We start from the raw sequence: 68,552 nt of genomic DNA, 5'->3' as shown, positions 1-68,552 counted from the left end.
ACACACACACGCATGCACGCATACACACACACACACACGTCCTGCTGGAAGCTGCATGACTGACCCCGCTCTTCCCATCCCCCCTCTCCTCCTGGAAACAACAACAACCTTCGGGCCCCTGTATTCTCTCCGGCCTCATCTTTATTTATGACTGCATGTTCACCCAGCCGGTCTGTGTTCCGCTCGGCTGACGACGTCGCTAACTGCATGAGAACGGCCCTTCCAATCACCTGATTTTGTAGCCAGAGACAAGGACTCCTCACGTCGTCTTAATGAATCAGCTCTAATTAGCGTGTTTACTTCCAGGCCTTTGAAAAGGCATGTCAAGATGTTTTCCCTCTGATCACTCACAGACGCTAACTCTGCTGGTTCAAACACGCGGTTAATGGCTGTAGCACGTACACGACAGGAAGCTGCACAGCTCCTTTAGCACGTACACGACAGGAAGCTGCATAGCTCCTTTAGCACGTACACGACAGGAAGCTGCACAGCTCCTTTAGCACGTACACGACAGGAAGCTGCACAGCTCCTTTAGCACGTACACGACAGGAAGCTGCACAGCTCCTTTAGCACGTACACGACAGGAAGCTGCACAGCTCCTGTTAGGAGCTCACGGTGAAGTGGAGTGGTACCAAGTGCGTATGTCTCTTTGAGTCTGTCTCTCACACACACAAACACACACATGTCTCTTTGAGTCTGTCTCTCACACACACACACACAAACACACACATGTCTCTGAGTCTGTCTCTCACACACACACACACACACACACACACACACAAACACACACATGTCTCTTTGAGTCTGTCTCTCTCACACACACACACACACACACACACAAACACACACATGTCTCTTTGAGTCTGTCTCTCTCACACACACACACAAACACACACATGTCTCTTTGAGTCTGTCTCTCACAAACACACAATTTCACAGTCTTACTGTAATCACATTGATCTGTGTTGCCGTCATGCCGGTAGAGAGCTGGCCAGTAACATCGGACTTTAAAAGGGAGTAACCAATCAAATTTATTGATGCTAAGGACCCTTGACACCCATTACGTAAGTGGTCAGGCTGGCTATGATCTCACAGCTGTGGACTACCACACAGTGCACACACACACACACACACACATTAGCTACAATAGAACTGCACTTCCAGCTGTAGCCACCAGAGAATGAGACTTGATCTGACCATGTCCTGATGGAACACCTGTCCTGATGGAACACTTGTCCTGATGGAACACTTGTCCTGATGGAACTCCTGTCCTGATGGAACTCCTGTGCTGGTGTAGATCCTGTGCTGGTGTAACACCTGGTTTCCATGGTTTCAAGGTTTCCACAAGTACTGAGAATATCATAAGTCAGTCAGGGGACAGATAGACAGCCCAGCTAGCAGATGAAATTGGGGAGAAGAAAAAGATGAAATGAGAGAGAGAGAGAGAGAGAGAGAGAGGGAGAGAGAGGAAGAGAGAGGGAGAGAGAGGGAGAGAGAAGGAGAGAGGGAGAGAGAGGGAGAGAGAGGGAGAGAGAGGGAGAGAGGGAGAGAGAGGGAGAGAGAAGGAGAGAGAGAGAAATGAATAGTGGGAGAGGGAAGATGGACAGTTTTTAATAGCCTATTGTGTGATTTACAGACTGAATTCATCATCCTCCACACCAGGTCTGGTCGTCAATCTCCAGGAGCACTTCCTGTGCCAGTGTAGGTCGCGGTGGCATCATGTCAGCTGGGTGAGGGACAGGCAGTTAGTCTGGTTGATGGTTTCCTACAGGTCCTCCAGGAGGACCGCAGCTGTGCAGCTGGTGTCTGTCTGTCTGTCCTCGTCCCTCATCTCTACGGCAACACACATCAACACACAGCAGCCTGACACTCCTCAAGGCCTTCACTCCCTACCATCACTCACCAGCTCTCACCTCTCATCAACAAACACACACACACACACACACATAAAAACTCATTTGACATTTTCTATTTCCTCCCTGGTTTTGAGGTGTGTTCTCTAAGGAATGTGTGGGGTGTGGGAGTGTGTCCTAAACACTTTGTAACAACTGTGTATACTTTGAAAAGGAGAGTTTATCCCAGTTTGTGTTTCCCGGGAGTGTGTGTGTGTGTGTGTGTGTGTGTGTGTGTGTGTGTGTGTGTGTGTGTGTGTGTGTGTGTGTGTGTGTGTGTGTGTGTGTGCGGGCGATTAGCGGGGCTAGTCAGTGTGGCAGAGCTGGGCTAATTAAAAGCCAAGTGGTGTGAAGTTTTAATTGGCCTGGTGTCAGTCTGATGGATACAGAGCTGCACATCACTGTAAAACTCCCTCACCACAAACACAGTAATGAGTACATGTATAAACACACGTCTCTCTGGGGAGGGGCTGCGCGTCTCCTGGCAACGAGTGATACCAGAGGAGAGAGAGGATTCTCCTCTCCTCCGTCTCCTTCTCTAGGAACTGATATGGCGGTGGTCATCCTAACCCCCTGCTGATGCCATTACTGCTAATTGTACTGCCACACACACACACACACACACACACACACACACACACACACACACACAGACACACACACACACACACACAGACACACACAGAGACACACACACAGACACACACACACACAGACACACACAGAGATACACACTCAGACACACATACACACACAGACACACACAGAGACACACACTCAGACACACACACACACACACACACACACACAGACACACACACAGACACACATAGAGACACACACTCATACACACACACACACTCAGACACACACACACACAGACACACACACACATTTCCTTACATACGGCACACACACACTTCTCCCAAGTAAAGTGTCAGGGGGCGCTGGTCCCTATGCAGTAGGCTATATGCCTCTGTAGCTATGACCTGCTCTTTGAAATCTGAGGCAGAACCCGCTCATATTGTGAACCTGGTTCCTAACCCATCTGCTGTTGTGGGCTGATGTAGGAAAAGATCTCATCTTACTGTCACTGAGAGCCAGGTTAGCCGTAGGCAGATGACAAAGAAGATAAATGGTTGCAACAACATCTAGTGTGTCAGTCCTACAGCAAGACTGCACATTAGCTCAGGAATACTTTCGTGTCCACATCAATAACCCAATATGGTCCTAGCCACTACAACAGAGCTGTCTAAGAGCAGTCACATGAGCAAGGTGTGTGTGTGTTGGGGGAGCCAGACAGAGCTAATCTGATCCCTAACGGGTTATTGATGGGATTTAAATCTCCTCTTTAATGGAATATCTAAGGCCACATGCTCCATATCAACATGGTGACAGAAAGGGAGAAAGATAGACAGGCAGGCAGGCAGGCAGAAAGATAGACAGGCAGACAGACAGACAGACAGACAGGCAGGCAGAAAGATAGACAGACAGACAGAAAGACAGAAAGACAGAAAGACAGAAAGACAGAAAGACAGATAGACAGGCAGACAGGCAGACAGGCAGGCAGAGACGTCTGATAGCACAGACTGAGGGAGAATAACAGACCACTCTTCCTGAGTATCTGCTCCACTTCAGCACTGCATAGAACATCTCCAACATGAGGCAGCATCTCCAGAGAAAAGCCTTTTTGTATTCTATCAAAGGAGCAGCCAGAGTGATGGAGGTGGAGTGGAGATGTGAGACAGTCAGTCAGACAAAGACCTCCTTCTGCTCTAATGGCAGCTCCTCTGTAATGTCCCTCTCATGACAGTGGCCAGAGCCCCAACACACAGATGCTACTCACAGCTAATGAGACTGGAGCCCTGGGCTAGGACACACACACACCCTTCTCTCTCTCACACACACACACACACACAGACACACACACACATACATACCCTTACAAGCACACACACCACACCGATGGACACGCGCACAATCACGCACATACACACGAGCCCACATGCACACACCCTCAAACACATGTACACACACACACCCAATCAGCCACTCACAGTCACGTGCACACACAAGCAGGCAGCCAATATTAGCAGTGGAGGTGTCTGTCTGCGTTGCATCCGGCCATGCTGGAGCTGTCTGTGATGATGCGGACAAGAGCGGCCACCATTTTACCAGAGCATATCTAATCTCAGCCCTCGACACAAAGCCTTTGCAATGGTCCTCTCTCTCTGATACACACACACACACACACATAGCGGCTGCATCCACAAATGCTCGCACAGAGCCATGCATTTATCAAGGGGTGGCAGGTTTCATAAGTGTCATCTGATCTAGTTGTTGTGCAGTGCCTTAATCTGCTGCAGGTTGCATAAGAATCAACCAATCCCTCTCTCTTTCATATACCAGGTCTGGGGATTGAGGACATCTGAACCACTCTCATGGCAGGGATAAACCTGATAACCTGGTGCTGTTGTTGTTGTTCTACATGCATGGATGGTTGCATAAGTAGGACAAAACCTCTGATAACCTTTGACCCCAAATATATAAATCTAGATTTCAGTCAGGGTAGGGTAGGGTAGGGTAGGGTAGGGTAGAGTAGGGTAGGGTAGGGTAGAGTAGGGTAGGGTAGGGTAGAGTAGAGTAGGGTAGGGTAGGGTAGAGTAGGGTAGAGTAGGGTAGAGTAGGGTAGAGTAGGGTAGGGTAGAATAGGGTAGAGTAGAGTAGAGTAGAGTAGGGTAGGGTAGGGTAGGGTACAGTAGAGTAGAGTAGGGTAGAGTAGGGTAGAGTATGGTAGGGTAGAGTAGAGTAGGGTAGAGTAGGGTAGAGGAGAGGAGGGGAGGGTAGAGTAGGGTAGGGTAGGGTAGGGTAGGGTAGGGAAGGGTAGGGTAGGGTACAGTAGAGTAGAGTAGGGTAGGGAAAGGTAGGGTAGGGTACATTTACATTTACATTTATGCATTTAGCAGACACTTTTATCCAAAGCGACTTCCAAGAGAGAGCTTTACAAAAGAGCATAGGTCACTGATCATAACAACGAGATAGCCCCAAACATTGTGAACAGCCAAAACATGAAGCATACATTGTGGAAAACCAAATAAGTGCCAAAGAGAAGAACCATAAGAGCATGCAGTTAAACAAGTTACAATTAAACAACATGAAACTCCCACAAGAGTGCAAGAGTGTACCTGTAGAAAAACAAAAAAAACAATCAACAGTAAATATTTCACAGCGAGTACAAGAATTTGAAACCGTTACAACTAACCAACAAGAGCAAGAAATCTCTCAATACGAGTTATTGTGATCCTGGAGGAAACTAACATCAGGTCCAGCCAAGCATTCCTAAGTGCCGTTGTACTCCCGGAACAAGTGCGTCTTGAGCCTTTTCTTGAAGGTGGGGAGACAGTCAGTGTCCCTGATGGAGGTGGGGAGTTGATTCCACCATTGGGGGGCCAGACAGGGTAGAGTAGGGTAGGGTAGGGAAAGGTAGGGTAGGGCAAGGCAGGGATTGCTGTGAAATCCACCACTAGACAAGCTCTTTAGCATTGCAAGCATTGATTTGTCTAAGTCATAAACATAGTGTGTCTATATAACAAGTGAACTACATAAAATATACAACTATGTTTATCGTTGAACCGAGCTGGAAAGCCTCTTTATAGCACAGTGATCAAGGCAGATTATCTCACAAACGATTTAAAGCCTGCCTCCATAAGCCCTTTATTGGAATAACCATGGGGAGAAATTCACAGCTGAGGCAAATAAACATCTCAGCCATTAACTGTTTCATGCACACTGCAGGCCTGTTTAGAGAGGGGAGGTCTATAGTGGAGGTCTCTGTAGAGAGTGGAGGGCAGTAGAGACTGGAGGGCAGTAGAGAATTGAGGTCTATCTTAACACTGCACAGCAGGACACCAGAGGATGACACAATAACTCAATTATGTTCCCCTAAAACCACATGTTTATGGAAAAGTGAATGGTTTACTATCTGGATAGAGAGAGAGAAGGATCAGAGTTCTCCTCAGGACGTTTGCTCTGTCTTACAGCTCTTCTTTTATCTCTCTCTCTCTCCTTTTGTCCACTCTGTCCCTCGTTTAGCCATGTTTTCGTGTTTAGAGAAACCAGCCCATTCAGACTCATTGTGGCTGTCCATTGCTCTGTCGTTGTCACTCTCACACTAATGGAAGCCTGACTAACATCTCTAAATGATGGGAACCATCACTGTGTGTGTGTGTGTGTGCCTGCACGCACTCATCTATGCGTGCGTGTGTGCGCGTGCACGCGTGCGTGTGTAAAAGGGCGGGCATGCTTTCCCACACCCATGTAAAGAAGGCTTGGCACAGGTCTGGTATGTTAGTCATGTTTGTGTTGCATCTATAGACCGCCACTGACAAGGTCATAACACCAACTCCTTGTCTCACCCAGCCCTCAGGCCCCATTTACCCCCCAGGCCTCCCTAGCTTCTCACCCTGAGCAGGCTTTCTCCCAGGCAGGCTGCTCCTCGTTAATTAGCCTGTTTGTTTTCCCCTCTGTAAAGGCACGCCGCCTCTGCCGGGCCGACACACACAGGGCCCTGACAGGGACAAACACGGCTCTTTCACTGCGCCATGTCTCTCAGGAACACGGCTCTCACACAGAGCAGGGAAACCATGTTTCACACAGTCACACGAGTTCACACGTACACACAGGCGGAGGTAGAGACGCTGCTCTCAGTTGTTTGTTAATGAGCTGAGGGTCTTGGTCCTGTCTCTGGTACTGGAGATACGGACACGTATAATGACTGTGATTAGCTATGCTGTCCATGGGCTTTCAGACATGACTGATACACTGATAGCATTATGACTCTTTACATATTTAACCAGCAGCAGTGTGAGGGGGAGGGAAAAAAATACAAAACGAGAGACACTATCTTCCCTATTTTGGCACTTATCGGCCCAGAGCTGCTTATTAATCTGTTAAACACACACTCCTACTTACAATGTCCAGCATGGTGTACTTTACAAGTGGTTCTGGTCTGGTAGAGAGCAGATGATAAAGCCGTGTGTCAACAGAGTTTGGATGTGAAGCCAGGCCTGCTCTGGCCTGAGGGGAACCTCAGCAACCACAGACCTGCCAGACACTGCCCAAACGGCAAACCAGCTACACACACACACACACACACAGTGGGGGAGAGGGAGAGAGACGGAGAGAGAGAGGACTAACCACTTGACACACACAGAGAACTGACCACTCTTGAAACCGCTCCTCTGAGGTCCTTTCCTAAGCCTCGAGGACACCACAGGCTAGCTTCTCCTCTCCCCACCTCTCTTCTCCTTTCTCTTCCCCTGTTCCCCACCCCCTTGTCTTCTCCTCGCATGTCCTCTCCTCCCCTTCTCCTCTCTGTCTGACGGGATGGCTCTTTAAACGCCAGTCTTGTTCATTAGAAGCCCAGCCTCATCTGGGACGACTCCCACATAAAGAGCCTATTGGTGGGGGAGTGGGGCCAGCTTTCCACCAAGCCTCCACAGACCCCATTAAACTGTGGCACCAGATCCATGTGGCTGAACAGACAGACAGAGAGAGAGAGAGAGAGAGAGAGAGAGAGAGAGAGAGAGAGAGAGAGAGAGAAGGAGGGAGGGAGGGAAACAGACAGAGAGAGAGAGAGAGAGAGACAGACAGTGTGAGACATTGACAAAGAGACGGGTCACAGGAATGTCGGAATCTATGACAGAGGTGCTCCCTGTTTGGATCTCAGCCATGGAAAACTGTGAAACTTCTCCTCCCAGCCCTACCCCTTCTCCTCTGTCCTCCCCCCTCCTCCCCCCTCCTCCCCCCCTCCTCCCCCCCCTCCTCCCCCCCCTCCTCCCCCCCTCCTCCCCCAGTAACACCAGAGGGAGGAGCAGCACCTCCACCACCTGTGGCCTCTGCGTCAACAAAACATGCCTGTAAGCCTACTTTGCTTTCCTGCACATGGACCAAATATATCTGCACCTACATAGGCCAACAGAAGATAAACCACACATACAGCCACATACCTCACCCACTCAGTAGACGCTCATTGGCAAACACCATTTTCGCAATTCTCCCTTTGTGATGAATAAAGTATCCACCAACAACACGCATGAACACAAACATACACACACAAAAACACCCTCAAAAGCAGGAACAAACCTGAAATATGTGCTGCCTGAGACCGTGGGGTGCCCCAAACCACAGTGACTCATCACAGGATGATTCTCTAAAACATTTCTGCGGAAGAAGATTTATCATAGGGAATTTCACTTATTTCTCTCTTTTTCTCTCTTTTCTCTCTTTTTCTCTCTCTCTCTTTCTCTGTCTCTCAGTCTCATTCTGTCCGTCTGTCACCCTGACTCAGCTAAACCAGGTGGAAGGGTGGAGCGATGGAGGACTCCAGGAGGTCTGGGCAGAGAAGGGGTGTGACTAGACACTCCCTGTATCATAACAGACTCTCCCTGAGAGAAGGAAGGAATGCCAGAGTAAAAGAGAAAACATTCCCAGCTGAATCAAAACCATGTTCGACCACGCCTGGGAATATGATACCAGCTACCAAATGTACAGTCTCCATGGTTTCCACAGCCAAAACTCAACCCAAAAGACAAAAACTGGATCTGGATTGAGCTTTGGACATGGTAGCTGGAACACCATTCTGCCAAAACCTACTTGTCAGGACAAAGAGCCTTGCCCTAACCATCAGGCATTCTGGCTCCACTACCATGTAGCCTGAACATACAAACAGGTATTATAACACACATATAAATCACTGAAGGACAAAGTTTACAAATGCCAGTAGAAGCAAATCTCAGGAGCAGAATGCAGAAGAATGCAGCAGTCTGCATCCCTGAGAGAGAGAGAGAGAGAGAGAGAGAGAGAGAGAGAGAGAGAGAGAGAGAGAGAGAGAGAGAGAGAGAGAGAGAGAGAGAGAGAGAGAGAGAGAGAGAGAGAGAGAGAGAGAGAGAGAGAGAGAGAGAGAGAGAGCTCATGGGTGTTGGACAAACTTACTGGACAAACTTAATTGGTCCTCCTGATAACTTGATAACTTCTTTTAATCTAGGCAGATTCCACTGTGCAATTGCTTGTTCTCACCAGTCTTTAAATTATAGATGAACACATTTAAAATACCAATACCTGTACATAATGCAAAAGACTAGCACTGCAGGAAAATATCCTCTAAAGTAGCTTAATTAACACCACTAGGAATACATTCTTTATCAATATCAGAGAGGGAGTGCCAGAACTGCAAAGGAAGCTAAATGATGAAAGCAGTTTGACGTAGTACCTGGGAGTACAGAGTTAGAGGAGTGAGTAGCCCTTAGCTTCTAAGCTTTTATTCATGAATCTTCAAAGTCCTAGATGAAAACTCCACTGAAATATTTATGCTGCTCTGTCACAGAACAACTCAAATAGGCTACTGTAGGCATGGTTTGACATGCTGTCATTGACTCTGATACAGAGCATACAAAAGACTACTAGAGGTTATTGCCTACCCTACCTTGCCGATTAATTAACCCAATGGTTAGTTAGTTGTATAACTGGTCATTTAATGTAAACTCACCAGTATTAGGACATCTAGTCTAGTTCTGCATTCATAAAACATATTGTTTACTCTCTCATCCGGCGGTGCTTCGCTTTCTCGATCTGAATATGCCACACCAATTAAGGGTGCTTGACGTCTAAATATAATATTAACACATGAAAAATACGTATTTTTTTATCAGTCAAACTCATCTCGTCCTCTGTCATTCTTTTAATTTCAAATGACAGGCGTCTCCTTGCAGTGGTGTGGGCATTCATTGATCCCCAGGATGAGGAGCCGCGGCACGCGTCTCCTGCTTGCAATTATCCTTGAGCTCATGTGTCTCACATGGCGGGATAATTACCAGGGCTAAACCTCAGACTGGCTGTTGCTTCCCCTCCATTAGATCTTATGAAACGGCCTACTGTAACATGGGCGGGAGGGAACACTATTTTAATTAATTGCTGGTGGTTTTACGCATGGTCGAATCAGGAAGAAAATCGATAATCCGGTCAAGGACAAATTGATCTTTACCGCGTCTTTTGAAGGGCTTTAGAATTAGTTGAAGTGTAGACAACAGTTGGCACCTCAGCAAAATGAGTAGTGACGAATTATATCATTGCATTTATTGAGCAACGGTCAAATTGTTTGGTGGGGTCTGACGGAAAGGCTGGCTGTAGCCCATCCATTCATGTAAAGGCAATTCATGCCTGGTTCAGGTGGTCAGTGGTCACACATAGCTTCTCTTTCTCTGGAAGAGGGAAGAAACCCACAACATGGCCTCATGTAGCTCCCGACCTCAGCCACCCACCCACCCTCCTTCCTCCCAGTCTCATTCCATCATCTCTATCGAGCCCATAGTCCCCTACCCTACCATCTACCCTGAGAACCTGTTGCTGTGGGTTACATGACCCTGTCAATCATGCAGTCACAATGTGGGCTGCGGTAGGCTGACAGAGCTCTCGCCCCAAGACACAAAAGCTGAATGGTGCCTCACTGTTCACTGGGGTGGGAGCTAGAGGGGGGTTTGAATCATTGATGAGTTGTTTACAGACTAAAGGTTGGGACCACCATGACCCACCCCTAAGCAGACACACACACATCCTTCCCTTCCCCACGCTCGCAAACACACCACAGATGGCAATAGATTACCAGTACATTGCCAGAGGGATGACAGATAAGGATGGAGAGAGAAAGAGAGAGAGAGAGAGAGAGAGAGAGAGAGAGAGAGAGAGAGAGAGAGAGAGAGAGAGAGAGAGGGGAGGGAGGGAGGGAGGGAGGGAAGGAGGGGGGGAGGGAGGGAGGTAAAGAGACCAAGCAGCAGGTACACTCCATGGAGCGGATCAAGATGAGTTGTGTTTTTGGTGAGCTGAGATTGCAGGGACAGTCTACCTACCTGTACACATACACACACACACACACACACACATTAACAGCGCTCACATCCCAGCACTCAGGTTTAATGAGCTGAAGCTGGTCCTTGTTTGTCCCAACACAGCTGTCCTCTGAGCTAGTTACCCTGATACGTTAACAAGGTGTCATTTTGACAGGTGCCCTCCCCCCCACACACACATGCACACTCAACACACAACCCTTTCTACTGCTCCAGCTGTAATGTAGCTAACCTCATTACAGTAGAACAGAGCTGCTCTATGTGAGACAGCTGACCAACAGCACCTCTTCACTTCTGTTTACACATAATTCACTTAGTGTGACCTAACAAACAGCAACCTGTAGATCAAACCTATCTGATTAACTAAATATCTTGACAAAGTGACATTTTCCTATTGTGTGTGTGTGTGAGTCAGTTAGAATATTCTTAAGTACTTAACAAGTCAAGTTAGTAGCAGTGCTGTTTAGAGACCCAGGTAGATTCAGACCTGATTCTTAACTCGACAGTGAGGTCCTCTTAGATATGGCCTGTTTCCTGTCTTGCTCCCAGACTGTAGCTTTTGATTCATGGCAACAAGGTTGTCGTGGTGTAGTGAGACATCCAGGAGAAGATGAAGGAGAAAACTGAAGCTCTGGAGATGTCAAGAACACAGCTGAACACTCCCCAGGGACACGGTAGCCTTGTACACAAATAAAATGTCTTATCCCAACCATCAACAAAAGGTGGGAAACACTTTGCTCCCAGAAGCAACGCGCTGGAAACCCGAAACAAGATATTTTCTTGTTTATTTATCTGTCAGTATATCTGCTTTCCTGCCACAGCCTGTGTGCTTAACAGGCTCAGGGCGTTCTGCTAGCAGAACACAACCTCTGAGATAGAGGCAGCGAGAAAGAAAGAGTAAAAGGAGCAAGAATCGAGACACAGATTGTGTGAAATAGGAAACCATTCTCAATCTGTGAGATAAATATATCCAACTGACAAGAGCGAGGAGAGGTGAACAGTGTGAGAGAAGGCAGGAATGGGATGGAGATTTAGGACCATTTGTTCACCAGGGATTGGACACACAAGACCCCCACTGAAACGACACATACACACACATAAACAATTACACACACCCCACCCCCACCGAGCCCAAGAAGTTGACAGGTGTTGTGTTGTTTTCTGTTTCTTCCCATCCTTGCTGGTACAGATCTGGGGTAGCCATCTTTCTCTTCCTCACACACACACACACATGCAGGCAGACAAACACAGAGGTAAGGTAAAGACATGATGTGTGCTGATTTAGTTTCAGGTCCCACAGTTAGAAGTTTGAGCAGTGTGGAGAACTGCCTGCGTGAGAACTGCAGGTACTCTGGGGGATGGGGGTTGGAGAGTGTTCAATGCTGGGGTACGTGAAAGACATGGAGTAATAAAGAGAGGGAGCAGGAGAGGAAGAGAGGGAGAGAGAGGATGGACAGAGAGGCTGGCCGGTTTCTCTCCAACTTGCGGGCACCGCTGTCCATTTCTCTCCTCTCATCTCTACTCAACTCTCTTCTCGTCTTTGATTTTCCAACAGGTTCTCTAGAGGACCCCTATTAAATATACATGTTCCTGTCAGCTGACCTGAGAGCAGCTAAGCTGCCTCGCTGCCTCTCTTTTTCCTCCCTCTCCCCTCTTTCCTCCCGCCCCCCAACATAGCTCTGCTGAGGAGTCCAAGCCTCATGAGTGGTTTACCATTAACAACTCCTTGAATATTTTTCACCAAATCAAATCTCCGACACGGAGACACCCAGACAAACAGTAGCGGCAGCTGTTTGAGTTGGCGATGGAGCCTGGCTGCCAGGAGGGAGCTGAGAGTGGCTCCTGTTCCTGTAAACAACCCCCTGTCTGTCTGCAGAGAGAGAGAGAGGCAAGGTGTCCTTGGACTGAAGGTGGATACTGGTCTCTCTCTCAGACTGCTATGCCGGCGTCTCTCTCTTAGGGAGAGTGGCTGTGATGTGTTGTGATGCGGTTGTGTGACACGGTCCCCGTGACTGCTCCAGATGTGCATCCTCACAGATCTGTATTCACAGATGAGGCAGACTATTCCACACCCGTCCAGGACAACAACCATGAATACACGAACGCATATTTCCCTGCCATCCACGTACACAGAACACTGCAGTCTGGATACCCATCTGGCCCTGCTACACACACACACACACACTTCCATGCGCAAACATACACACACATTCTGGCTGTCTTTTGGAGGTGGTAATAGATGCATGGTGTATGTTCCATGTGGCCACTGGGGACATTTTACCCTTCTCTCTCTCTCTTTTTCCCTCTTCTGACTTTAGTTCCTGACCAGCAGGCCAAGACGCCTCCTCTACTTCTTTACATAATCCCTTTATGAATAAACATGTCCTCTCAGGTCCCTCGGCTGCTGGGAATGGGCTCCCTGTTTCCCAACACACACACACAAACAGACACACAGACCCACACGCACACACCAGGACATGAATATTCAACTGTACGCACCCCCCCTCCCCCATTCTCCCCCTTTTTCTTTCACGCTCCTTCTCTCCGTCTGCCTGAGCAGATCTAGGATATGAGTGCCAACCTCTCTGTCTATGCAAGCTCCGGGGTTGCCACAGCAACTTGGTGGCGACATATTAAGGACAGGTAGATGGATTTGAACATATTACAAAACGTTGTCGTTTGTTTAGGGAATAGCAGAAACGAGTCTTATTCGCGTTATCTTCGTTGAGCCACATGTGTGGCGTCATCCAGTCACATCACACTGCACCTGCATGTGTGAGATCCGACACACAGGTACTGTAAAACGACAGGCCGGCAGGTTGGTAGACAGGGAGTCAGGTGGCTGAGCGGTTAGGGAATCGGACTAGTAATCTGAAGGTTGCCGGTTCGATTCCTGGCCGTGCAAAAAAAATAACGTTGTGTCCTTGGGCAAGGCACTTCACCCTACTTGCCTCGGGGGGAATGTCCCTGTACTTACTGTAAGTCACTCTGGATAAGAGTGTCTGCTAAATGACTAAATGTAGACAAGGCAGACTAGGAGGGAGCCAGAAAGACTTCTGTGCTGTTTGTCCTCTACACTATGTATAGGGACATGAGGAAAACCCCATTCTTATTTTTATTCAGTCTCCTCTCTTTCACTTCCCCCCCACAATCTTTTTATATTCCTTCTGTTCTAGTCTGTTTGACATTAGTTCCAGTAGCTTCTCTCAGAGTTATGGCGCAGACACACATACATTTGTTCCAGTAGCGGGAAAGGATTACATCAACATGCAGGAGGGGTACTAATTCTCACGTGAACATGGACAACATCGATACTCTCACATCCAGACGACCTTTCCCTGACCTATTCCTTCCTCCAGGCCGGACCACCGAGGAAGCAGACGCCCTGACAGGACTCCAGGCTAGGAGCAGCAGCCATCGATCCCCTGACACTGCCCTGTCAGTATTAACCTCCACCTTCTGGTCCCTCGCCCCCTTGCTGCTCTCAGCCCACCCTCCATTCCTCTCAACGCTTCTTTGTGTTTCCGACAATATTACTGAAGCACTGAGCTGATGCTGTGTTGCCTTGGCATTATCCAGATTGCTTACTGGGACGCTGAGTCAGTCAGACGTCGGTAGATCTGAGCCACGCAGCAGCCTAGTGAGGCATGAACAGAGCTGATTGTGGTTTTCTCTTATCCTACTGTGTCCACCCCTGAGCTGAGACCGTCCAGCCTGCTGTCTGCGCGTACAACCTCGAGCCCAGGCGGAGAATCCAACCTGTCGCCCAGCGGTGCCGTCCAGCCACAGCTTGGTGAGGCCTGCCCCCTGGTGGTGGGATGGACACGGTGCATCTCATTTGCAAAAGGAACCCCCCCCCCCTCGGGATAAGCAGTGAAGACACTCTAGCCAAAAAACCTGATTTATTAACATTCAAAATGAAACACGTAAAATAAATAGACGACAAATGCAAAAAAAAAACAAAAAAAAAAAGTCAAATTCAAAACAGACTGAGACTAACCTTACCACGCACCTTTCTGTTCTAACGTCTGTCGACAAGACACACGGCGAACAACACAAAACATGAGACACGCAGAGCCTTCAGACAGGGGGGAACCTCTCTGGGGTCTGAAGGACCATGCCGACTAGATCGACAACCATGGAACAACATACAAACAGCTCCAGAGATCTGACTACATCGGGTGTCTCCTCTACGTCGCTCCTCTCTGACAGCCAGCCACCAGCTGGTGGTACACACCACGGATGCACTGGAATTATATACGGAAGAGCCAGCAGTCCTGCATTAGCTGTTGTGGGATTAACTGTGCCGGTTTAACTAGAAGCCAAACTAGAGCTGTAGACGGTGTCTGTCCTGGTCCTGGAGCACCGAGGATGGGGGTGGGAGGTGTAGCATGGAGAAGCCTCTGATGGGACAGTCTGGCCTAAGGGTGCTCCCTGGTCCGTCCTGGTCCGTCCTGGTGTGTAGGAGCCAGGCCTGGTCTGCCCCCCCCCCCCCCCCCCCATCCCATGGGTCTAGGTGCGCCTCCTCTTGGCGCCCCCGGGACTGGAGGGGTTGCTGCTGGCGCTGAGCGCCTTCTCCGTGCCGCGGCTCCTCTTCCTCTTCTCCGCCTCCTTGCCCGTGGACACGTCGGCGGGGGCGCCCTTCTCCTTGTCCCGCTCACGCTCCTTGTCTCTGCTGCCCGCACGCTCAGTCATCTTCACAGACGAGTTGCTGCCTGGGAACAGGAGAGGTTTAGGTTTAGAGGGGCTTAGAAATGCCAGAAAGACCGTTTTAGTTTGCGTGACGGTTCAACTTTGGCAGGTTACTAAACTGGAAAAGATAGGAGAAGGGAGATTAGAGAAGATGTTCTTCATTGTCCGCAAAGGGAACCTCGTTTTGTTTGTGAGATATGGGGGAGTAAGGTAAGGAGAGGTGGAAGGAGAGAGAGAGATGAGTGAGGAGAGGGTCATGGGGAGGTGTGGAGATGCAGCCCAAACAGGAAGGAGCTGTGATACCTTCTTCATGTGTGGCAGGAGGGTCACGCTCCTCCTTGTACTCCTCCTTCACCTCCTCCTCAGATCCCAGTTTACCTGGAGAGGACGAGAGACACGATGATGCACACACACACTGCCGGGGCTCTCGAGTGTCGCGCCTTCGCCGTGGGACTCACGCATTTCAACCATTCCTCACGCTCTCACGCGACACCTTGCATTTCTCACGCTGAGAGGGGATAACTTGTCCCGCTGTGTACAATTAATGGACGAGGCGCAGGCATACGGAGGTATGTTTTCTGCCGAGTTGAGAGCTGTTGTTGACAGGTATGGTAATCTCACGCCAAACTTTTGATAAAACTTGAGAGCCCAGCACTGCAAATGTTTAGAGTCCATTAGTGAAAGACTTGGAGCAAATAGAGAATCTGAAAGGTGAAGGTTGTGAGGCCAGGTAGAGATGTGTTGTGATGAGTGTCTTGTCTAAAGCATAAATGTTTCCATACCTTCTTTTACATCCTGGATCATTTCATCAGGCAGCATGAAGCCCTTCTCTGAGTTTGGGAAAGGCAAGATCTCTGACTCGTGCTGAAGCCAAACAGGCAGAAAAGAAAACAATAACATAACAGACAGCATCACAGACAGAAATCCCCTACAAAAGCTCTGCTCTTCTCTGCAGAATCCCATGCGTGCCATCGAGTTACATGTTGAACTAACCAGGGCCTGCATGTCGTACATGGTCCCTAGGTGGTCCCATATGACGCTGGAAGACACCTGCCGGCCAATGTTCTGGCTGAATTTATCCCGGATACAGATCATGTGGAAGTGGCGGTTAACTCCTACATTGAAGACACATCGTCAACACAAACAAGTACAGTACAGCCCTAATAAAAGCTGAAAACATAGCCAATACATTCCAGGTATAGATAATGCGAAGATATATTTTTTTCTCTCCTAATTCAATCAACTTAATTTGAGGACATCTGAATTTGTCTCACTAGCTCGAGCTATTTAAATAGCAAGCGAGCTATCCATTAGCTTGGTCTATTGTTTACGTTTTTGTTGACATTCTGAACACAAAAAGTATGTAGCTGAAGACTTAGCTTATAATTTCCCAATGATGCTTTATCTTCCTGTTTTTACATCAAATATTACAATGCTAGTTATCTTGTTAAGTAGTCAACTTTGATTGTTTGTCAAGCGCAGAACATCGTCACTCCAATCCGTGGCTTCGGCCTATCCTAGCCTCAGTAGCTGGTTAGCTTTGGTTAGCTTGATTAGCTTACGTTAGCATTACTGCACACAGCGGATTTTTGAACGTACCTACGGGTTTATGACCAAGCATTGCATGGAAAAGGCACACTTCGACCTCTTGACTCCATACCACCGAGTCCTCGAGGGGACCGATTCCCGAGTCTGCTTGTTTGTCTTCAGCTGGAATCACCTCGGCTTCCCCCATACTGCTGCTGATACTGGTGTAGCGCAGCTCAGTGGTGCTAGTCTAGTCATGTGCAGTTTCCGATTGAGTCGTTTTGTTTGTTTGGACTCTACTGCTGCTGAGTAAACTGAATTAACGCACCACTCACCTGGCTCTAATCGGGAAGGATTTTCCGACTTTTGCTAGGCAGGCACACAAAACAAAGAACAAGTGTGTGATTAAAAGGTATTTGCCCCCAGTTTGACTTTCATCACTGTCTAGCATACTTTTGGCTTTGGGAAGTTGAGCAAAGGGGACCAAGAGGCAATTCCACATCTGTTTGAGAAGAAAGCGGCCCCAGCAGGGGAGACACACCCATTTTCAGTCCCCCAGGCTGCCCGGCACCTGATCTCCTCTAGCACATATTTTATTTATATCAAGTATTGTTGATAGGACCAAACTCTCTCTGTTAACCTTGATGACCCGTAGTCATCAGTAGTCACGTCACAAACGCATTAGAAGCCAGATTAAAGCACACTCGTTACATCTGCTTGACAAGAACATTTATTGTAAACAAAACAGATGTGGGACCAGAGTACAGACCCAAGAGAAAACAGATCATGGTTCATTTACTTAAAACAATGATGGGTTGCATGGATTTCACCAAGCAGAGGGAGCATGAGCTTCAACAGATGAACACTATATTTATACAAAACCAAAAATTCTCTTCAGACAACTCAACCACCATGAGTCTGCTCTCCTCCTGGTAGCAACACTGCTCTCCAGAATGGCCCGAGCATGAAACCAGACCGACCGGAGGTCAACTATCATTCCATGCTAAAAGTAATCAACTGTGTTTGGATAGGTCTTAAACTTTCCACAGTTCTGTGATGGCCTCCAGAAAGAGGTCAGATTTGAGGCCTGGTAATGGGAAATGACAACTGGGATTCATTTTTAAACAGTACCCCCCAACCCCCCCCCCCCCCCCCCCCCCCGCAGATCCTGTCATCGTACTAATTTGCTGGGTAACTGCAGAGCTTTTCACACAGCTGTCACCAAAGCGTACACGATGCATCAGGGATTTGTCCAACGAGGGAAGATGGCATTCTAGAGTTTTGCCAGGCCCCTGGTCACAGCCGAGCTCAGAGGTTCATTGGTCCCTTTGGTCTTGGAGGAGACTGTCTCCCCCTACAGACTGTCCTCTGATACACCCAATCAGTCAAGTACTTGCTCTACTTATCAGACACTCTCCATACTATAACACACAGGTGATGTCATAGCAGATCAAGAAGACAGAATGATCCCTCATATTTCAATTTCAGACAGTTTCCATTTCAGTATCGAAGACTATGTGAGGCAAATCTGAGATCTTGATGAAGGTTTCATGGCAGGGTGGACTTAGAGTACAGAGTGGAGGACATACACTTTCTAACCCCCTCTTGCTGCACTCTCTCCCTCTCTCTCACACACACACACACACACACACACACACGTCGCTCACTGGCTGAGGGGTTGACAGACCACTGAGATCAGACCCAACTAGACAATCTGAAATGCTTTGTGGCCAGCAGCTTCCCGCTCCTAAAGTAACTATGCCACTTAAATAACCCATTTTAAAATTCTGGCCTTTCAAAATAACGTTATACATGAAAATATCAAATGAGAACAGACAAAGGCAAAATGGATGAATCAGAAAGAGAAACATGAAGGATACACGAGGCACAGAATAAGCTGTTGTACATCTGTAACAAACCACTTTACGCACTAGAAAACATCCCGTAGTCAAAACTATTAGACAGCAGGTCGGCTGTATCCATGGGCAACACGAGCCCCTCCCACTGTGTATTTAAGGAACAGAAATGTGGTGGCAGTGAAGGAGGGAATGAAATAGCGAGGAGGGGAGAGAAGGAAAAAGCTGGTGTGGGAGGCAGGGGAGCTGGGAGGATGGAGTTTACTGCTCCTTCTTCTCAGATTCGGCCTCTTCTTTTGCTGCTGCCTCTTCTGGAGAGACTTCCTCATAGCTGGAGAGATACAGAAAGTAAATAACTTTAGAACCAATATTAAAATCGAGCGTTTTGACATGAACCATTTCCAGTGGGAGAGCAGGAATGCGGATGAGGTCTTAATGGTGGGCAAACAGAAGAACCTTGATTTCCAGTGACAGACAGGAGCAAAAAGATGATTCCTCCAGGAGGGGCAGCAGAGAGGGGTGGGATTGTCTCAGTGCAGACAGGCAGCAGAAAGGGGCGGGATTTATTTTGGTTCAGATGGGGTAGCACAGAGGGGTGGGATTTGTCTTGGTGTAAAGGGGCAGCAGAAAGGGGTGGGATTATCTTGGTGTAGAGGGGTGGGATTTGTTTTGGTTCAGATGGGGTATCACAGAGGGGTGGGATTTGTCTTGGTGCAGACGGGCAGCAGAGAGGGGAGGGGCAAGAGCCATCCAGTCCTGGGTGACCGGGGAGTATGAAGCAGAATGGAGAGGGGGCGTGGGAGGCGTACCTGCCCAGGAGAGGGGGCGGGGCCTTTAGGAGGTGGGCGTGTATCGGCGGCGGCGGGGAGAGGAGGAGGCGGGGTTCATGGCTGTGGCGAGGCTGGCAGGAGAGCCGGAGACGCTGGGGAAGGAGGTCAGCCGCGGGGTGTGGGGGAGGAGCTCCTCGGACGACTCATAACTGGCCCCGCCCCCACAGAACGAGGAGAGGAGGGGGAAATGAGAAAAGATGAGAGAAAAAAAAGAAAGAAAACCAGAAGGGAGCAAGAGAGAAATAAAGGGAGGGAGCAAGAGAGTGAGAGAGAAGTAGATAGCAGGTCAATAGACTAGTAGGTAGTCTGAAGGTATTAACAACTCTAGAGGTGAGGAGGATGAGGAAGATGGAAAGCTGAAGACAGGGGAGGGGAGTGAGGGAGGGAGGAGTGGAGGACGCAATTCAGCCGACCGGGGTTAAGATGGCTGGTTTCTAAGTCCCAGAGTCACCATGGAACCGCTCGTGGTGAAGAGATGTGTTTTAGTGCCCATTCTAGACAACACAGAACAGCTCTTATTGGAGCATGCTGGTACAGGAGAAGACTGTGAAACAGAGGATGGATGGATGGATGGGACATGTGACAGCCTGAGAAGGATCCAGGATGTGCCATGTCTGGCTGAAGCAGACCTGTACAGATCAGAACGGTTGGGATGAAAGTTCTGCACGTCTCACCTGAACATCTCGGTGAGTTCTCCCTTCAGCAGAGCCACCACCACTGGGAAGCCTATGCATGCTGGCACCAAGTACAGCAAGGCAGGCTGGGAGACAGGAAACGGAAGCAGTCAGTCAGTGATCTCAGCCTTTTCTGGAAGGATACAAGACAAGGCCTGTGGAAGGCTACTGTTGAAGTCTTACCTGGGCGTGTTTGAAGGTGTGCATGACAAAGATGGTGAGGCCCAGACCAAAGATGTAGGCCAGGAAGCTGGCATAGAAGTAGGTCCTGGAATTCTTCTTCAAACTGGGAGACAGAGGACTGTGGCATGAGACACGGTGTAATGATAGGGAGAGGGAATTTTAATAGCGATGACACGGACGATAAAATAGAAGACTGGAGCTCACCTGACATCAAACCTGAGCAGCAGAGCAATGAAGATGCCTGGAGAACAACAGGAGAGAGAGAGTGGGAACTGAGGAGTGGGTAGCAGGACATGGAACTTCCACTACTGCAGATCTAAATCTAGTCTGGTGCTACAGGGAGCTCTCTGGCTCCAGCTCCATACTGGTCCTATCAGATTGACTAGGCTTGATCTTGATAACACTTATCAACACTCCTGGCTAAAAGGGCATGCGTTGGTTTACTTTACTGGCACAATGAACTCAAATGAGTCAGACTGTGTTCATAACATTGGCGGACCAAATATAAGATTCGGGGAAGTGTGTCATTCCCTGAGCCAATCATGATCTTGCTAAATAAACAGGTGCGTGTGCTGCAATAGTCTGTCTGTCTTACCTCACACACAAGATAGTCAAATGTCGATATTGTAATGCAATGCAGTGTTTCCTTGAACAGTGAACGGTGGAGTGGTGCTAGCAAAATAGGGCCTTTGTGAGGAACCTTCTAGATTCATTTGGTATGACACCTTCTCTGTAGTGTGTATATATGCATAGATGACAGCATAGAGATAGGAGGGCATGGATCATGTGTGCGGGTGTTGTCCTACCAGGGATGACGATGTCTCCAAGCCCCAGCATGGCAAAGTTGCTGGCGTCCAGCCCCCTCTCCAGCAGGTCTTGAGGAAACACCACTGAGGGGGAGAGGGAGGAGTTCAGAGAAAACGTACCAAATCGCTGACTTTCACAAAGCCCAGACAGCCGGGTCTACTCACACTTGATCGGAGCCTCAAAAGACTTGGCCACAGTTACCATGACGTTGGTCCCAAACACCTGGAGAGAGAGAGGTTGTCACCACACAGCAGCGTACAGTCGTGTGCCCCAGGTATGCTCAGGTGGGAGGGAGACTCACCCAGAAGACGTCGTACACAAACAGCCCCCCCAGCAGGATGCAGCCAGTGCTGACAGTGTTCAGGTGCAAGAGCTCCACCCCGTTCAGGGCGAACGCCAGACCAAACAGGTTATTGGCGATCCAGTGCTGTGAAATCATAAAAACATACCAATATGTTACTGCTTCTCCACAGCTGTAACAGTTATATTGACAAAGCTCCCAGAAAGACATGAATCAGTAGATACTTTTGTTTGGGGGTCTACTCTAGGGTCAGGTAGCTGGACTCTAGGGTCAGGTAGCTGGACTCTAGGGTCAGGTAGCTGGACTCTAGGGTCAGGTAGCTGGACTCGTCACCTTTTTGAGGATGTACCAAACTCCCACCACGCTGCTGATGGCCAAGCAGATCAGGTCCTTGGTGTCAAACTCATAGTTGACGATCTCTGGAAGAGTGACAGTCAAAATTACTAAAAACACTGACTGACCCTCTCTCGCGCGCGCGCGCGCACGCACACACACACACTTCTCTTCAATGCTGTCCTAATCTGTAGCTGCTAGTCTCACCTTCTTTGGTCTCGCCTGAGCCCTGAGTGAAGAGCAGCTGGTACTGCTTAATGGGTAAATTGGCAGGAAACACCCGGTTCATGAATGGACTGGAGGAGAGTGAGGCAGAGAGAGAGGGGGAGGGAAAGAGGCATGCGTCAAGTCAACAACGACCCGGTCAAATCTGTCCACTTCCAGGTGGTTTGTGGGTCTCTCCGCTCTCTGCGTTACCTCATCGTGTGCGACAGGGCCAGGATCCCCAGGACAAAGAAGTACATGGAGAGCAGCATGTTGATGTACTCCTGGGAGAAGATCTAGGAGAGAAAACGCACCGTCATCCCCACACTGGCATCGGTTCACCTCTCAACAGGCACACAGCCTCAGTCCTAAAGCAGGAGCTCCAGAATGAGACAAACCAGACAACAACAACAAGGGGCACAGGCAGACAGAGGACATGATGGAACTCACCTTGAAGAAGAAGAGGTATTCCATTATATTGAATGATTGATTGTTGCATAGAAATGACCAGATGTTAGGTACTATATAAGACTATGTTTATTGTTTGTCACCTCTCTGCCGAACGACTGTAGTAACACGTGTCCTCCGGTGTGACGGGTCACAGAGCACTCTGTTACATGCTTTAATATTTCCAATAAAGAATTTGTATTAATCCGGCAATCACAGCAATCCAGTTGTACAGTGTCTTCAGAAAATGTCCTTTACAGAACTCACCTTGAAGAAGAGGTAGAGGCCAAAAAGGGTGCAGCTGGCAATGATGGGAAACCTGGCTGCATCTCTGCTGGTGATGGTCTCTGGCATGTCTGATGCATTCTGGGAACACAAACAGACAGAGGTTGAAAAACATCACTGCATAAGAAGGACCAGAATCCTAGTACACTCTAACAGAGGCACTCCTTAAGAAACCATCAGAACCACCCACATGGAACACTGGAACAGGCTACTGGACGCCCTCACTGCCTGCTGGTATATGGTTCTGTAATATTATTGTCAATGGAGCACAAGTGTAATAGAACACTATTGGAACTTTACACGTATCAGTATTGCGCCATCTCATCCCAATCTGGGCTGGAACGGGGGCTGGGAATATCCAGTCGGATGTGGTGATGAGCAGATCCCCCAAGGGGATCTCCTAGATCTAGCCTGATCTGCCAGGGGAATCTACTAACTGGGTCGGTGAGAGGAAATCAGAAAAGAGGAGGCGAGATGGAGTGAGAAAGAGAGAAGCTAGAACCATGGCAGTCCCTCAGCAGACCAAATCAGAGGGTCTGGCCAGTCAGGCCACTGTTTATACAATACCACCCCCTCAGGCCTTGTACTAACATTGTAACCACGTTAACCGCAAGCAGTCCCACACTCCTGTCACTGACTCCAAGATGACACCATACTGTGTACAAAGTGTGTGTAGACTGCCCTTCTAATACTCACGCGGTACGCACCATTTTCTCCATTGACCTACAGATGAGATAAGTGTACAGAGAAAGGGGTTAGCAGAGCGTGAGGGGCAGACACTGCAACCACACAAACCGTCCTCAAACACGATGCACTCTGCAGCAGTGGGAGTTTAGTAGAAACACTTTAGTTTCACACCACTCGCCTACCCTGGCAGGCATCCATGACAACCATGCACTATTTTCACATACTAGTGTGATATGAGGAGGAAGTTGTGGAGATGAAACTAGATAGCAAACATGCAAATAACGGGAGGGCAGGTGGGGGTGACGGCTGGACCAGTCACAGTGCTGACCAGACCTACATTGTGAAGACGTGGGTGTCATCTGAGCTTGCAAACTTACACATAATCGACTCTGCGCATGTCTACAGATATGACAGGAAACCCCCCCCCCCCCCCCCAAAAAAAAAAAAAAAACACGAAAGTCGTTGTACACGTCTCCATCCATCATCCCATTGCTACCTAAACCTCGCGTTGAGATCTGTCACTGTGAGATTATGCGGAATGGATTGGTAAAGCAGCTGGCTAAATAAAAGGTATAAGCTACAAACAAGCTGCAATCTATCTTTCAAGCACATAATTGCGAGGAAAATTAAGCTAACTCTATAAATGTCACCAAATTGACTTAGCTAGCAAACATGTTGCAATCAGTCATTGACGCCGGCCTGCTCTATCCGGTGTCACCGCGGCGGTGCAAGTTAAACTAAAGCTGTACTATACTACGACGCAAACAGGCTAATTACTTATTTAGTCTCGTCGAGAGATTGGTTGACATGTCTTTTGATTGTTGAAAGGTGACAAATCCAACGTGTACTTAAGCCAGATCTGTTGAGGCTAGCTAGCTACAATAAACCTCTGCGAAGTAAATTGGGGCAACAACATACCAAGGACTAGCTAACAACCAGTTCCCGTTAGTACCTTGGCTTTGGAACAGTTGACGGACCGCAGAGCTCCGAAGAAGATGGGCAGCAGGGCCATGAATACGAGGCTTCCATATGCCAGCGCGGTGCCCTCTGGTGTTGCCACAAACTTGGCCACCGTGGCGTTCACGGCGTCGGTACCGTTGGAGTCAGTTGCATTCAGGCCGTCCAGGGTGGATGGAATTTCAGTCGGTAAAGCCGATGCTTGGTCAACATCAGCCATTGTTGCTTGTTGTTCAGCAACCCTTCAGAGAACGCGCTGTCTATATGCTGTTTGAGAACACTTTTTGTTTCTCATTCATCTAGGTTCTGCTTCAGTTAAGGCCACGTTTCCTAAATCTTCTCTGCAACAGCTGGATATCGTTGGTTTTGACTGAGACTGGTTTTGTTGTGTAGATAACATTCAATGTTTCTCGTTACCGCCGCCTAGCGGTTTGGGTTGGGAGAACAATGACGTACCAGTGTATGCAGGTGATTTTTTTGTTCCACACAGGTCAATTATTTGTGGCTTGCCCAATGTACTACATTTGTGGTTTATATTTTATTAAAACATCTAAAAAGTACCACACAAAGCATCATGTAATAGACATTTCTGCAATACAAAACATTTACATTAATTCATGTAAAAATGATTTAAAAACAATTTATTCACAATCATCAATATTTTAGGGAAATGATATTGAGAGCTAGAGACAGTTGAATGAATCAATATCTAACCTGAAGCTAGTTTCACAGCAGAGTCAAATGATCCAGTCTCTTAACCCTTGTGTTATCTTCGGGTCATTCTGACCCATCAGTCATTGTGACCCACCGTCGTATTGCGACAACTTTACCGCATACAAAAACAAAGTGAAGCATTTTCTTTTAACCGTTGGGCTGTCTCAGACCCCCCACATTGCAAAGGTTAAAAGAAAATTATTTGTATTTGTTTTTGTATTGGGTAAAATTTGGTAAACACAACGATGGTTCGTTATGAACCTTTGGGTCATGTGACCCGAAGGCAGCACAAGGGTTAAGACAAATCCAAGACTACTCTTGGTATGAACCAGGACAGGGTGTCTGTGTTTGTTTTCCAATGAAGGATTGATTAAAAGATGAGTTGAAACAGAAGGACAGAGGTTTTGACTGTTCAAACTGGGAGGCTCAGCGATTAACCAACTGGCAAGATTGAGGTGATTACAGATAAGAGTGCAGGCTAGACCAGATGATCCCAGAGAGGATGATGAAATGAGGCAGAGCCCGTGTGGGCTGTGCTGAGGATGGAGTCCGTAGCTTCACCTCCACGGGGAAATGGTCACTCACCCTCAGAACCTGCACACACAAAGCCAGAGCTATCAACAGCAAGACCTGGGCCCCGTTCCATAACTCCTAATCCCGAGCCACACACACCCCTACACTGCTAGTCATTTCTCAAGGGAATTAAGTAGGGAGGAGGACAGGATGTTTTCTATTGAATTAGAACCACTGTGTGTGTGTGTGTGTGTGTGTGTGTGTGTGTGTGTGTGTGTGTGAGAGTGAGTGAGTGTGTGTGAGAGTGAGTGAGTGAGTGAGTGAGAGAGAGAGAGTGAGAGAGAAAGCATTGTTACCCTCTGTTTAGTCATCTTGAACTCCTTGGCAAAGTCAAACACCTTGGCTGAGTATGGCTCGATGTTCTTCAACAAGGACGCACCATGGACCACAATCCTAAGAAACACACACACAAAGGCGAATGTACCCCATCTCATCACACCCTGCTCTACCCTGTCCCATCCTTCCCTCCTCTCTCACCTGTCGTAGGGACAGTTGGTGATGTCCCGAACGGTGGTGTCCACTTTGTCTCCTATTAGCCAATAGAACCCTGGCTTGGTGAAGAGGCGGATGTCCTGCTTCTTTGTCCGGGTCATGTACCCACACCCTGCCTTGAAGTCCCCCAGAAACATGACATTCTAGGAGAAGGGGGGGGGGGGGTGACCTACAGTTAGGTCTTGTAACATGACCAGAGACCCCCCAACAATGACCTTCCCTTCTCATTACCGAGGTGTTCATGAGTTTTAAAACCTCTGGGAGGATGTCATAGAGCTTGTCCATCTCCTGGACTGCGTTCTTAGGGTAGGAGAAGAGGGGGACCAGCGCTATCTGTCCCAAGTCTGGAAGAACAAGGAACACAACATCAGACACAGCAGAGGGACTTAAAAGGGGATCTTATTTACTTTCTACCGAATGACACCCGCCAACCGTATCAAGAACATGGCCTCTTGTCCATGCGTATGTGCATGCTTTCTTCTGTGCGGTGATACAGTATATGCGGTTGTCGTTCGGTAGAAAGGAAAAACGTAGTTCTCACAAGCAACTGCTCACAACAAGATCTGTGGATTATCTTGAGTGACGGGTCATGATTTCTGACAAGAGACATTGCTGTTGAGTTTTTCAACTGCCAAAAGACCAGCCAAATCTAGTTCCATTATATAGAGAAGGCAGACATCTATGGCCAAGATCTCCAAAACTTTGCAACTCACAACAAAACAACCTAGATGGATAAACAACACTACAGGTAAGAGGAAAAATAAGCATTTTTTAATTTGGGATTAACTTTCCCTTTAAAGTCTTAGACTCCAAGACTTAGAGGGACTTTAACAGTAATACTAAATAACATGTTTACCAACCGGTTTTGTTGCTTTGTATGATCAGCACAAATGGTTCTCTGAAGAAATCATTATTTGTATCTGGGTACTGGTACTGACCAGTTATATTCACTGAGCCGATCCTGCAACATAGACATGTTGGAACACACATACACAGACAATTATAATGGGATCACTGTTCAAGGGAACATGATGACTGATGACAGTTGGTTAGATACAGCACGTTCAATTGTTTTTGAAAGGAAGGGTAACAGTGATACCGGTCTGCCGTCCTCCAGAACTACAGACCGGTATCACTGTTACCCTTCCTTTCAAAAACAATTGAACGTGCTGTATCTAAACAACTGTCTAACTTTCTCTCTCAGAACAACCTGCTTGACCCCAACCAAATCGGGCTTCAAGACTGGCCACTCCACAGACACTGCCCTCCCTTCAGTCACCACTGCCCTCCAGTCTGCCAGAGCGGCTTCCAGGTCATCCGTCATCATTCTGCTGGACCTTTCTGCAGCGTTTGATACGGTTAACCACCAGATCCTGCTCGCCAGACTTTCTGAGATGGGCATCACTGGCACTGCACTCCAGTGGATCTCATCCTACCTGTCGGGAAGATCCTACCAGGTTTCCTGGGGAGGCAAACTGTCAGGCCCTCGCCAGCTCTCCACTGGTGTCCCACAGGGCTCCGTCCTTGGACCCCTCCTCTTCTCTCTGTACACCACCTCACTTGGACCAATCATCACCTCCCATGGCTTCTCCTACCACTGCTACGCTGATGACACGCAGCTGTACCTGTCGTTCCCCCCGACCGATCCGGGGATCTCAGCTAGGATTGAGGCCTGCCTCACAGACATCTCCGCCTGGATGACCGAGCACCACCTCCAGCTGAACCTCGCCAAAACAGAACTTCTCATCATCCCGGCTAAACCCTCCATCTCCCACAATCTCTCAATCACCCTGGGATCTGCGACGGTGACCCCTTCATCCTCTGCCAGGAACCTTGGGGTTACCATGGACGACGAGCTCTCCCTCACGGCCCACATTGCTGCTGTCTCCCGGTCGTGTAGATTCACCCTCTACAACATCCGGAAGATCAGGAGATACCTGTCTGAGCACTCCACCCAGCTGCTAGTCCAAGCACTTGTCCTCTCCAAGTTGGACTATTGCAACTCGCTGCTCGCTGGTCTCCCAGCATGTGCAACCCGCCCTCTTCAGAGGATTCAGAACGCAGCGGCCCGCCTGGTCTACAATCTACCCAGACGCTCCCATGTTACCCCGCTCCTCATCTCTCTCCACTGGCTACCTATCATGGCCCGTATCAGATTCAAGACCCTGGTATTGACCTTCCGAGCAGTGAACGGGACTGCACCCGTCTACATCAAGTCTCTCCTGCAGCCTTACACCCCCACCCGTCACCTACGGTCTTCTTCAGACAACCGCCTGGTGGTCCCACCGCTCAAGACCGCCCGGTCCCAACACAAGCTCTTCTCCTGTCTGGCCCCCCAGTGGTGGAATCAACTCCCCACCTCCATCAGAGACACTGACTGTCTCTCCACCTTCAAGAAAAGGCTCAATACGCACTTGTTCCGGGAGTACAACGGTACTTAGGAATGGTTCGCTTGACCCGATGTTAGTTTCCTCAAGGATCACAATGACTCTTGCTCAGAGACTTGTTGCTCTTGTGGTTAGTGGTAACTGATTTAAAATTGTTTGTACTCGCTGTGATATATTGTTATTATTGTTGCTTTTTTTTTTTTTTCACAGGTACACTTGCACTTATAGCAGTTCATGTTGTTTAATTGTAACTTGTTTAACTACATGCTCTTATGGTTCTTCCCTTTGGCACTTACTTTGGTTGTTCACAATGTGTGCTTCATGTTTTGGCTACTCGCAATGTTTTGTGGCTATCTCGTTGTTATGATCAGTGACCTATGCACTTTGTAAAGCTCTCTCTTGGAAGTCGCTTTGGATAAAAGTGTCTGCTAAATGAAGAAATGTAAATGGACTGATGTGTGTGTGTGTCAGAGTCTGATGATTTAGATGAGGACAGCTAAGGGGAAAGTCATACTGTGTTTCTGGCCTTGCATACTTGTCCTTGTGTCAGACTGTTCTTACCCATCTGGGAGGCAGATGTCAGTGTGCTCTTACCTATACAGGTACACATATTGCTGCTTGTCTGTAGGTGTTGGTCCCAGACCTACACTGGACACAGACTTGTAGCGGGTGTGCTCATTGTATCTATGAGAGCAGAAACAGACAGGAAAACAAGGACACTATATAACTATAACTGACACACTCTCTAGGGGGGTATATATATTGTAATGCATACACTTTCTCACAGAGCACCATCATGCCAAGGAACATCTCCATAAAACAGCATCTCTATAAAAAGAATATTTAACTGCATCTGCTTCTTTACTGAAGCAATACTAACTTTCACTGAGACCAATGTTGACTAGTTTAGACTGAAGTAGAGTATAAATGAATGATATCACAACAGACAAGCTTCTGCTGACTTTGCCACAAGAGGATAAACTCAGTTATATTTCCTGCAACACCCGAGTGGGTTGCTCTGACAAAACAATAACTCCTAGCTTGTTTACACCATCTGACATCAAACGAAAGAATCCCAAGAACCCTAGGATGTACTGTACATTTGATGGTAACGGTAAATCCAGTTGGAAAATTCAGTTATCCCTTTTCCTTTAAATGATTTGACCCCAAACCTGGCATCATCTACTGTACCTGTTTAAGGACGTCACCAGAGCCTTGGTGGCCTTGCCCTTGGGGTCCCTAACCCCCTGCAGCAGGCAAACGTCACAGCGAGACACGATCTGGAGACACAACAACAAGCTGATCATACTGAGATGTTCTGGTGTGGAATGCTCCATAAACCTGACCTTCCTTCTTTCCCGCTTTCATGTAATCTGTGATTTAACATTAGTGGATAGGTGAAAACTAAGGCCCCGGACATTGATCTGCTCAGATGTGGGATTTCCCAGGCGAGGGGAGGAAATTAGGTTGGTAGCATTTATAGAGAACCCAACACAAACTAGTTTCTCTCGCCTTTGTGAGTGTGTTCAGGATTTGAAATTTGGACGCCTTGGTGCTGTTGAAGCCCTGGGTGTTGAAGGCACAAATCTTAAAGGCGCTGCAGGAGCCCCATAGCAGGAGCAGGGAGAAGAGGAGGAGGAGTGGAGGAGGAGAGAGGCGCTGCATGTTTCTGGCTGGCTTTCTGCAAAGAGAGAAGACAGACATTTGGATCAAAACTGAGGCTAAAGAGCAAGTGGGAGAGCAGCTACAAGAGTAGTCAGCACTTCCTGTCAGCACTTCCTGTTCGTCATGGCTCAGGCATGGCTAGTTGGACAAAAGTAGTTAATAATTTCATTACCTCAACACAACAACTGGGTGTGGGAACTAGGAATCCTCATTTCCTATGTAAACTTGGTTCACTGAAGGTCACAGCCAGGGATGTTGACAATGAGACTGAATGCTTTCCATGCAAGTTGAGACAGATTTAATAGATTTACTGACTAACTTTAAAGTGTAAACAAAATACATCGAAGTGTAGTAGAACCGTCCTGCTTTCAGGATGGCCCGGAGGCCTCAGACCACACTAGAATCATAGAACCATCCTACAACCACACAGGTTCTCCTCTACCATAACTAATATGATACTTTTAGTCATGTTGAGCTCCTCTGATATCCAATGAACAACACTTCCAACATGTTTCACAAACTGCAACCAGGCTTTTTGTCTCATACGGTCTTTGCTTTAAGGAGTTGTCTGGTTCTCTGAATACCCTGACAAACCAGTCCAAACTACAGAGAGGATTTCAACAGTCAGAGTGGACATGTTGGTATGCTGTTCTCATAAATGGGGTCATGTTTTCTATCCATAACCTCAAGTTGTCAAAGATGTTAAGAGCCTCCTACTTACAAACATCAATAAACCCCAAAACCCACATGCTCACTTACTGAGTCGTGTGAGGGTAAAGTTATGTGGCAAAAATAAAATTATCTTACCTTATATGTTGGATGCGGAAGAGCTCGTCAACTAACTTGGTAATCCGTTGGTGATTTTTCTCACCAGAAGATTATCACCTGGGTGTAGGCCCAGGTGTCATTTTACATCCACCCTTTAACGAGCTTTTACCTGTCACCTGACATTCTCGCCTATAAGAGGCGGTGGGTGGAACAGCAAATGAAATCTCCACAACAGTTTTGCTGGCGCCTAGCGTAAGCAACTGCAACTGCATACAGACTGCTTTGGCCAGCCACAAGAGAGGTAGGACTACACAGTCACACGTCCCACTCACAAGTTTGGGATGACATGCTGATGAAATAACGGTGTTTTTACTGAACCATCATATGGGTGAGTTTGTTTTGTGCAACTGTACATTGTTAAGCGGATTGTTTATAATAGCTCACTTACTTTTTTAAATTGTTGAATGCTGTCTACAATTAAGCTACATACATAACAACAACTTGTGGCTAACGGTAGCTAATAAGTTAGCTAGCTACAGTAGCTCCTTTTGTAGCTTACTAGTTTAGTTAGTAGCCAGTGCATAACTGCTGCTAACTGATAATTTGGTCTGTTAAAAAGGAAGCCAGCTGAGGAGTAAAACTTTATGCTTATGTCAAGTTGACTCGATACAGTAGCTTAGCAGCACCAGCTGTAGACTAGCTAAGTTGGGAGTAGATGTGTTTCCAGCTGGCTAGTTTGTTATATATATGCAGTTGGCTTTATAGCAAGAACGAAATTTGGCCCAAGTTTATTTTAAGTTGCTTGGTACTGTACAGTATGCATGTCTGTTAAAACAACGAACGTAAAGTTAATCGTCAAAATTAAACTTTCTTTTAGATGACTCCGCCCCATACAGTACTGTAGCGTTAAGTGTCTAGTTACAGTGAGTGATATGTCTTAACTAGTTATTGATGCGCTAGAAATCACGCAAGAGTCAACGGTGCTCACGTCCTGTTCCTCGACAGCACAGCCGTTTCCGTTGTGTGCACTGTCCTCCTTATGAATTTATGCTGACACAACAGACCTACGAGACTTTTTTTCTCCATGTAGGTACTGTAGGTAGAAGATGAGCGTTCTCCGTAGGTTTTAAACTTAAGGATCTAAAACATACTGGACTCTTGGAGGTTATTAGAGAGTCAGATTTTCACTTCCCCGTATTAATTGCTTTCATATTTAAAGCTTCAAGTCGTGAAAAGGTGTCAGTGACGTTTGTATGAGCTGTGTCTTGTTGGTCCTCATGTGACCGTTGTGTTGATGACCCTCCCAGTGGTCTGATGGTATGGCCTCCCGGCTGCTGGACCGGCTCCGCCGCTCGTTCTTCAGAGATGGGGACGCGTGTAAAGACGAGGACGCCGTGGAGGACTTCCCAGAGAGCTCGGAGCTGGAGGACGACACGGAGTGCGTCTCGGAGCGCCTAGGTGGAACTCTGTGTTTCGACGGCTCAGGGGGGGAGACGGAGGAGGCGGGGGGGGAGGGCTCTGGGGCCGACAGCGACTCGGACTTCTTGGGGGAGTCTCTGGACGAGGGATTCATCAGCACAGGTAACGCCACACCTACATGATCTACACCATATACATGAACCCTAAGCCTATAGTACATTAGACTGTCTACATTACCCACCAACTGTAACAGCACCACAGTACTCTACCATGTTCAAGCCCCAACAGCTTTCACTTCCGCCTCGGTGGCATGCTCAGTTCCTTATTCCTGTACGTCTGCAGACGCAAGTCCAGTCGGCCTGTCCCCGTCCGGCCCCTCCCTCCTGACCCGGCAACTGCAGGAGAGCTGGAGGAGCCTGCGGGGTCTGGGCGGGTCAGGGGGGCTGGGCGGGCCGGGGGCCCAGCAGGGGGGGAGGCTGCTGTTTGAAGTCACTGACGCCTGCGTGGTCCAAGATGGAACATCCAAATATGTGGTGAGGAGTAGGCCAGGAGCGTTACAGTGAAAATGTCTCTCCTCACCTCCTGTGGTGTTTCACTATGTTGGGGGAGGTGATAAGGTAGTGTTTCACTAGGTTGGGGGAGGTGCTAAGGTGGTGTTTCACTAGGTTGGGGGAGGTGCTAAGGTGGACGTTTCACTAGGTTGGGGGAGGTGCTAAGGTGGTGTTTCACTAGGTTGGGGGAGGTGCTAAGGTGGTGTTTCACTAGGTTGGGGGAGGTGCTAATGTGGTGTTTCACTAGGTTGGGGAAGGTGCTAAGGTGGTATTTCACTAGGTTGGGGAAGGTGCTAAGGTGGTGTTTCACTAGGTTGGGGAAGGTGCTAAGGTGGTGTTTCACTAGGTTGGGGGAGGTGCTAATGTGGTGTTTCCTTAACTCCGTCCTCCAGCTGTACACCATCCTGGTCATTCAATCGGGGCTCTCCGACAAGACGCCGGCGGTGATCTCGCGGCGCTACTCCGACTTTGAACGACTGCACGCCCGGCTGCGCCGTCGCCACGGGGACGAGATGCAGCGTGTCTGTTTTCCTCGGAAGAAGCTGCGTCGGAACTATGTCGCCGAGACCATCGCCAAACGTAGCCGTGCCTTCGAGCAGTACCTGAGCCACCTGCACTCCCTGCTGGGCCTGCGGGGGGCGCCCTGCCTGAGGGAGTTCTTCTACCTGGGGGACCTGCAGGCAGGGCAGGCCCTGGTCAGGGTCGGGCAGCACCAGGAGGCCCTGGGGCCTCTCCTCAACGCCCGCAGGCTGCAGGAGAAGCTGGGCCAGGAGGGCCAGCAGGCCTCCCACTGGCTGTTCACCGTGCTGGGCCTGGTGTGCTGCTTCCAGGCGGTGGAGCAGCTGGAGGAAGCGGTGGAGCACTGTGACCTGGCCCTCCAGGAGCTGGCCCCGCCCCCTTCTCAGGAGACGGTGCGGCCCAGCAAGGTCCACCCCCAGCTGGTGCCGCTGCTGCAGATCACGGTGCGTCTGTCCTGGAAGCTGTCGCGAGACAAGCGGCGCTGGGAGGCCCTGCTGCAGGAGCTGCAGGAGGCCGGGGTGGACCCTGCCGGCCAGCCCAGCCTGCAGGAGTACCTGGTCAAGGAGAGCCTGCTGGAGACTGACCAAGACCACACCTAGACCACCTGCCCCACCCGCCACACCAGCCCCATGCAGACCAGCCTTAGACCACACCTACACAGGATACCCCTAGACCTCTGTGGAGGATCCCCAGCCCAAAGTGTGTGTGTGTGTGTGTGTGTGTGTGAGTGAACTGAACCGCGTGTTTATCTCTATACAAGTTTGCGGTTGTGACCCTCTAAATCAACACACCACGGACCTTCACTCTACCAGCACGCAAAAGACAATCACTTCCCCCTGAGCACAAGCGTTGGTAACCTTGTTAACTGAGACTGAAGCTAAACACTAAATGTTTTAATATTTACAGTGGTTTGTTGTAGTAGTGAAAAGGTGCTGCTGTGAAAACTAGTTTTACCAAATACCTTTCTCTAATGTTTTCACAGCAAACAATGGGTCAATATTTCCTAACCAGGTAAAGGCAGCATTTGATTAACCTTTCATCCTTTTTAGTAGGACATCTTACATGAAATGCAGTTAGAATGTCTTCGTGTGGGACATCGGATTATAATAAGGGAATAGGATTTTAAAATGAAATGTTTGCACAGCCCAAGTCTGACATTAAAGACAGATCAGTGACTCGCAGGGAGAGATCTGAGTTTGGTTGTATACTAATGATGGTAGTAAGGGAAAAGCAGAGCTGGACATACTGTAGTGCTCGGTGGAAGAGGCTAGCTGCGAGTTTACAGTCAGGGAAGACTTATTCTGCATCATTGATGTGATAAAGCCACTTTTAGCATGTATGTATGTGTTTCTAGTTAACTCCCTTGCAAAATTATATTTAGTTTGTGTGTGCGAGGGGAAAAAAAGGTGGATAGAAAGATGGTATTGAAGATGGTTTGAGGACTGACCAGAGGGGGTGAGGTATTTCCATTCAGCAGACTAACGCTAAGCATTCAGAGCATGTCAATTAACATACGAGTGTGCCCATGTATTGCTTTGCCTTCTAGCTACGATGATCTCATTTTACTAACAATGAGGAAAATGTCCCACCCAACATGCGCTACGAAAGAGATACCTCTGTGTATACCCACAAACATTTCTGTACTGTTCGTTTTACTAAATGTGGAATGTATTTTGTCAAATAAACCTATTTTAAACTTACTGGTCACGTTCCATCCTGTCTCGTTCCGGCCAATGGGCCTCTCGGAATGAGCTAGAAGCTTAATGGCTGTTCAGATGGTTAACGTGTTAGTCTACCTTACTGCAATGCACTCGGGTCTGTTCATGCACATGGAAAATACCAAAGTGAAACAGCAGGTCTGTTTATTTTAGCATTTTTATTTCAGCAAGTGTGCTCTGTTTGTACAAGTCAGTTTCCAGAGCATCTGACCACATCTTTGAACATGGCATGTGGTTTACCTAAGCCTGCTCTGGAGTCAACACACACACACCCGGTGAACACACACCTACAGCAGTAACGAGAGATGATCACTATGTATAAATATCACTATTGTGCAGTCCATATGCTGTCCTCTACCTCCCAGAACCAGTCTGCTGACAGGACAGGGTCCCAGAGATGGCTCTGGGGACATGAAGGCATGATCACATACACAATGTTCTTCTACTGCATGAGGGGGTAGAGGACTGGTGCTGGCAGCAGAGCAGCAGCCTCGCTACTGGCAGACTGCTACTGGAACACAGCCTGCTGTCCGGTGTCCTCTCTGCTAGCAGACGCTCTTGACAGGAGGCCTGAGGGCCGTCTGATAGGCTGGTGGTCCGACTCCTGTAAAAGTACAGGAACACCACTACCAAGGAGAGGCTGGGGAGGCAACGTGAGCTAAATGCTAGCAGAGGGCTCAGGCTCTCAGCCTCTACAAATGGTTGTAGATGCGGACACATGATGTGATGTCATGGTCTGTAAATGGAAAGGACAGGAAATGAGGTCATTATTTGTAAATGAGGCAGGATGTCATTGCAGATGTGCGGGAAGAGTGTTTTGACATCGGTCATGGTTTGTACATCTGATGGTTCCCCCCCGCAGCACTGGGGGTCATGTTGGCGCCGCCTGCTGATTGGACGTCTGCGAAGCCCATCCTCTGTCTCCTCTTCCTCTGCTCCGTCATCTACAGGAAACACAAAGTCCCACTGTCACATGACCATATCAGGAAGACTATGTATCTATTCCCTGAGCTTGGATAGATAATCCCTTTATAGTGGCTGGCCTACTGTAGGGATTATAATCTTATTGTATACTACGGTAACCCTCAATCCCCCTTCAAACAGAGGTAGGTGAGGTAGGTGTGCAGTAGGGTGACCAGGAAGTGAGTCTGACCTGTTCCTTGAGCTCTGTGAGCTGTCCGGTAAGCTGCAGGACCACCCTCATGGTGGACGTCAGCCTGTCCTGCAGGTTCCTCATCTCGTTCTGCTCTCCATCCTGGTCCGTCACCACCAGAGACATGGCCTGCATCCGAGGGAACCAGTCCAGGTTCTTACTCTGGGAACAGGAGAACAGGGAACACTGTAGCCTTGTATGGAACCATCACGAGGTCTCCTCAGACCACGCATAACTCCAGTTAGTTTGATCTACAAGTATAGAGTGGGTTCAAGAACTTTCAACCTGGATACCTTGATCATGATGGACCAGTGCCAGTATGTCTCTATCCAGCATCCTGCCCTGCCTAACTAACCTTGATCATGAGGGCCACGTAGCTCTCAGGCCCGGTGTAGTCGGTCTTGTTCTTCTCCCTGACCAGGACGATGAAGTACAGGTAGTTCCAGATGTTGTGCTCCAGCTTGATGTGCTCCTCAAACGACACCGTCTTGTTGTCAAACTTGTCCCTCTCCAGACCTGGAGGAGGGGGGGGCAGGGCATCAGAACACCCTCGCATAGACACACACACACACACGCAAACACACACACTTCCAGCGCTCACCACAGATGAAGCAGGTGGTTTTGAGGATCTCTTCCTTCTTCTGTTTCTCACTCCTCAGATCCGCAAAAGTATCGATAATGACACCAAAAATGAGGTTGAGGACAATGATGATGACAATGAAATAGAACAGCAGGTCGTAGATCACACGGGCAGCAAACAAAGGCTCCTGTTTAGGAAAGGGAAGAGAATTGAACCATTTTAAAAGATAGGCCCAGTGTAGGACTGGTCAGTCCTTTGTAAGGTTGGCTTTCTGATTGGTTAGTCTTCAGTTTATGAGTGTGGTTTATATTAGGGTGTGTACGTGTGTGTGTGTGTGTGTGCGTGTACGCACGTTCTTGGACGGCTTCCGCAGGACGTCCCCCACCCCTCCCCCGTTGCGGAGGCCGTGGTTCAGCACGGTAACGATGCACATCAGCAGAGTGTCGCACGCTCGCTCTGAACTGGGCTCTTCTGGAAGGAAACACAGACACACTGGAAACCTCTCCCTGCACTACTGTACCAGACACCTTCAAATCACCAGGAGAAACCATCGTGGCTGAGGTTCACAGTCAGCTCTCCCGTCCCTCCCTCTCACCTTCAGCTCCTTCCTCCGAGGTGCAACTGACTCCGTCTGCCGTGCAGGACGACAGGAAGTCCTTGGACGCCTCTGATTGGCCAGGATCTGCACACGAGAGGCAGTCAAACAACACACATCACACTCACTCTTCCCCCACACGTCATTCATTTGGATCCCATCCAGTTCACTGTGGTAGAAAGCCCTGTACAGCTTCTTCTCCGTGGGGTCTCTACCTGCTGCCAGCTGCAGGAGGGGGTCGACCTCCATGATGAAGTCGTTCTTGAGGCAGAGGAAGCCCACGATGGAGAAGAGGTAGACCAGGATGAGGGCCAGCAGGGCCGTCAGTAGGATAGAGCGCCCGTTTCGGGTCACGCTCTTTATCACGTTGAACAGAGTCTCCTCCCGGTAGATCAGGTCAAACAACTACCACACACACACACACACATTTACACACACACAGCAACACAATAAATGTGTAGCACTTAAAAAATTGTGTGCGTGTGCATGTTATGGTGTGTATCATGGTGTGTATGCGTGATGGGGTGTGGGTGTGTGGTTTGTGTGTATGGTGGTGTGTGTGTGTGGTGTGTGTGTGTGTGTGTGGTGTGTACCAGGATGCTGTAGAAGAGCTCGTGGACACACAGTCCCAGAGTGCTGGTCAGGACGTAGGCCAGGTGATACAGGAACTCCACGTCCATTACCATAGCGCGGTATCCCATAATAAACGTGCCGTTGTTGCCAACAAAGCTCACCACAAACACTATTTTATTGATGAGCTACAGAGACAAACAGAGGCAAGTCACACGCACGCACACAAACAATGAAAGGTATTAGAAGGAGAGGTATTCCAGTCTGGCTATGAATGCTGTCCATTTACTATGGACCTCCCAGGAAGCCTTACATTGAGCGTGCCCAGTACGATGAGGGTGGGGCCAATGCCGAAGTAGTAGATGGACCTGATGATCAGGGCCACGGAGAGGGGCCGCAGGCCGTAGCGCTGCGAGAACAGACCCATGATGGATAGACCAGCAAAGCCCCAGAACAGCATGGACAGCATGGAGTCATCTATCGCTCCTGAGAGGGGAGGAGAGGTGAGGAGAGGGGAGGAGAGGTGAGGAGAGGGGAGGAGAGGTGAGGAGGGCGACATCACAGTGGTGGGACGTGACGCGGCTGATCTGACTCGTCGTCTGTCTCCTTCTTAGCAGGCACACACACAGAGTAAAACGAACACAAACACACACTCGCTCGCCCCTACCTTGCCCAGAGTCGTAGGGGTAGAAGAAGGCGATGATGAGGTTGATGAAGACGGCCAGGTTGAAGGAGATGGAGCCCCACAGAGTCATCCTCCTGGAGAACCAGTACAGCACCGGCATGCCTGTCACACACACACACACACACACACACAGAACTAATGTAGACCCTATATATTCCCCACACACGGCACACGGTCACACCCCCCAGGTCCGGGCCCCGCCTTACTGCGAAGCTTCTTCTGCCACTCCATCTCGTTGTGCAGGAAGGAGGCCTGCTGGAAGAAGTGTGTGACCTTGCTGCCCTGCTCGTCCTGCTCCGTGGCGTTGAACACCCGGAACTTGGACTCCTCCGTCAGGAACTCGCAGATGGGATGAACCGGGAACACGATCTGCTCCATGCTGCGGTCGTCACGCACAATCTGGCATGGAGACAGAGACAGAGACAGAGAGAGAGAGAGAGAGAGAGAGAGAGAGAGAGAGAGAGAGAGAGACAGAGACAGAGACAGAGACAGAGAGAGAGAGAGAAGTGGGGAAGATGGGACAGACATAGAGAGAGAGAAGAGAAGGGAGATGGTGGAGGCCAAACAAGTTTTAGGATCCCCAGTGTGATATGATGGCGGTGTTACTGCAGCAGTGCTGTGGAGGCGTGGTTGTGCAGTAGTGACCTCGATCTGAGACGTGTGCTGGTCGTAGAACTCCAGAGGGTCCTGCTCCTCGCTCTCAGCCGGAGCCGTCGACTTCAGCATCTGAGACAGCGGGCGGTTGTTCAGGTTGAGCTGTGGGAGGAGCGACGTTAGAACATTCTAGCAACACAACACGGGGACCAAGCTTCACACATCGGAAGAACACACCAGGGGAATGTGAAGTAGATAAAAAGGAGACAAATATAGAGGCACGCACAGGGATAGAGATAGAAGGTAGATAGTGAGATATAGATCGAGGGATAGAGAGACATGACGAGCAAGCACTTTCCTAACGCTGCTGGAATTTAGTAGCTTCCTCAAGCAAAACGTGCAGAAACAAGCACCAGGCTCTCTCAGTTTGTTGCACCAACTTCCAAAAGGCTCGCCGTCTCTCCCTTCTTCTATCCACGCCCAGCGCCATTTATTTTTGAGTCATTTATATCTATGGGTAGGACATCATCCCCAGGCTTCATGAATTTGCGCTCCATGCTTTCACCGACAACGCTAACGTGATGTATGGATCTCATTCACACTGTGATGCTAGGACCCGCCCTGCTCTGCTGCTGATAGGCTTGTAACGTTAGTTATAGCTGCGTTCCTCTCATATGATTGGTAAAGGAAATCAATTGACTCAAATATTAAACCTCATGCAAGTTCCCAAAAAAAAATTCTCATGGCCGCACGCCGGACATCCGGCACGGTGCCGGACATAGAGAGAGAGTGAGATATGAGAAAGAGACATATGGATAGAAATGTAGATAGACAGACACTGACCATAGAGGAGATCCCATCTTCTCCCTCTTCCTTGGTTCTCTTAGGAGGCTTCAGCAAGTTCAGTAGATTCTTGTTGTGTCTGGCAAGCTGAGACAGGCAAACAGGCACAAACACACATGTAAACATGTCTCAGATAGACGATCATGGCATTCCAGGGAGACCAGGGAGGGTGTTACCTGAAGACCCAGGATGTAGATGTTGTGTCCCACCTCCCGAGGAGAGACCTCACCGCCCTCACACTCGCTCTCCTGCTGGTACGCCTTCTTAATCACCTCCACCTGCACATCCCACACATCACCATCAGGAACTACACCGCTTTCACCCTACACTAAAAACACACGTCTATAACGGTCGTTTCAGACTTGTTTGGAGTTCAAATCGGACAAATAGATAGGAGGATAGATGGGGAGAGTGGGAGAGGGGGATGGATTGATGAAAGAAGGCGAGTGTTTTTGATGAAAGGGGAGGCATTGTGGCTGACCAGCTCCCGGGGTCGGAGATTAACCAGGATCCTCTCTGCATTCTCGCTGTCGTGGCGACTCTCCATCAAAGCCAACAGCAGCTTGGAGGCGTTGTCCTGGAAACCGATCGCAAAAAGACGTGGATACGTTTTAAAGCAGTTGTGCAGGCACGTGATTGAAGTACAGTATGCTGGGAGGAGAGCTAAGCCCGGCACTGCAGGAGCACTAACTGTATGGTAGACCACCTACTCTAGAACGGATCATGGTGTGGTGTACATAGAGAACATGAGAGGGAACCTTGAGCTGCAGCACCATCTCCATCTGGTACCGACACAGAGGGCTGATGTCATTCAGGATCAGAGCAGTGATGATGTCAATACCGTTGGACTCGTGGGTCACAATGCAAGTCTGAAACACAGACACCAACAGACAGAGAGATAGACAGACAGACAGGCAGACACCTTAGTGGATTTTGCACAGACCTCCACAGACAGTCAGGCTTCAACACACTAGAACTGTGACTGCCTGTATCCATCTGCCCTTAACATTGGAACTGGGAACTACTCTGTGATCGTCTATCTGACCTGGTTCTCCTGACAGGGCCCCTGGCAGTACTCTGTGAGCGTCTCCAGGGTCTGGGTGATGAGGTCCACGTTGCCCTCGTTGATGTAGAGCCCCAGCAGGCCCAGCCCCCCTGTGGTGCTGCCACACATGATATCCAGGAACTGCAGCGTCTCACACACCAGGTTGTAGTTGTTCTTGTTGTTCTGGCAGCGCAGGAAGTTCTGGACAGGAAGGAGGGAATTAACGACCAAAGGAAATAGCTGCAAAGCAGGAGTAGACCTGTTAAGGAAGTCTGGAGGTCCTTTCTCCTTCACAGCGGTGTGTTTTTTAAGTGTGTTTGTGTGCGTACCTGCAGGTCCTGGTTGTGATTCTCACAGAGCAGCTGTAGGAAGCGGAGGATGGGCTTCATGATCAAGACAGCCGGGCCCATCTCTGTCTCGGGCTCCCTCTGCTCCGGGGACGCTAGGGCGGAGACCACCACTGGGGCGATGGAGGGGCCGGCGCTCAGGATAGGTAAGCCCCCTGCTCACAGAACCAACCACAAGCTTGTGAACAAGTATCAGGTCTGACCCATGGGCCCAACCTCCAATCCCCACTAACCTTCTCTAGTTGATGTAATGCCCTTGCCTCCTCACCTGTCTCAGCGCCCCCCTCGTTGGCCTTGTTGCTCATCTCTCCCACGTTGACCGACACGGTGGCCTTGATGTCCTGCTGGGCCTCCTTCATGCGCTCGTTTAGAACCTTGAAGAACTTCTCGGACTTGTTGTCGCCCATCATCAGCTTGTAGAAGGAGTTCTGGAGGAGACAGAACACTGCTTACCCCTGACACCCCTCCCCTCATCCCTAACACACGTGACCAGTGGGTACTGTGTGTGTGTGTTTAGGGAGAGTATGTCACTCTGTATGAATGTGTTTGTGTGTGTTATGTACCTGTATTTCAGTGTTGCCTCCCTCCAGGAGACAGATGGCTAGCTGGATGCTCTCCTGGAAGATCTTGTCGTTCTTGGTGCTCATCACCAGGTCAGTGAACAGCTTGGTCCCTCCTTCTCTGTCCAGACGACACTGCACAGCAGCTACTGCAGCCCAGTCCCTCTCCTGCTCCCATCCTACACACACACACACAGTAAACACCATGTGCGTTTGTGTGATAGGGCCATGTTTAGTACTTGGGGGCCTGCAGTACGTACCTACAGCCCCTAGCTCTGCCAGGTCAGTCTTGGGGCTGTTCTTCTTGTTGGGGAACAGATAGTTCTGAAGCAACACTCTCCTCAGTGCTATACCCTGAGAGGAGAGGCACATGCACAGTTAACACATCAGCCACCCAGCCAGCCACCTACGCAGAAATCCAGCCTGCCGGCCAGCCAGCCAGCCAGCCAGCCAGGCATCTCTGGTCCTCACCTTCTCATCAAAGTCCAGGGTTCTGATCAGCATCTCCTGAAGAGTCCTGAGGACCTTGATACACAGCTTTTCCTCTGAGCTCATCAGAGCCTTGGTGTGCTGGATCAACCTGAGAAAACACACACGAGTCACAGAAATGTAAACCTTTGGTCAATTCCATCTGGTATATTCCTGGATCCCCCCCCCCCTCGACCCTCTCTCTGTCCTACTTGGAGATGAAGCCTCCTGATTCGCAGCGCTGCCGGGCGTCTGTCCCCTCCAGGAACAGCAGCTCTGGTTGGTGCAGCACGTCCACCAGCACCGACAGCTCTGCATCCACCAGCGGCTTCAGACGCTCCTCCAGGGTGTTGATGATGTCCTGGACACGCCAACACACCACGACAACGTTACAACAACGTTACAGCAACGCTACAGCAACATTACAGCAACATTACAGCAACGCTACAGCAACGCTACAGCAACATTACAGCAACGCTACAGCAACGCTACAGCAACAACCACAGTGGGAGAGATCATGAGGATGACAGGAGTAAACAAATAATATAAAACAGTAAATTATATTTATTTATTTAACCTTTATTTCTTTAAGGAAGAATCCATTGAGAACATCTTTTCCTAACGACGGCCTGAGGAATATACAACCAGGCGGGTAGCCAGTAATGAGCCGGGGCGGCACTGGCCCGCCCACATTACTCACTGGCCCGCCCACATTACTCACTGGCCCGCCCACATTACTCATTGGCCCGCCCAGGCAAGTTTGATTTGTTTTATTGTTGACTGGTGTGTGTGTTTAGTTTCAGAATAAAATGGAACTGTTGAAGCAAGTTGTAGGAAGCCTCCAGAACGTAATTGGTTGCTAGGGGTTCCGACAGGAAGACTCTCTGGGCGGCCTTGAGCCAGCTAACTTTGGTATCTGCTTTTTATGTATTAACATCGCCACAAAAACTATACGCCCACTCACTTTTGCACTGGCCCGCCCAAAATACAATTTATGCCTAAGCCACTGTATACAACCAACAGTAATGGACAAGATGTGACCCCCCCCGCACTTGTAGTTTTTCGATGATGTTCTTGTAGTCCCAGGGGTTGTTGGCCGCGGCAGGGCGGGAGGAGCGGGAGGAGCTCTTGTAGTTGGGGTTGGAGCGGGACATGGAGTTCAGAGCACTGAGGCTCAACATGCTGCTGATCTGGGCCTCCAGGTCCAGGGGCCGAGAGATGGAACGGCTCTTAGCTACACACACACACACACACACACACACAGGATGATGTGGTTACAGTACGATGTACTGTGTTACTGCTGTATGACGTAGCTACAGAAGGATGTGATGTAGCTGCAGTAGCATCTGGCTGCAGTGTGACTTGGCTGAGGGACCTCAGACCTGTCATGTGCAGGGTGCGTATGCAGGCCTCCACCAGGCCGCGGTGCTGCTGCTGCAGCCAGGGACAGTCCAGCAGGCGCATGCTGGACTGGAGCAGCTGGGTGACGATGGTGTGGTGGGTCTGGGGGACAGGGAGGGAGGACAGGTCAGCCTAGCTGGATGGACGCCTCGCTTCACGTTTGTTCCGTATCCCCTCGCCCCCCCCCCTCCCCCCGTACCTGGAGCGAGGTGCTGTTCCCCCCCCCGTACCTGGAGCGAGGTGCTGTCCCCCCCCCATACCTGGAGCGAGGTGCTGTTCCCCCCCCCATACCTGGAGCGAGGTGCTGTTCCCCCCCCCATACCTGGAGCGAGGTGCTGTTCCCCCCCCCATACCTGGAGCGAGGTGCTGTTCCCCCCCCCATACCTGGAGCGAGGTGCTGTTCCCCCCCCCATACCTGGAGTGAGGTGCCGTTTCCCCCCCCCCCCCGTACCTGGAGCGAGGTGCTGTTTCCCCCCCCCCCCCATACCTGGAGCGAGGTGCTGTTCTCAGAGAAGGGCGAGCTGAAGAAGGCATTGATGGTGTCGAAGACCACGTTGATGATGTACTTCTCCAGGATGGGGTCCGTCAGACGCTTCTCGCGCTTGTTACACACCTGGAGAGGAGAAGGGGAGGGGTGAAGGAGAGAGGAAGGGAGGAAGGGAAGGACGAGAGAGGGGAATGAGGGGATAGAACTATGAACAGACCCAACCTGGTCATGTCCACAGTACCAGTCCTACCTGGGCCATGTCCACAGTGAAGTCCTCAAAAAGATTCCAGATATGGTTGCTGGTGTAGATCTCCTTCATCTCCACCTCAGTGTCGACATAGCAGTGGTTCACAAAGTTCACATAAGCCACCTTCACCTGGGGACCAGTAGGAGGAGACGAAATATCAGCATCACAACTATATCAAGTGAAAGGATCAAGATGAGTCGAAGACTCCTCCTTCTCCTCCGTGCTTGCCTCTGTGATGCAGTCCTCGTGTGTGACCACCCTGACCACATCCTCTAGGGGCAGCAGAGAGGTGCACTTGATCTCCGTGTAGACGTTCTTGCCCTCGGCGCAGGCTGCCAGCAGCTCCACCAGGGAGATGTGGTACCTCAGAGGGCTGTTCTCCCCCACGCCCTCCCTGGCCTCGGCCATCAGATCCAACATGGTGGCAAATGACGCCTTGTCATTGTAGAACACCACCACGTCCTCCCCTGCGTTGGTTAACTGGAGAGAGACGTGGCCCACACGGTTAGTAACAGGGAGACAGAGAGGTTGGTGTGCGGGTGTCTGTGTGTGCAGGTGTGTGGGTGTGTCTGTGTGTGCGGGTGTGTGTGCGCGTGCGCTGATTCGCTCACCTCAGTCATGATCATGTCCTGACACTTCTTGACGTACTTGCCCTCGGCCTTGATGATGGTGTGCAGGAAGTTGAGGTACTGCACGTGGCGTCCGTGCGTGGCCAGGCAGTGGATGAAGTGCTGCAGCACCACCTCGCTGATCTCCGTACACAGCTGGTAGTTGTTCTCGAAGATCTGCTGGACCGTCTCCGCCTCTAGGAGCTGGTGAGAGGAAGACAGGGAGTTAGAGACGGGTGGAGAGAGGGAGGGAGAGAGGGAGAGAGGGTTTCTGAGGAGAGAGAAGGTAGATGAACAGAAGAGGCTGACCCCTGGGTTGAGGAAGAGGTGGAGGTTCTTGTGGAGCAGCGCCTGGTTCTCCTGGTTCCCCTTGCAGAACTTCTGCAGGAACAGGTGGGTGTACTTGATGATCTCCAGCATCTTGCTGTCGTTCTGCAGACGTGCAGAGAGAGGAGAGAGGAGGGGTTACCTTCCGTCACCGGTGTTCATGCATGTGATGCGCGTGGCTGTGGGTGTGTGTGTTGCGCTCACCTTATCGTAGGAGACCTGCAGCAGGTCCAGCATGACCTTGTGAGCCCCCATGTTCTTCAGCAGCCTCTGCTGCTTCTTCCACACCCCAGAACTACACATCTTATTGAGGCGTTCCAGGATCTGACAGGAACACCACATCCACATAGAGTGTATGAGTATGTGAGTATGCAAGGCCAAACACACTAACTTAGACTCCATACTTCTACCACTATGACTCATCAGCCTGGGATGTGTGGGACAGAATCATTTATTATTATGATGATACAGCGAAAGGATAGAGAGAGAGAGAGAGAGAGAGAGAGAGAGAGAGAGAGAGAGAGAGAGAGAGAGAGAGAGAGAGAGAAAAAGAGTGAGAGTGTGTGTTTGTGCGTGAGAGAAAGAGAGAGAGAGAGTGATGGATGAGGCAGCTAGAGTATAGAGGGATGAGAGAGTGTGAGAGAGAGAGAAAGAGAGAGAGACAGGTCAGAGAGAAGAGGAAGAGAGGAGAGTGAAAGCAAGCTGACCTCTTTGACCTTCTGGTAGTTCTCGTTACTCTTATCCTTCTTGGGGGTCGAGTCCTCTGACGCCGTCTGGGGAAAGAGAGACATCAGTCAGCATCTTGGGGGATGCACAGACGCCTGTCTGTCTGTCTGCCTGTCTGTCTGCCTGTCTGTCTGCCCGCCTGTCTAGCCGTCTGTCTGGGGCTCCACCCGTCTCACCTCTGCCTTGTCCTTCTTGCCGTCCCCCGTGCTGTTCTTCTTCTCCACCCACAGCTCAGACTTCTCCACCATGGTCCTCAGGAGGTCCAGGTTGCTCTTGATCAGCTTGTAGCTGTCCACGTCCTGGGCCGAGATCAGCAGCTGCACCTGTTGGCCGGGGCGTGTAGAGGGGAATGTGTTGAGTTTTTTTTCCGAATGTATTTTTGGTGGCATTTCTGCCTTTATAATTGCTGATAACAGTATAGTCTGACATCAAAGGCATGAGAGAAAGAGGGGATGGCTGATTTTCTCACAGAGAAAATGGATTGAAGGAGACTGATTGTCTCCGTGTGTGTGTGTGTGTGTGTGTATGTGTTACGACCTACCTGTTTGAAGGTGTGTAGGACCTCCTGCCTCTGGCTGAAGTGTTTGAAGAGCAGCTGCAGGGCTCCAGACACCAGGGGAGGGTAGTCGTGCATGGTCAGGTGGATCAACACCCTCAGGAACATCCTGCCGCCCTCGTCGTCCACCTCCAGGATGCTGTTGCCCTTCCTGACACACAGGGGGCCACACGGTGACCAGGAGGCCTTGGGGAACGTGTGGAAGGTGTGGGGCGGAGAGCGTGAACCTACCCTACTCCAAACATGGCCTCCGCTTGCTCCCCGATCTGCTGGAGGTTGATGGAGGCTGAGAAAGGACAAAAAAGATGTGATGTCATTTGGGACCGCCCACAGAATCCCTCCATATGAGTGTCTGTGTGTGTGTGTGTGTGTCTGTGTGCGTCACCAACCTGCTTGCTCCATGGCAGTGGTGGCGTCTGCATCGGACATGGGGTAGACGTCCACAAACTCCTTCTTGAAGACGGAGAGCAGGAAGGAGAGGCGGTAGTCCAGTCTCACGTTCAAGATGAACTGGAAGGGGGAGGGAGGGTAGAGATTACGGGTGGAAGTCGAAGTGTCCTCTGGTTTGTCTGTGCCGTCAACCGATTGGACAATACCTGCAGGATCTCGAGAATCTTTAGCTTGGTGTCCATGACGGTGACATCCATCTTGTCGATGCTGTCCTTGGTGCGCACCCCCCCCTCCAGACCCGCAAGGGGTTGGCCCACTCCAAACATGGACTGCTTCCTGCTTAAGACCATGGTGGACATGATCTGACCCATGCCATGGATGGAGCGCTTCATGTTCTTCACTGGAGGACAAATGGATGCAGGAATGAAGGTTCGAATTGTCCGTCTGTCCGCCTGACTGCCTAACCATTGGTCTGTTTGCCTGCCTTTCTGCCTGTTTGGCTGACTGTCTGTCTGCGTGTCATCTGTCTGCCTGCCACCTGCCTGTCTGTCTGTTCTTCAGTCTGTCTGTCTCGACAGTCTCACCTCCAGCCTCGTCCGGGAACAGGGCTCCTCCGGTGAGTCCAGGGCTGGGGACACAGTCGATGATGCCCAGCAGGGTCCTGGTGAGGCGCAACAACTCAAAGAAGCTGTAGAAGCCAAAATAGATGAGGTGTCTGGCCAGACTCACCACCTGCAGGGGGCGACAGCGTCTCAGTCAGTCTGGGAACCTTACCCGTGTGTGTGTGTGTGTGTGTGTGTGTGTGTGTGTGTGTGTGTGTGCGCGTGTGCGTGCACGCTGGGGTTTGTGTGTGTGTGTGTGCGTGCACCTCGAAGGTGAGCTTGTTCTTCTCCTGGTCGTGGAAGGGCAGCTCGTCGTTGAGGACGTTGTTGAGGTACTCCTCCATGAAGACCATGGTGTTGGCAAACTTGTTCTTCTTGTTGTCCCGAGAGTCGTCCATGTTCGAGTCATAACTGAGAGGACAGACAGAGCATTCAGTCGGATAACAAACCCCTATTCACAAAAGAACTCGCTCTGGCATTCTGTACTGTCGTGGTAATCAGTCAGCGGCACGGTGTGCGGCCGTACTCTTTGATGGTAATGGAGGTTGGGATCTCGGCCCAGAGGCGGGCGAACTTGACCGGGGTGACGAGCTCCTGGGGGTCGCGGTCCACGTGCGCGTGCAGCATGAGGCGGCAGAAGGAGGCGCGGATGTCAAATGGCAGCGTCTCGTCCATCATGCACAGGAAGATGAGCTCCACGTCCAGCTGCTTGGAGATCTCATCGATGGCCAGGTACTGCCGGTCCAGACACATCCTGGCATAGAGCTTCAACTGGTATCTGTACACACACACACACACACACCACACACAGACACACACACGCAGACACACACACCACACACAGACACACACACACATATATAAACTGTATATATACTGTATACATAGACACACAAACATAGGTAAGGTAACGTGTGTGTAATAAGGTCATGTGTGTGTACACACACTTAAACATGCGCACAAGATGATAAGAAAAGAATGAAGATAGGTGTGTGTATGTGCCTGGGGTGTGTGTGTGTGTGTGTGTGTGTGTGTGTGTGTGTGTGTGCGCCAACCCACCTGTAGTAGGTGAGGACATTCTCATCGTGTGCGTTGCCCTGGCGCGCTTCCTGAGCCAACTGCCTGATGCTCTTCTCCTGACGCTCGTTGGTCTTGTCTGTCCACACCAGCCACACCTCGTCGTCCTCCGAGAACTCATCCAGCGCCAGGTACTCTCCTCCACCATGAGGCAGGTCCTTAGGGACACGCCGCCTGTACACACACACACACACACACAGGTTGGTATGACATATGTGTGTGGGTGTGTGGGTGGACCGGCAGCACTACTCACTCAGTCTTAATGAGGATGTCCTGGTTCCGGGGGTCCAACACACACTTACAGATCAGCTCCTGAGTGACTGGGATGGCCACGTTGTTGGACACGCACAGGTCTGACAGGTAGTCCAGGAACCAGCACACACACAAACACACACACACACACACACAGCTGTTCAGATGAACCCACCAGGCGTAGAATAACAAAAAACAAGTGCAGGTTCTGGGAAAGAAGCTGTCACTGGCTTCTCTTTCATCTTTTCCCTCTCACCTCCTAGCCTGGTAAGGGCTCTCTCTCCCTCCCTCCCAGCCTCTCCCCCTCCCTCCCTCCCTCCCTGCCTACCTGGGCTCCCTGTTCTTGCGGACCAGGCTGACGAAGGTCTCCACCTCAGTCTTGGTGATGTGCTTCTCCAGAAGCTTGCGGTTGTTGTGCAGGAGAGCGGTGATGGTGTCCTCAGCCAGGATGTCATATCCAATCTGACTCTGCATCACCCCAAACTGCTTGGCTATGTGCTCCTGGAGGGGGAGGGGGGCACAAAGGGGACACAGGGAAAGGGTGGAGAGGGAAGGGATCGTTTGTCAGTCAGGCAACACATTCTCTGACTTCCTAGTGCAGCACCAAGTACTGTTGTGGCGCTGTTTGATGATGTCACGAGTGTGAGTCACCTGGTTTTTGCGGTAGTCCTCCTGGGAGTGTCGCAGGACCCGGTAGCACAGACGGAACATGTACTGGTAGGGGGCGTTCTTCTGGTCACTCAGCTCCTCCAATCGCAGCAGAGGGCCCTCCCCCCCTTTATCCTTGAACGGAGCCTTGATGATTCCAAACACCTGCGGACAAACACAGAGACATGCTATCCTACAGGATGTTCTAGAAGATGTGCTACAGTGAATGAGCCGAGAGCAGATGTTGTCTAAGTGTTAGTGCTTCTGGTTCCGACCTGTTTGAGGATGTTCTGTTCCCTCATGAGTTTCTGTCTCTCTCTGTTGGCCTTGGTCATCACCACCTCTAGGACTGGCTGCCCACTGCTGGTCTGGTCCACCACGAAGAACACCAGGTCTTCCAGCAGCTTGATGGCAAACCTGGGGGTCGTAAGAGTACACATTATCACATACACTTTGGTCACACCTGGAGCACACCAATGACCGAGCAGGGTTAAAGGTCAACAGATCTCTACTATCGGGGTTGACCCTGACCCCTGTACCCTAACTATGGCCCTTCAGATGAGCCCCTGACCCCATACCGGCGGTCGTTCGGGCTGATGAAGCCCTCGTTGAAGCGTTCGACCACGGTGCCCAGCATGAAGCTGGCGTCGTTGGCAAAGTCCAGGTCTCTGATCTCCATGACGGGCACAGACACGATGGCAAACGCCTCCTTGTCCTCTTTGGTGGGGCAGGTGCCCAGCTGGGACACACACACACACAGTACAGCTGTGACCAAGCTGCTGACAGACTGATGCTGGCAGTGTGTCAGTAGAGTGTAGAGGACAGTACCATAAGTCGTATGGGCCTCTCTTCATCTATGTCGATCGGAACGTTAGTGCTCTGGATCCAGGTGTTGGTGCACAGGTGTCTTAGACGCACGTACGAGTTACTGACACACACACAGACACACACACACACACAGAGACAGACACACAGACAGACACAGAGACAGACACACAGACAGACAGACAGACAGACAGACAGACACACACACACACACACACACACAAAAGCAAAAGACAGGCAGACATGTTAGCAGACAGACAGATACAGATCACTTGAGATCAAAATACAGGAGATCTACACAGCATTGTGTTGGTGTGGAGGGTGGTACCGGGGTACGGAGGAGTCGGTCTTCTGCAGGGTGGTGGGGTCCAGCTCAAACAGAGAGGCAATGTCGCTGCCGTGAGGCACGGCAACCAACTTGTACTTGATCCTCTCCCCCAGACTGCGCTTGTTCGTACGGCTACTGTCAATCTGAATGGGGGTCAGGGATCGAACATACACACACAGACACAATATTAGCAACACCAACTGTCCAGTGTGCTGAATCAGAGGCCGTCAGCCTGGTTGTGTGTCGACTCACAGTTGCAGGGATCTCAGGGGCGTCTCCTTTATAGCCTGGGTTCTCCTGCACACATCAGTACAACACATCAACCCACTGTCCTCACTCACAGAGTCATTGATTGATTGATTGATGAACTAATTGATTGACTGATTCAAAAGCAGTCAGGAGGTCAGCAGTGTTACCTCAGCAGCTAGGTAATGTCCGGTGGCCAGGTGTTTGAAACGGTACAGACTATTCCAATGTCCCGCCCCTCCTCGACAGGGGTCATGATGAACAACCTGAGGAACCAATCGCAGCATCGGAAAAGACGTTCGTGACAGTCCACCCCGCAATGCTAGCGCTAGGGCGTGTTAGGAAGGTGGCATGTGTCACTGACCTCGATCTCCCAGAGAGCGTTGGAGCTGGTGGCGGAGGTGGCGGACTGGCGCAGAGTGGTGCGCAGGAACACATGCAGCTTGGTCTTATACTCGTCACACGTCAGGAACTTCTCCTGCTCTGCATGGAACAGCCTCACCACGTCCCCCTGGAGCGAGCACACACACACACAGTCAGAGGGAACTGGTGATGACGGTGGTGATGATGAAGATGGTGGTGATGGTAGTGATGGTGGTGATGGTGGTGGTGGTGGTGGTGGTCGTGGGTGTGTAGATGAATAACAGTGTTGACTCACTCCCTTTAGAAGTTCATCTTTGTGGTCACTGAACATCATGAACAGGTTGATCTTCCAACTGGTGTTTCCATTTACAGAGTTGACCTAGAGAGACAGACAGACAGACAGACAGGCAGGCAGACAGGTCAGACCTGGAGAGAGAGGGAACGACAAGCAGCCAGACATCCAGACTGGTGACAGAGATGCATACAGGCCTTCAGGGCTTCTAGAGTGTTGGAGCGAGGACAACAATCTCTGCGGCAGAGTGTGTGTCGTGTGTGCCGCCTCTCTCACCTCCTTGCAGCCAGGGTGGTCTGACAGCTCGTAGCTGCTGGCGTGGAGAGGCTGGCCTGCGTTCACAGGGTTCAGCACCACCTTGTCCCCCACCACCACCTGCAGCAGCGACAGGGACAGTGTTGGGGATGGCTCCACAACATGGGAAATGTGGATAATTGTGTGTGTGTGTGTGTGTGTTATTGTCCATGTGTGTTAGTGCACACGTGAGTCTGTGTGTGTGTGTTGCACTGTGTGTGTGTGTGTGTGTTACATTGTCGCCGTTGGCGCGGAGCTTCCAGAAGGGCTGGATGAAGACCCAGGAGCCCTCGTTCCCCGTGCCGTCCAGCGTGACCCGCATGGCGTTCTTCTCCAGCAGCGCCGGCAGACGCTTGTTCACCGTCAGGTACTTGTTACTCTTCATGTGCAGCAACTGGCAGGACGCACAACACACACGTACACAGTCACGCACAGCCGTATTCCCCTTCACGCACACAGTCACGCACGGCCGTATTCCCCTTCACGCACACAAGCTTACACATGGATAGTTCACTGAGGAGTCACACCCGCCACACTGGGTCACTCACGACACACACACACACATACTGGACAGAGTCAGTGGGATGTGTGTATTGAGTGAGTCAGCCAGTTCCCAGGGATAGAAGCCCCACCTAGAGAATCTCCCAGAGCCCTGCACCAGCCTGGGGAGTATTTGACTCCAGATAACAGCCCTGCACGGTCAATATTTACACCAGGTAAAGCTCATTAGATTGTGTGTGTGTGCATGTGTGGTGGGGGGGATTATTATTTCCACATCAGACTAAACACCTCTGCTAAAGTGGAGGTGGATGGATGAGTGTGTATTTGTAGTGGAGGTGGATGGATGAGTGTGTATTTGTAGTGGAGGTGGATGGATGAGTGTGTATTTGTAGTGGAGGTGGATGGATGAGCAGACCTGCATGACCATGCCGTACTTGACAACGTCTCCATGGACCTTCTTATTCTCAGTCTCGTTCTGCTTCTGCTCCAGGTTAGATGCATGCTGCACACACACACACACACACACACACGCACACAAACATAATTACCTTCACTTGTCACGCTGTAATTGAGTTTCCATCTTGATTTCAGTACAATAATATGACAGTAACTGCGATTGTTATGTCAAACTGGCACTCTCACTATATAACCTTTATTCAAATAGATGGATCAATCAGGAACCAATCCTAATTGACACTGATAGTAAACACAATGGTACCTGTAGTTTCTGTAGCAACACCACATCAGCTATCTTGTCCTTCTCATGTTTGGCCTGCTTGGCCTTCCAGAACTGCTTCTGGGCAGAGTAGCGGTTCATAGGGCACACCTTGAACAGACAATCTGGAGGGAGAAAGGAAGGGGTCTGAGTCCGGATGGACCTTCTCAGGTAGTTGAGAGTCTCTCGTCAATATTGACTTGAGGTGGGGGTGTTTATTGGTGTGCCTCATCATTTCCATATATAGTATGTCTCAAAAGGGATGTCAACAGGGACAGACATGACAATAGGGAAGCATGAAGCTATTGATTTAATAAACTGTCCATTGTGTGGCTACTGGGAAATAATCAAATCATTCAGTCCAGAGAACAACAGAAATGCAGACATGGCACACACACATAACCTGAACCTGCATGTTCTTGATATCACTTAACACATGAATGAGGAACTTACAGTACAAGCTGTAAGGCACAGCAACATACACACTGTAGTTTTATGAAGTGTGGGAACAAGATAGACCATCAGTGGTGACATCCTGACAGGGTTAACACACTTGACACAGTTAGTGAGAAGTTAGTGTCCAGGGGCCTTAACCTTTGGTGGAAAACTTCAAACTTCACTCATTAGCTAGTTCCATGGGATATTTATGACATTTATATTTATTTATGATCCTCTGATCTGAAATACCAGATGTTGTATAAGTGTGTCACTCCAGCAGTGCGTGTTTGTGTGTGTGTGTGTGTGTGTGTGTGTGTGTGTGTGTGTGTGTGTGTGTGTGTGTGTGTGGCATATATGGATGTCAGATGCCCAGGCACCAAGGAGACCTGGCTCCACCAGCAGATTTTCCACTGGCTGTCTCCCACGGGTCTGACAGCTCACATCCTTCATCTCCCCATGACCTGCTACTGAGGACACACACACACACAGACACACACCTCTGAACTTCTTGGGAGGGTTGTCCAGGTCCCCAGCAGCAGGCTCCACCACACATCGGTCGTCCACCAACCTGAGGAGAACACGGAGAGAAGATCACTGGCACCACCTCTACACCACCTGGACACTCAACAGGTTCACAGGAAATACAATATAACACAAAATCAAATCTATTCGCCCATTTAGCATTCAAAATGGGTCATTTTGCTGTCTACATCATGTCCATCATATACTTCAAGACATGTATGTGGTTCCCAGACACACAGACGACCCCAAAATGGACTGGCAGGAGAGCAGGATCAGTTATGGTGCAGGGTTGCCTAGGCAATGTAGGGATCAGTGACTCACTCAAGGGCCAGTGTTTAAACTGTATGTACAGTACTGTATAGAGTGAGCATAGAGTGTGATGTGTGGGTTATTGCCATTCTTTGACAATGTATCATAAAGATAGATATGTATGACACAAACGCATGCCTTTCTATGTATTTATGGCTCCACATTTGTCTGGTTGACGGAGCGCAACCTGCCTAGCGACAGGTCTGCTAGTCAGAGCGTGTCCTGGTCTCTCTGTGGGAGATCCACCAGTAGGGTGTCTGAAAGGCTCGACTAATCCTCCCTCTTCAATGGCTGCCTGTCCACCAGAGGCTTGACAGTCCTGCCACACCATAAGTCAGTGCTCCTCTGGTTAGTGTCTGCTGCCTCCTATATCCTCATTGAATGACAAGGACCCCCACCCTCCTTTATCATCACCTAGCACCCCGCCCTATCTCCAGGCTAACTAGAGGGTGGGGATGGATCTGGGCAGGCTTACAGCAGCCAAGCACAGAGGCTAAGACAACACATGACCACCTGGTCCTTGATTTGTTTCCTATTTGCATCAGATAGCATGGATTGGTACAGACAAGAACACAGGGATACACACATGGACACAGACACACACTCACACGTAACAACAGATTTCCTATTGAGCCACTCAAGGACCATCAAATTGGTTCACCCATTACAGAAATCCTTTCATGTTGTGAAACCCTGCAGAACAACTGTTCCCCCCCCCCCCCCCCCCCCCCCCGCAGTGTGTCAATGATTCTGCCTCACTCATCATCGACCTGTCTGAAAGAAAGAGAGAGAAATAGAGAGGGCCTGACCTCAAAACTAGGCTTTAAGCTTGGCTTGTCTTAGTTCCATCTACTAGTTCTACAGCTCCCCATGGTAACAGCAGATTGGCAGGGCAGGAGGGTTTGGTCAAGGAGTGACTGGAGAAGGAGGGGCTGTATGCAACATTGGATCGGCCATACAATGCGTTTAGTGTTCAGGAAGGGGAGTGTTGAGGAAGGTGAGTGTTCTGGACAGTTTAGTGGCACCAGCAAGGTGAACATGTAGAGCATTCCTGCATGTGAGTCATGGCCCAGGTGTGCTGAATGAAACACCTTTCTGCCTGGGGGTGGGGGGTGAGAGGGGAGGGGGTTAGAGGGGTTAGGGGGGCTGGTTGCTCTGTGATTGGTCATCTTGTGTTAGACCTCCTAAGTAGAATCTGAGCTCTCAGAGGAAACAAAAACAGCCAATCAGGGGCTTTGTCAGAGTCGGCTAGGTATGTGACTCTGCATAGATCTGGGACAGCTTTCTGATTGGTACATTTAAACACACATACCTACAGTACTTACACATACATACACATACCACCCCCCCACCCCCACACACACACACACACACACACAAACGCACACAAACAGGTACTGTCAAAACTGTGTCTAGTTCGAGAAAGGTGTCATTTTACCAGACCTCCATGTGCCTTTTTTGTTCGACATCTCTCTGCTGCAGGCAGGACTGCGTGGTTAGACAGTCATACCTGGAAAGCCGTGTGCAGTATACTACGATTTGCCTGTATGGAAAAGAGTCCACCGAGCCACTTTGGCTATGATTTCAGGGCCCTGCTCTTGGAGGCCTTGTTCCAGAGCCTGCAGCAGCTCCAGAGGAGCAGGACTCTTCCTGCCAGCCTGTCCCAGGACTAGAGACACTTCTCTGGATGTGTGATGTGGTAGAGACACCTGTCTACACCAGGGCAGACATGTGGTCCATACAAGGCCAGCTGAGGTGGGTGCAGGTCCCTATCAGACTATTACAACTGTCAATCAGAACTTCATCTGCCCTAGTCCAGTAAGGACCAACACAACATGCCCACCAACACAATAATACCACACAGACACAACACACACACACACAATATTGTTGAGGCCAGAGCTATGCCAGGGTAGGGTAGACCACAGGAAGCAGAGAGAACAGAGTGACAGCAGCACCAGCCCTCCACTGGAAATCTACACACACCACCATGGCTCCACTTCCTTGCATACAGTGCACAAACACACACACACACACACACACACACACACTTGCACTCACACACATACACATACACACACACAACCACCACTATCACAGGAACGAGGAAGGGTATGTGTACTGTATGTGTGAGAAAAAGAGCAAAAAAGAGAGACAGACAGAGCTTGATAGTGTGTCACGTATGGCCAACTGTAAAGTATATGAAGAATAACAGCACAACCTCTCAATTAATGGTTCCCTTTCTCATCTCTGTCTCCTGATGCGAAGTCATAGCAGGGACTGTTCTATTGGTCTAATGGTAGCTGCAAGTAGGAACTCTCATTTATGGTCCCAAGTACTCAATACGTGTTTATTGTCTGTTTGCATAGAAGAGCCATACAATACAACCGTTACGCTAGCCAAGAAAGCACAGCTGGCAAACATCATATAAGTTTTTTATGGTGGTAGACAGAAAACACAGCTAGAAAGACGGGTGGGACAAGTCCTGACCGGTGCTGACAAACTGGTCAGATGCTGCAAACCCGGTAAACTAACCCCAATTATGAACTTACCCCAGAGTACTGATGAAGCCGTTGACAGAGCCCTCCGCATACAGGGAAACTATATCCCCGATGTGCAGAAAGCTGGACATAGAATCTGACATCTTCGGTGCTTTTCCTGTTTCCAAAAGCAACTGAAAAAACTAACTTTCTCCCGAACTGTCCCTTCCTCTTCACTGAGAGCCGAACTCCTTGGAGCTCCGTGCGCTGCTCTTCCTGGCCAGGAGAACGTGCGCTACGGAGCCACTAACCTCATTCGAACACAAGATTTGGTGTGCGTATGAACAAATGATACATTTGAACTGTGTTGTAGCTTTACATTAAATTCTCCTAAATTAAGTGCAGAATGAGCTGTGCGTCGGTCGAATGAGGCAGAGTAAGGTAGAGAAAGTGCCTCTCTGTCAACGTAGTGTTCATGTTGACATAGTTGGCACCTGAAGACGGCAGTGGAACCAGGAAGTACAGTTGACAACTCCTGATACAGAGCACAAGTACACTGGTCTGATAGCATTCACAAACCCCTTATCGACAAGCCCCCTCCCTCGGAAATAAAGTAAAAGTTCTTAGAAGTTGTTCACTGTAGAGTAGACAGACTCTCAGTATACTAGTTAGCAACTGAAACAACTTATTTCACTTTACACTGACCTTTAATTTACCTTTTCACATTTCATACACAGTCTGTAAGAAATATCTGCACTTTTGTATATTTATTTATAACTTTGTAAAGGTTGTGTGTGTGAGCAAGAAATAGAGAGAGGGGCAGAGACTGGAATCTTCAATAATTTAGTAATTTAGTCAATTGTGTGGATCCTTTACCATTTGTTTGAGTTATCTAGTGTCTTTCCACTTCATGGATTGCAAGATCTTTTGTAAAACCCTTGCATAGACCTAAGGTATGCTTTACATTTAAGTTTACACAAGAGGGGAAATGTCTTCCTCGCACTGTCATTAAACTGTGACAGCTAGCTGTGTAGCTGCGTGTGAGAAAGTGTGGTTGGCGGGTGTGTGTGTGTGTGCGTGTGTAACATGTGTGTGTGTGTTGTGTCGGGTCATATTCAGCTTGAGGCATAGCTGGACTTCCTGTCTCAGTTTTGGGTTAGCTGAGTCAGACTAGCTCTCTTGCACTCTTTTTCTCCAACTTTCTCTCCCCTCTAGTACACCATAACAATCTGTATGAAGTTCAGACATGTCTGCACTTCCACAGTCCAGTGGGTGCTTAGCTCCTGATGTCTGTCAGAAGGTCAGAGTCAGGCAGCATTGACATTTAGAACAATAGGCCAGCCTTGTTGTGGCCAGCATAGTTAAGGTCCTGCTGGACACAGACTGGGACAGTCTACCGAACATGTGGTGGTATCTCATGTTTCTCAGATTCCCCATCTTTATTAATTTAATTGGACTGTCTTTCTTATTGAATCATCCTCCCAGTAGGTCAGTCCTCCACCCTGTATGAGCCAGAACTGGAGGCTGTCCTTTTTTCTCCTTCGACCCCGGACCAAGTTCCCCCTCAGACCCAACCACCCCTGTCCTCCTCACTGCTACACATTACTTGACGCACAAATCTAGTCCATGACTGAAATAACCATGGTGTTGTTTTAAATCCTGTCTTGTGCAGAATGAAAATTGTTGTTTTTTTTCAATTCTGAAATTGGGTCTCCTGTATGCTTGTGTTTGTACACTGCTTGCCAGAGAAAATGTGTTCATGTTTCACCAAAAACAGGGGTTAGGAAGCAGTCTCCTCCATTAGAACTCCTCCCCTTCTTGTGTGCTCTTTACTTGGTGATCCCCATGAGCGGTGTTGTCATTCTGGTCTCGTGCCACACCTGTCTGCTGGGCGACCAGCTATAAACCCGGGACAATGTCTTGGGGACCATGGAGACCGTGTCTGCACAGGGGCCCCCTACCCTGTCTCCATGGTGACAAACAGAGAAGGCCAAAGTGGAACAGAGCATGAGAGTGGCCCGTGGAGTTTCTCTGGACCCACGAAACATTCCAGCCCCCAGCCCCCCTCCCATCCTACTAATGTACAGTAGTACCACCTCAAACAACATCCCTGTGCTCACATCTAACGCTAGCTGTTCAGATGAAGAACTGCTTTTAGCAGCACACAACCTCACATGACCACATTAACAGGCAATCAACACACACACACACACTCTTTGAAAAGCAACATGCAGTTTCACAGCCCTGCATGTAAAGACTGACATGAAAGTGGCCTGAATGAAGTTGAAACTCTCCTCTTTGCTCCAGAGAAAAGCCTCACATCTCTCTACTCCCATCCCGGCTGACACAGTTTGCCACGGGCAGCTTTTCCATGAAGCTGGGTGGTTTTGAAAGGAGAAGCCTCCATCTGTGACTCTGTTTAGAAATGCTCCTACTCCTGAGACCCCTCAATATCAGTCAGCCAAGTAGAGCAGAGATGGAGACAGGAGAGTGAGAGAGAGAGAGAGAGAGAGAGAGAGAGAGAGAGAGAGAGGTATAAAGAAAGTGGGTGAGAGAGAGTGAGCTAGATAGAGAGTGAGTGAGAGAGTGAGCTAGAAAGTGAGTGAGAGAGAGAGTGAGCTAGAAAGAGAGTGAGTGAGAGAGAGAGTGAGCTAGAAAGAGAGGGGGAGAGAGAGACTGAGCTAAAGAGAGTGAGTGAGAGAGAGACTGAGCTAGAGAGAGAGTGGGAGAGAGAGACTGAGCTAGAGAGAGAGTGGGAGAGAGAGACTGAGCTAGAGAGAGAGTGGGAGAGAGAGAGAAAGTGAGAGCGGAAGAGAGAGTGTCAAGCACTGGGCGAGTCAGTTTCTGTTGAAAACAGCATGCTTGTGTGGGTTGGAACCGCTGAAACCCCACAACGTGTTTTGAATATGTTGCAAGGTGGGAGGTGGATAGAACAGCATTAATCGTGTATTGAATGGCTGGGAGGGAGGGTTGCTGGCTGGGGGAACAGCCTTCAGGATTGTACAGTAGGAGGGTGTTTGGTTAGCTGGACCAGCTATTCAGGATCAGAGAGGAAGGAAGTTCTGATTGTGTATCAGGAGGTAGCCTTTCTGGAGCAATTCCAGAGGTTAGCCGAGTAACAAACTCATTGTGTCACACCACCTTGCTACTCAGGCTCCTCTGGCCTTCCCTCCTGTGTGAGAGCGGGGGAGGGACATGGGGAAGGGGAAGGGGGGAGGCAGACTGAGGACTGAGGCAACACGGCAGTAGAAGTTCCATACCGAGATGGGAGGATGGAGTGTCGATGTTGTCACCCGATGTATCGACTGTTCAATTAAAGATAAAGCATTGAGCATGGCTTTGCCTGACTAATATCTGTGTGTATCTCTGATGTTTTTGGACCAGCAGTACCCACTAGTTCAGCTGTAGTTGTGATCGTCAGTCTCTGGGGGGGGGGGGGGGGGGGAGCGAGCCAGACAAGAGGTAGGCTGATAGCGGAGAGTAAGGATGTCCTTTTACGCCATCTAGACTAGATGAAGCCATGCTGAAGGTGTAGCTGCTCCAGTCTTCTCTCCTCCCGCCATACAAGGTGCTGTGGGCCAGTGGGAGTCTGACTGCCTCATTAGGACAAATGCAACCTCTCATTCTGACCTCTGCTCTGCCCAGCCATGGCTAGGTCACACACCTACACACACACACACACCTAGGCACACACATACACACACACTTGCGGACACCTCCTTATATAGATATGCAGCAGTCCAGGTCAAGGCAGTCTGAAGCCTGTCCCGGTGGAAAGAACGGGTGTGCTCCTGTTTGACCACTGACGTGTAAAACAGAAGCACTTAACATGAATGTTGTAGCCTTCAAAGCCTGTGTGTATGTGTGTAAGTGTGTGTGTGTGTGTGTGTGTGCGTGTGTGTGTGTGTGTGTACTTTCTCCCTCGTAAGCCAGGCCCCGAGGCCAAGAAGACAGTGTAGACACTCCTGTCAGGGAGCCTGTTTTATTGTTTGTAGAGTCATCCTTTGACCTCCCTCTTAACAAACACATTCACACACACGCACACAAATACTTGCCTCGCCTGTCCTTGGTGGGCATAGGTTAATATTTTTACATCGGAAAGAAATATTCAGATGTGCCTTATGTCAACAGCATTTGGTGTTGACATGTCTCACATACATGGATTTGGCACTTAAGTACCTACATAATGTGTCTGTTCATCACAGTGAAGGATTGTGTGTGCTCTGTCCAGGGAGGATTGCACATCCTTTGATCAATGTGATAAAGTAAACACGGTACCTCCACCTCTCCCGTGACCATATCCTGTTATCACTGGGCCCATATCCTGTTGACTGCTGAGGAGCAGGAGCAGTGTTGTAAGGAGTGCATGCTCACTGTGGTTTAAGACTTACAAGACGGCCTTATCTAGTTCCCCTTATCTGATCCCCTGCATGACTCCTTGTAGACATCAGATTTTAAACCCCTGGGAAACTATACTGCAGTCATGGTGAGACATAGGCTCTTGCGGTAACACATTGACCAGGGTGTAGTCACAGTTAAGGATTTCTTAATACTGAGTTCATGTTTTTAAACACTAGTTCATTTCCCCTCCAATATGCTATTGCTATATTTGAGTAGTTTCTGCATACACAAAATGTAACTTGTGATTCTGACCAAATAAAATTGCAATACACGAGACATAACTTCCGGCCAATGCAGACAAGCTATGTTAATGTCACAGGCCAGGAATAACAACAGGTAATTGGTGATCGGGTACACCTGTGGCAAATCAGATAGGGAGCTTTGGATTGGCTGTGTTCCCTTTATAATACTGCAATGTTTGTTTATGGGGGGTGGCTCGGCACGCATGCTGACTGATTTGTATTTGCTCTTTCCCTGGGGATCGGTGCGAGAGTCGTGCCCTTTTAGCGCTGCTTTGGAAATGGACATAATGGGGTTGGACATTCGACCACGCTTCCTGTGACACCTGAGACTGTGGAGGAAGGACAAACACGCCCGACGTTCTGGGCTGCAAACCCTCAACCTCTGTTGGCGTAGCAGTGGGTGGCGTCGCTGTTCCGGACTGAGTGCCGCTCTGTGGACCGGACGCTGTGGAAAGTGCCAGGCTGGTATCTTTGTTATTGGAGGAAGGACTTTACTTTTATTTTGGGGGATTATTATTTGGGGAGTCAAAGGCCTTCCTTCAATTTTGGATTGTATTAAAATTTGTAATAAATCTACCGTGAGCCTTACTTGTCCTGGTCATCCGTTTTTGGGTTGTGTTAGAGATTTATAAAACCTGGAGTGGGCAATGCTTGTCCTATTAGTGGGAAGGCACTTGACATTAATCAACCCTGTCTTCTGCATTTGGCCGCAAGTTTTCATCCACATCACAACCTTGTATTATTTCTTACAAGCCACTTTGGATAGAATCCCTTTGCATGCCTGATCTATACATGGTCATATTCAGCAGATAACTGCAAGTATCCAGTACTCAATTGCATCCAGGAAAGACGACTGATCATGTGGCTTGTGGTCATACACTTTCCACCTTCATGAGGAAAAGAATTCCTCAATGGGGTTGAGGAATGGAGAGTAGAGTGGGATGAAAAGTAACACCGTCGTGGGATGGGCTGCAACCCACTGTGACTGCAAGGGAAGGGTGAAATGATATGTTGACCCATTCCATTACAACGTTTGGCAAATTTCAACCTATCGTATCATCTGGAACAAGCCTTCCATACAGGTCATCCAGGGAGGAAATTAGACTTGTTATGAGAGCTGCATTGTACAGCCCAGTTAGAGATTTATGCAATTAAATTGTCAGATGTTGCAGCACATATTGTGGTGATGCTACCCCACTGGCCCGGGACATTCACTGTTACATTTATATTGATGCATTTAGCAGACACTTTTATCCAAAGCGACTTCCAAGAGAGAGATTTACAAAAGAGCATAGGTCACTGATCATAACGAGATAGCCCCAAACATTGCGAGCAGCCAAAACATGAAGCATACATTGTGAAAAAACAAATAAGTGCCAAAGGGAAGAACCATAAGAGCATGCAGTTAAACAAGTTACAATTAAACAACATGAAATTCAAAAAGTGCAAGAGTGTACCTGTAGAAAAACAATCAACAGTCAAATATTTCACAGCGAGTACAAGAATTTAAAACCGTTACAACTAACAAACAAGGGCAACAAGTCTCTCAATAAGAGTCATTGTGATCCTGGAGGAAACTAACATCAGGTCCAGCCAAGCATTCCTAAGTGCCGTTGTACTCCCGGAACAAGTGCGTCTTGAGCCTTTTCTTGAAGGTGGGGAGACAGTCAGTGTCCCTGATGGAGGTGGGGAGTTGATTCCACCATTGGGGGGCCAGACAGGAGAAGAGCTTGTGTTGGGACCGGGCGCTCTTGAGCGGTGGGACCACCAGACGGTTGCTTTTCCAATTATATTTCTACCGTGTCAAGTTGAAAACGGCCTCATCCAGAAAGACCAAATGTGTGGCATTTGGCTTGCTTCAATTTCCTTGACTTTTTCCTGTTTGGCTATGTTCTAAACACCATGTGTTGTAGTCTCATTTTACCTGGGCACATTGATAGCAGAGTGTCCTGATCAGAGATCCTCTGGGGGGACAGTACTTATTTTGCTTCGTCCTGACTTGATGCTGTTTGAGGATTAAAGCAATTGTTGTAATGCTTACGATTTGAACATTGTTGTCTGCCCACACTGATTTTCTGTGTGATTGCTTTCTTGGTAATGACCATATCACTGATTGCAGGTTCCTACTCAGTTGGAGGTTACCATTGGGTCCTACATCAGAAATACAAATACCAACAGCAGTGGTTCTGGAGGCTTGGCTGAATAAACAGTACTTAGGTGGAAGTGCTGTTGAATAGAATGAATAGAGTACTCATGTCATTTGCAATTTTATCAGATTTCTTTGCAATATGCACATCTTTTCTGTTTACATCTATGGATGGAAAATACAAACACTACCTTCAACCTACTTGATTTTTAAATCTTGATTGGATTTGGACCATACATGAAGATACAAATGTAACATCTATTTCAGTTAAGTTTATAGCTTTTTGAAGTAAACTGTTTTGAAAAGAGTACTGAATTTAAGCATGTGCAAAATGAGCTGTACTGTAGATACACTGGTGATTAAAGTTATGGTGGAAGATGAGTTTGACTTCAAAAGTAAATAATCAATTTAACAATGGAGTCACATTCAATGCATTTTGTGTGAAAGAGGTTTGAAAATGTGAATTCACTGTGGGCAAAACACTGTTGTAAAACACTTCAACACAGATGTGTGTGAGGTCTGAGGAAACGTCCCCTCTGGCCCACACTGCCCTCTGTTGGAGGACTGAACTTCTTCACATGGACACTGCTTCTTTTTGCTGTCTGTAGAACATCCAACTCTGTCTGTCATTGTACCAACTCCCTCTCTCTCTCTCTCTCCCTCTCTCTCTCTCTCTCTCTCTCTCTCTCTCTCTCTCTCTCTCTCTCAGTGCTCATGATGCAGTCGGTGATTAAGATGCGAGTGAAACACACAAATACAGATTACTTGAACTATAGATAGGGCATAGTGCTTGGGATGAAATTGGTGGTTTCGACATCAGTAAACACTTTAATTTATGTAACAAAGTTCACGGATCTATACTGAAAGTATTTACACAGCGATGAGAGAACTCGCTGCCCTAAAATCCCATTCACACAGACACACAGAGATTCCTGGCATCTTCATGGAAATGTCCCTTAGTTTCCTGCTCTCTCTTTGCCTGACCAGCAGATGGCAGCAGCAGCACTGTTTCCGACTGAAAGTGCGGTCTGGAGAAAGAGATGTGAAACTGTCAACCGACGACAGTCAAGATGGTTAGGACAGTGGACCACAGGTAGACACTGCCTCCCACCGGTTCAAATGTTGCACCTCCCTCCACCCCATCCTCCATCCTCCCAAGCCCTTTTCCTCTGTGGGACAGCGTTCGCAGACGTGTGATAATCATACTGCACGCTTTCTGATTTTCAGACATATTAAATGTCAGGAGACTGTAGGGAGCGAGACCGCTGTGCAGCTTTGAAAAGCCGAGGCCATCATCAATTATGAGCATCTTTTCTTCCCCTCTCTAACCCACCCACCCACCCACCCGCCCTTCCTCCCTTCCTCGCTCCCTCCTTTCTCCCTTCATTACACTCTACCACACCTCCCTCCGTCTCCTCCCTCCTCCCTCAGTTCCTGCGATCACAACAGGATGCAAGAGAGATATCCTGCATCCTAGGTACAAGGGGCCTAAAAGGGTTTAGATTTCAGTTAGCCATTCGGCCCCAGGAAATCTCTCCACACTTCTGTAGGTTGTGTAGAGTAGTCTTCCTATAGAACACGGTATCTGCACAACAAAGCACAATAGAGGACATACGCTTCACTCGTAAAACAAGTAAATGCACAGACGTCTGCACCACAACAGTGCAGGATACAGTGTAAATGTACAAAGAACCACGAGCACTTTCTTTCCTGAATGGAGATCAGAAAGCCGTTGTCATTGGCCCAGCCCCGTTCCCCAGGAGACAGAGCCACCAATGCCGAACAGTAATAAGCAGAGATAATTCTCCGTCTGGAAAATAACAGTCAGAGCGTTTTCATCTCCCAGCCTTGGAGCCGCTCCAACCTCATCACACAGGCACATTTACCTTGGACTCCGAAATGCATTCCCTTAATTTCACGCTGAACGCATTCTGATGCCGGCGCTAAAAGAGAAAATATCAGGTTTAATTTTCTGCCAAGAGTCATGGGCAGAGAGAATGAATGTGCCTCACAAAGCCAGGAGAGGAGAGTGATGCAGAGAGAGACACTCATGTGAGAGTTCATGTTGATGAAGAGGAGAGGGGCTCCAGATGAGGGGGGAGAGGGGCTCCAGATGAGGGGGGAGAGGGGCTCCAGATGAGGGGGGAGAGGGGCTCCAGATGAGGGAGGAGAGGGGCTCCAGATGAGGGAGGAGAGGGGCTCCAGATGAGGGGGGAGAGGGGCTCCAGTCTGAGGGAGGAGAGGGGCTCCAGATGAGGGGGGGAGAGGGGCTTCAGATGAGGGGGGAGAGAGGCTCCAGGCTGAGGGAGGAGAGGGGCTCCAGATGAGGGAGGAGAGGGGCTCCAGATGAGGGAGGAGAGGGGCTCCAGTCTGAGGGAGGAGAGGGGCTCCAGATGAGGGAGGAGAGGGGCTCCAGGCTGAGGGAGGAGAGGGGCTCCAGATGAGGGAGGAGAGGGGCTCCAGATGAGGGAGGAGAGGGGCTCCAGGCTGAGGGAGGAGAGGGGCTCCAGATGAGGGGGAAGAGGGGCTCCAGATGAGGGAGGAGAGGGGCTCCAGTTGAGGGGGGAGAGGGGCTCCAGGCTGAGGGAGGAGAGGGGCTCCAGATGAGGGTGGAGAGGGGCTCCAGATGAGGGGGGAGAGGGGCTCCAGATGAGGGAGGAGAGGGGCTCCAGATGAGGGGGGAGAGGGGCTCCAGACTGAGGGAGGAGAGGGGCTCCAGATGAGGGAGGAGAGGGGCTCCAGATGAGGAACAAACTGAGGCTATTCTTACCAGACTGTGTGCTCAGGAAAATATTATTGTTTGCCACTTCTGTTGCTCAATGTTGACAGTGACCCTGAGGTGTCAGGAACGAATGAAGATAAGCGTGCGTGTGTGTGTGACTGTGCGTGTACTGAACTCCTGTGTGTGACTTGCAGCAGGTAGCTCTAAGCCTATCCTTTTCAGCTAACTGAGGTGACTGAGCTTGATGACTCATCATCACTAGCAATCAACCTTTAAATAGGGGTTAACATCATGTTTATTCAGAGCCAAATATGTTGGAGTCCACCAGGATAACTAAACAGTGACAGACAGGACAAGGTGACGGGAGCAGGAAAGATCTAATGAGCAGAGGGATCTATTGAAGAATCTACTGAATAAGTGATCTAGTGTATGAGTGATCTACTGTAGGAGCGATCTACTGAATAAGTGATCTACTGAATGGGTGATCTACTGTATGAGCGATCTACTGAATAAGTGATCTACTGTATAAGCGATCTACTGAATAAGTGATCTACTGATCTAACTGTCTTAAATGTTGAGTTGGACAGTATTTGTCTATCTGACCATACACCTGTGATTTTTTAATGCATCCCTCTCTTGTCCATTACCTAAGCCTCATATGCCTGGTCGCTACATTCGGGCACTGAATCACTCCACTGCTGGGCAATTTTCTGATGCCTTTACAGCTTCTCCATTTACCAGCCTTACAGGGACAACCTCCTCTCTGGGTACAGAAGAGCTAGTTACTCTGTTTAACACCATAGTTACAGGTATTCTTGATACTGTTGCCCCACTCAAACTCAAGCGACCCAAAGTCAAAGCTTCTCACTGGCTTAACAGTGAGACTTGTGCCCTTAGACAAGAGTGTAGGAAAGCTGAGAGGAAATGGAAAATAGACAAGTTGCAAGTGTTGCAAATGAGATATTGAGAGATTGCCTCGGATCCTATCAACGTTTTGTTAAAGCCTCTAAAGCAAAGCATTTTTCTGATATAATTGCTAAAAATGCAAAACCTTGTTTAGTGCAATAAACACTGCACTAAACCATGTTGTTGTCCTCCCTGATGTTACTCTTGAAGTTACGGAAAAATTATTGGTCAACAATCAACAAGGTTGACATTATTAGATTTCATATCTCACTTACTGATCATGACCCTTCTGTTTTAGTCCCTTGCCCTGCTTCTGTCACTTGCTTTGAGCCTGTGTCCCTCTTTACATTGATGGACATAGTGTCACACATGAAGTCTACTTTCTCCCCTACAGATATACAAATATAGAATTGATTTTAAGGTGTTGTTACTTGTTTTTAAAGCTTTACATGGATTGGCTCCATTGTATATCTCAGATATTCTTATGCTGTATCACACTTCCAGGCCCCTTAGACCATCAAACCAGTTCCTTTTAGCCATTCCACAGACTCGGATGAAAACAAAAGGTGATCGAGCCTTTTTCAGTTGTAGCCCCTACTCTGTGGAATAAACTGCCAATTTTTATCAGGTCATCCCTCACCACCGAGACATTTAAGTCTTGTCTTAAAACCTATTTTTAT

At 49.3% G+C, this 68,552-nt stretch overlaps 5 protein-coding genes across 9 annotated transcripts; 1 reads left to right on the top strand and 4 right to left on the bottom strand.

Annotated features, from left to right (window-relative positions):
* Positions 1-14,677: 14,677 nt before the first annotated feature.
* Positions 14,678-17,528, bottom strand: mrgbp (MRG/MORF4L binding protein). Its single transcript, XM_062458682.1, has 6 exons — positions 17,347-17,528; positions 17,084-17,261; positions 16,478-16,599; positions 16,267-16,348; positions 15,788-15,862; positions 14,678-15,507 (listed from the first exon to the last, which is right to left on the bottom strand). The coding sequence occupies exons 2-6, from the start codon at positions 17,217-17,219 to the stop codon at positions 15,305-15,307; spliced, it is 618 nt and encodes a 205-aa protein (XP_062314666.1). The 5' UTR covers positions 17,220-17,261; positions 17,347-17,528; the 3' UTR covers positions 14,678-15,304.
* Positions 17,529-17,723: 195 nt separating this feature from the next.
* Positions 17,724-24,957, bottom strand: hm13 (histocompatibility (minor) 13). Of its 2 annotated transcripts, XM_062458679.1 has the most exons (13): positions 24,571-24,956; positions 23,628-23,654; positions 22,914-23,012; positions 22,413-22,495; positions 22,203-22,291; positions 21,996-22,081; positions 21,663-21,788; positions 21,526-21,583; positions 21,361-21,444; positions 20,759-20,795; positions 20,555-20,657; positions 20,372-20,457; positions 17,724-19,198 (listed from the first exon to the last, which is right to left on the bottom strand). In XM_062458679.1, exons 1-13 carry the CDS (start codon positions 24,793-24,795, stop codon positions 19,129-19,131), a joined length of 1,173 nt encoding a protein of 390 aa, XP_062314663.1. In that variant the 5' UTR covers positions 24,796-24,956; the 3' UTR covers positions 17,724-19,128. The 2 variants fall into 2 exon arrangements, with proteins under 2 accessions (XP_062314663.1, XP_062314664.1); XM_062458680.1 differs by lacking the exon at positions 23,628-23,654 and having other exon boundaries at positions 24,571-24,957.
* A 242-nt stretch (positions 24,958-25,199) lies between these two features.
* LOC134018604 (deoxyribonuclease-1-like 1) lies at positions 25,200-31,356 on the bottom strand. Its single transcript, XM_062458681.1, has 9 exons — positions 31,214-31,356; positions 30,254-30,422; positions 29,933-30,021; positions 29,336-29,425; positions 27,215-27,315; positions 26,586-26,698; positions 26,340-26,497; positions 26,159-26,255; positions 25,200-25,883 (listed from the first exon to the last, which is right to left on the bottom strand). Exons 2-9 carry the CDS (start codon positions 30,404-30,406, stop codon positions 25,749-25,751), a joined length of 936 nt encoding a protein of 311 aa, XP_062314665.1. The 5' UTR covers positions 30,407-30,422; positions 31,214-31,356; the 3' UTR covers positions 25,200-25,748.
* A 7-nt stretch (positions 31,357-31,363) lies between these two features.
* snx21 (sorting nexin family member 21) lies at positions 31,364-35,363 on the top strand. 2 transcript variants are annotated; one of them, XM_062458677.1, is made up of 4 exons: positions 31,364-31,475; positions 32,482-32,755; positions 32,936-33,126; positions 33,537-35,363. In XM_062458677.1, the coding sequence occupies exons 2-4, from the start codon at positions 32,494-32,496 to the stop codon at positions 34,260-34,262; spliced, it is 1,179 nt and encodes a 392-aa protein (XP_062314661.1). In that variant the 5' UTR covers positions 31,364-31,475; positions 32,482-32,493; the 3' UTR covers positions 34,263-35,363. The 2 variants fall into 2 exon arrangements, with proteins under 2 accessions (XP_062314661.1, XP_062314660.1); XM_062458676.1 differs by having other exon boundaries at positions 31,386-31,562.
* Positions 35,364-35,520: 157 nt separating this feature from the next.
* itpr3 (inositol 1,4,5-trisphosphate receptor, type 3) lies at positions 35,521-57,950 on the bottom strand. 3 transcript variants are annotated; one of them, XM_062458675.1, is made up of 59 exons: positions 57,528-57,950; positions 54,642-54,712; positions 53,710-53,831; positions 53,407-53,493; positions 52,726-52,884; positions 52,473-52,571; positions 52,200-52,283; positions 51,906-52,052; positions 51,712-51,807; positions 51,548-51,592; positions 51,296-51,438; positions 50,971-51,070; positions 50,721-50,881; positions 50,418-50,559; positions 50,146-50,307; positions 49,824-49,995; positions 49,496-49,616; positions 49,225-49,416; positions 48,692-48,943; positions 48,432-48,576; positions 48,148-48,295; positions 47,770-47,963; positions 47,563-47,683; positions 47,405-47,459; positions 47,159-47,324; positions 46,794-46,940; positions 46,599-46,664; positions 46,096-46,215; positions 45,874-45,996; positions 45,568-45,768; positions 45,185-45,436; positions 44,960-45,085; positions 44,710-44,835; positions 44,204-44,324; positions 43,874-44,055; positions 43,034-43,182; positions 42,825-42,933; positions 42,614-42,707; positions 42,357-42,532; positions 42,062-42,221; positions 41,776-41,948; positions 41,447-41,647; positions 41,160-41,270; positions 40,883-40,978; positions 40,578-40,679; positions 40,402-40,488; positions 39,610-39,720; positions 39,171-39,363; positions 38,947-39,066; positions 38,593-38,765; positions 38,303-38,467; positions 37,925-38,114; positions 37,710-37,796; positions 37,467-37,585; positions 37,136-37,301; positions 36,890-37,050; positions 36,535-36,696; positions 36,222-36,325; positions 35,521-36,117 (listed from the first exon to the last, which is right to left on the bottom strand). In XM_062458675.1, the coding sequence occupies exons 1-59, from the start codon at positions 57,617-57,619 to the stop codon at positions 36,111-36,113; spliced, it is 7,956 nt and encodes a 2,651-aa protein (XP_062314659.1). In that variant the 5' UTR covers positions 57,620-57,950; the 3' UTR covers positions 35,521-36,110. The 3 variants fall into 3 exon arrangements, with proteins under 3 accessions (XP_062314659.1, XP_062314657.1, XP_062314658.1); XM_062458673.1 differs by having other exon boundaries at positions 35,521-36,325; XM_062458674.1 differs by having other exon boundaries at positions 35,521-36,325; positions 37,467-37,582.
* Positions 57,951-68,552: the final 10,602 nt, after the last annotated feature.

This window comes from Osmerus eperlanus, chromosome 4 (genome assembly GCF_963692335.1).
Source record: "Osmerus eperlanus chromosome 4, fOsmEpe2.1, whole genome shotgun sequence".
Classification (NCBI taxonomy): Eukaryota; Metazoa; Chordata; class Actinopteri; order Osmeriformes; family Osmeridae; genus Osmerus; species Osmerus eperlanus.
Note: the sequence above shows the minus strand (reverse complement) of the source record. Positions and strands in the feature narration are given on the sequence as shown.

What these genes read in the sequence shown, in the direction of transcription:
- LOC134018604 (XM_062458681.1), bottom strand. Translation starts at nt 30,406, where the DNA reads ATGCAGCGCCTCTCTCCTCCTCCACTCCTCCTCCTCTTCTCCCTGCTC. An exon ending in CATACAAAGCAACAAAACCG is followed by an intron (nt 26,699 to 27,214) that starts GTTGGTAAACAT and finishes TTGTTCTTCCAG; the next exon opens with ACTTGGGACAGATAGCGCTG. An exon ending in TAAAACTCATGAACACCTCG is followed by an intron (nt 26,498 to 26,585) that starts GTAATGAGAAGG and finishes CCCTTCTCCTAG; the next exon opens with AATGTCATGTTTCTGGGGGA.
- snx21 (XM_062458677.1), top strand. Translation starts at nt 32,494, where the DNA reads ATGGCCTCCCGGCTGCTGGACCGGCTCCGCCGCTCGTTCTTCAGAGAT. An exon ending in CGAGGGATTCATCAGCACAG is followed by an intron (nt 32,756 to 32,935) that starts GTAACGCCACAC and finishes GTACGTCTGCAG; the next exon opens with ACGCAAGTCCAGTCGGCCTG. An exon ending in ATGGAACATCCAAATATGTG is followed by an intron (nt 33,127 to 33,536) that starts GTGAGGAGTAGG and finishes TCCGTCCTCCAG; the next exon opens with CTGTACACCATCCTGGTCAT.
- mrgbp (XM_062458682.1), bottom strand. Translation starts at nt 17,219, where the DNA reads ATGGGGGAAGCCGAGGTGATTCCAGCTGAAGACAAACAAGCAGACTCG. An exon ending in GCTTGGTCATAAACCCGTAG is followed by an intron (nt 16,600 to 17,083) that starts GTACGTTCAAAA and finishes TCTTCAATGTAG; the next exon opens with GAGTTAACCGCCACTTCCAC. An exon ending in TGTACGACATGCAGGCCCTG is followed by an intron (nt 16,349 to 16,477) that starts GTTAGTTCAACA and finishes GTTTGGCTTCAG; the next exon opens with CACGAGTCAGAGATCTTGCC.
- itpr3 (XM_062458673.1), bottom strand. Translation starts at nt 57,619, where the DNA reads ATGTCAGATTCTATGTCCAGCTTTCTGCACATCGGGGATATAGTTTCC. An exon ending in ATCTCCGACCCCGGGAGCTG is followed by an intron (nt 40,680 to 40,882) that starts GTCAGCCACAAT and finishes TGGGATGTGCAG; the next exon opens with GTGGAGGTGATTAAGAAGGC. An exon ending in TCGTACTGGGCACGCTCAAT is followed by an intron (nt 38,468 to 38,592) that starts GTAAGGCTTCCT and finishes TTGTCTCTGTAG; the next exon opens with CTCATCAATAAAATAGTGTT.
- hm13 (XM_062458679.1), bottom strand. Translation starts at nt 24,795, where the DNA reads ATGGCTGATGTTGACCAAGCATCGGCTTTACCGACTGAAATTCCATCC. An exon ending in GCCCTGTCGCACACGATGAG is followed by an intron (nt 22,292 to 22,412) that starts GTAACGCAGAGA and finishes ACTCTCCTCCAG; the next exon opens with TCCATTCATGAACCGGGTGT. An exon ending in TTGTGTACGACGTCTTCTGG is followed by an intron (nt 21,584 to 21,662) that starts GTGAGTCTCCCT and finishes CTCTCTCTCCAG; the next exon opens with GTGTTTGGGACCAACGTCAT.